General features: G+C 33.8%; 2 protein-coding genes across 2 annotated transcripts in view; one reads left to right on the top strand and one right to left on the bottom strand.

Moving 5' to 3' along the window:
* The window catches only part of LOC118195355 (uncharacterized), a 13,866-nt gene extending 6,361 nt beyond the window's left edge, over nt 1–7,505 (bottom strand). The window contains exons 1-3 of the mRNA XM_035366657.2: nt 7,374–7,505; nt 7,142–7,268; nt 2,935–3,077 (exon numbers count right to left, since the gene is read on the bottom strand). Of these exons, the coding sequence (XP_035222548.1) occupies nt 2,935–3,077; nt 7,142–7,268; nt 7,374–7,404 (301 nt within the window). The 5' untranslated portion in view covers nt 7,405–7,505. The remainder of the gene's footprint in view (nt 1–2,934; nt 3,078–7,141; nt 7,269–7,373) is intronic.
* Nucleotides 7,506–15,362: 7,857 nt separating this feature from the next.
* On the top strand, nt 15,363–70,442 carry LOC118195359 (glycine receptor subunit alpha-2-like). The gene is made up of 8 exons (XM_085809811.1): nt 15,363–15,439; nt 23,619–23,701; nt 29,003–29,070; nt 42,921–43,147; nt 53,977–54,059; nt 57,198–57,329; nt 63,261–63,625; nt 67,196–70,442. Exons 1-8 carry the CDS (start codon nt 15,363–15,365, stop codon nt 67,280–67,282), a joined length of 1,122 nt encoding a protein of 373 aa, XP_085665937.1. The 3' UTR covers nt 67,283–70,442.
* Nucleotides 70,443–72,089: the final 1,647 nt, after the last annotated feature.

The raw sequence follows: 72,089 nt of genomic DNA, 5'->3' as shown, positions 1-72,089 counted from the left end.
TAGTGAGACATGTTATTTTAGTTCGCTAAAATTAGTACACGTTTAATATAATCTAGCGTCGCGTTGAATGGGCAAAAGATAAAGTGCAAAAGGGAGTAAAGTATTCTATTTTTAGCCCGAAAGGGTTATTAGTGTCGAAACGGGAATTTGCGGTGTATCACTTCAAATGTCTGAATCCCTTTTCAAATTATTGGCCCGAAATATTAGACCCCTGCATTATATTTAATGAAATTAAATGGGGAAGAATCAACATTAATGTATGCATGCATGTTGCTCGCACTGCAAAAAAAATAACGAGTGCACATAGAGGCATTCAGTTTTGAATAACTGAATCTTCCACTCGACGATTTGCACCCGATTCAAATTCGAATTTTATCATTTCACATCATAAAAACTTATGAATTTTGAGTATCAAAATCAATGATTTCAAAGCTAGGAGTGGTACAGAATAAAACATTAATATCAGCGAGCAAGACTACATCGGAAATTCTAACGATGTGCTGTTTTTAAATTTTGCTATTAAACCGAATTTTATGTAGCTTAAGTGCGAAAAACTTTATATTAAATGAAGTTAACACACCAAACGTTAACAAGACAGTTTTGCATGCTAGCTTACCAAGAAAACTGAACATTGATATAATGAACTAAAAACCTGGAAAAATTAGAACTGCATGCCATGCTTAACATGGTTTGGTTTATTTAATTATGGCAAAGCACATTAGGGCTATCTGCCTAAAGGGAGGGATGCCTTCGTTGAGGACTTTCTAAGGCAAACCGACTCGTATACACGTTACACATGGACGCTTAACATGAATCCATGCTTATCGGGAATTGCAAAAATATGCTGCTTTTAAAATTTTTTTAGTTTGTTGAATTATATGGCATAAATGCAAAGAAAATGCTTTGTAATAAAGCTAAAAAGACAGATTGGCAAGAGTAAATGCAAGAGCACTGCCAACTTAAAAATGCCTTAACCGTTTTGAGCGACGGTTAAAATCTAAAACCTTTCAGATTTTGCTTCTGTATTTAAGTGAATCTAGTTTTAAATTTCTCACGAACTTATTTCGTTTATTCTTCTAACTAAATTTTTCTTACTGACTTTTCTATCCCAATGAACAAACTATGTCACAAATAAGGTAAATTTAGCATTTGGTATTTGTTTTGACAAACGGTTTTCAAGGCAAAGGTTGGGACACAAGTCTGAGATGTAGTTAATGGTGGGATACATACGTCCCACATGTAGCGATAAGTCTATCGCTCTTTAAAACTTTTATATGAAATAGATTTTACACTGTATTATACAGGGTAAAGCATTTTATATAACCCAACATTACACACCGGGAACTTTATTTGTCCTTTTCTTTATTCATTTGTGTAGAAAGAGCACAGTGGCTTCCATTAATTTATTTTTCAAGTATTGGAAGACGATACCCATCATTCAGGAGATTTTAAGTACTTTTTAAACTTTTGCTGGGACATGCGTCCCGTTAGTAGTGAACGGGTTAAGAAACAGATTCTTTGGGTTTTCGAATTTACTTATGTGAATCATTAAGTATGAACATCTATATCGGTGTGATTTCCGATACGCGTATTTGTAATAAATTTTTAAGTAATCCAATGCATCATTAATTTTTACACTTAAAACGAGAGTTAAAACGAAACCTATTGCTCGAGTCCACATTTGTTCACAAAGTTGACATTTCAGTGAAAACATGGATGACAGCATTAATAAAGCACAAGCAATTTGATCATAACTTCAAAGAACATAATGTACTATCGTCGAAGGCGAAACTTCATGCGAGTATTTCATACAAAAATTCTGAAAGAGGGGTGAAATCTGAAAGCTTTAGCAACAAAAATTCATGACTAAAACCTTCAGTTGATTGGCAGTTAATTTTAAGCAGGTAGCTTTGAGTTTGAGTGCCGAGTGAATATGTTTATTTCCGAAACCAGTTTAAAATTCATTACAGTAAACTGCAATGTTTAATCACTAAAATAATGATGTTGCTAGAAATAAAGCTAGAATATCTCACGTCTTTCGATCATTTAAAGGTTCAGTTAGAAAGGCAACTACTAAATCTATGTAAAAAAGAAATTGTAAAAACGCATTTATTTTTTGGCGATGCAAGATAGATTCTATGGAATTTTCAAATCCTGCTAAATCCCCGAAATGCTCGGCATCGGCAAACAAACTCTGTATTTAGTTTCTTTGAAAATATGGTAACTAATTGTAGAGTTTCTTGATGAGCATTTTAGCGCTGGGAGTTACACTGAAAGAAACTTCCTTTGTCGCACTTAAGTTCAAGATATCGAATAACTCAGAACTGCCTTGAATGACTCACGGAAGATAGAGATTAGACTCGAAGGCCTAGTGCCTTAAAGTTAACAGGTCCTAAAGATCCACAATTTGAAGAATAAATCACATTTGTTACAGTAACCAATTTAGGTAATTTTTCAACTGATGATAAAGTTATAACTGAACAGCGATTGTGCAAACATCGTTAAGTTTACAAGAAACCATATTAACGACGAACCACATTCTTGTATTACTAGCCTTCTCTTTACATTATCAAATGTAATGGTATAAGTATACAGCATGCCTTGAAATGCAGAAATAAAACGTAATGTATCCGATAAAGCTTACATCATCAGTAGAAGTTTGGAACTGTCAATTGGTAAGTTACACGCTTTGTATTCTGAAACACAAAGTTTCTACATGCTTATCTTAGAATCCTTGCTGAAAAATTCAGATTTTTATCTTAAGGTTTCATCAGAAGGCTACGAGAATTTAGTTAAAACTCAAACGTTGGTGGTTGAGAAGTGCAAAAACTGAATATTTTAATCAGAAATGAAAGATAATTTAATTGAAAGTCTGTTTAAAATGCAGTAAAAGATAAGCATTATTCAAAATCTAACTTCGGGTAATGTACTCACTTGTCCACCAGTCTGATCCACGTCTGCAAAACTGTTGAAAGAAGCCTTCGTTACTCAGAAACTTCAACTTGACTAGGCCAGAAAGTTCTTCAGTGCATGATATCGCAACATCAAAAACACATCTGATGTATGGCTCTTGAGAACTGAAAATATTGGCAAAATGAAGATTAGCGAATTAAACAATTACAAGTTAAACGAAGGCTGTTTCAAGAGATTCAAGATGTTTATCTGACCATGAAGCTGTAGACCACAACAAAACCCAAATTTTTCATACTCAGCTATTTTCCAGGAATGAAAATCAAATATTTAATGGATCCAGAGTAGTAAACTTCACCATCATTTCAATGAGCATCATTCCTATGCTGCTGAGGCAGCATCTACATAATGTTGTAAATCTTTGACAATAGCTTATGGCAAAGCATATCAGAGCTATTTGCCCAAGCGAAGGGACAGCCTTTGTAAAAGACTTCGAAGAAAATTGGCGACTAAAACATGTTCAGATAGGAACACTAGAGTTCAGCGGCTTTATCTACATTAAGGTGCTTATTAGATATGAGCAATTCCAAAACTTTTACAAGAGAAGGGATAAGAATTTCAAGGTGCCCTGCATTTGTTATCGGCTTTTCTTAAGAATACAAGATTAGACGTTAAAATCTTCAACAGAATCTTCTCGAATTTTTTCAGCTTTCATTTCGCCATCAGTAATTTATGACGCCTTCATCCGGTCAGTTATTACAGAGGGAAAAATTAATGCACGTTCTACGCGACCTCGTGATTAATCAATTTAGATTGTTGGAATTTGGTAGAAGATTTAGTATACCTCGAATTTAACAGGAGTGTGGATCTTCTGTAGTTATATCTGTAGAAATAATTCAGTTTTCTGTTCAACGTTCCCTTTCAAGAAATATGTTCTCTTTTATCGTTAGAAATTCTAAATTACCGAGTACGTTCGCAGAGAAAATGGTGTATTGTAAACGGAATTTTGCCCAAGTGCTTAAACAAGCGATTTCTCATTTTATAGTTTCAAATAACAGCATTTCTTGCTAACTACAATGCTTAATAAAGCATAAAATAAATTTTAGTGACGGTATATTAATTATGACTTAATGCGACAAGCATGTAGCTTACAAGTTAGAAAAAATTATCACTTGGCATTTTGCTTCCTATGAATTGTATTGAGAAAAATGTTTAGTAAAAGGCAACGTCGATTTTAGAAATTACGTAACTGAAAGTTTCAGTTGAAGTAGAAATGGACAGCTGATTTCGGCAAATTAAAAACTAACGTTTTCCTTCAGAATGTTACTTTATAGAAGGTTCTTCCCATTTCGCCTTTGCAAGAGAAAAAATGTTCCAGTTGAAAGAATTCAAAACTGGAAGGTGAAGTATAAAGAGAGTAACATTTTTGAAGGAGAATGGGTTGGTTGGGGGTTTTTTGGCACAAAACTCATGGGTGAAGGAGAATGGGAGTAATGTACTGGCTATGAAGTATTATGACTGTGCAAACCCATCATTCAAATGAGGAATTTATATTGCCGAATTTCGGTCATGCACTAAATTTGTACATAAGCCATGGCTCCCATTCTCCCTCCAAAATGTTCTTGATGTAAAACCTCTTCAGAAATACAGTATAGAATTCCTTCAACGTTAACGCTTATTTAATCTTAAGACATTTTTATGCGATCAGGCCTAGATCGAAGCACAGATTTTGGGGTTGTTGCAGTATCTTAATTCTTTTTAACAGTTACTGCAAATCCATTACACAAAATATTTAAATAATTATGTAACTATAAATTGAGAGCAAGATTAAGCATGTTGCATTCATACTTTATTTGTAAGAAAAATGGAAACTTCAAGGCCAGAACTCTTTCGAGACATCCAAAATGAGATTGAGATTTATATTAGTCCATACAAAGGGCTTTAACGTTAAGACATTCATACGTTGGAATGTGTATCATGCGCTTGAAATATAAAAACGAGCAACCAAAATTTCAAACTATGCGAATGCTCTCACTAAGCTACTGTTCAAGTTGTAAGTGAAATTTAATGCAATAAATAATTCTAATTTAATCTAATGAATCCTCAATATTGATTCAAATGAAGTTTCCATACTGTGAAACAGTCGCTTTTGGTGGTAATTTTCATGCAAATTCCTACAAATAACCAAGAGGCAATTGGTATGACATGTTAGAACACTTAGTGAGAACATGGAGTTTTCTGTTCGTGAAACTATGTTTAAACTGTTAACAGTACAAGAGCTTCGAAGTTATGGAGCAAAGACTTAATCAGGTAATTTGATGTATATAGGACATCTTGGATGCGTTTAATCCGAATTTAAAATTACATGTCGGTCTAGAAATTAAGATTGGGAATAGGAAACAAATATCTTGAATGCACCTTTTAAAACCTCTATATTTCGGTGAAATATGAACATTTAATCATAAATGGTTATAGATACCGTGGATTGGATTGCTTGTTATTGGTTTGTTTTTTGCGATTATTGCAAAGCCTCGAGAGCTATCTAAGAGGAGGTAAACCTCCGTGGAGGACTTTCCGAGGTAAACTGGTTCATATAAGAGTTGCACATGGCGAAGACCACGAAAACGCCCCATGCAGCCAGCCTGTTCGCGGAATTGGAACCCGGAACGAATTAGCAGTGTTCAGCGACTGTAAATTCGCTGAACACTGCTAATTCACCCGCTGGCGGGCCTGAAAAATAAATTAATAATTCAATAGATGATCTGGTTTATTACAGCAAAGCTAGGTGCAGGCATTTGCCTAAGGAAAGGGATGTCTTCGTGGAGTACTTCCGAAGGGAAACCTGTTCATATGTCCTAGTTGCACATTATGAAAATCATGGAAACGTCCAAGCAGCCAACCCGTTTTACCTGGAATCGAACCCAAGACTGAACTACTAGTGTTGAGATTTTACCATTCGGGAAGCCGAATTACTAGTTAATCATAAACCATATTATTTCTAATTTGCCTGAATTATGCTGCAAAGTAAATTGCTTAAACCTGTGCATCCTGCAGGAAGGATTATTTCATTAGTTTACTCACAACTCGTGCGTTGTTAAAGGAAAATAAAGAAACTGACAATGAAATAAGAATAAAAGTACATTTGATTGAGACATTGTGTATTATAGCAATTGCTTTGCTTCACGTAAGTGTTAATGAAAAATGTAATGTACCACATCATTCCTAGGAACTGCAATTAAAGAATTAGCAGCAGTTTTTAAATCCTATGAATTTAATTACCGAATATTTGAATTTTTTGGAGCAATACTTACATTAGGAAGTTTTTCACGAGGGAGCAGGCTATCGTACTATTTAAAACTTTTAAGAAATTTAATAACTTATTACATCATTACATTAATGCAACATTACATTTGGTTGTTATTACATCATTAAGAACTGATGCTACTCTAAATTCTGTTTGGAAAAGAAATTAAATATACTCGATTCAATCTGAAAGAAATTAACTTAATTAACAGCATATTGTACGTAATTTAAAATTCAAATGGTCAAATCTTGGAGTTTTTACTTAAGAAAGTTAAAGGATAACTTTGTAGTTACCCACTGCTCTGTTTGCACTATGACAAAAGGCAATCTGTTAGGTTATTTCATTTTCAGATTTTTTTTAAGTTCATGCTAAAATTTACTTCTGGATGTTTCCGAAAATTTAATGTTAGGAAATATCATGGTAACATGCAAATTATTGCAGTTCATTTACACAAAAAGGTTTGAAATACAAATGCACATATTTTAAAATTTCAATATCCCGTTTCATTTCTAAGCGAATTGCAGACGAAAAGTTAAATCATTTTACTGAATAAAGCCCCATTACAAAGCCTTTTGAATAAACAACCTTATTTGTAAAAACTAAATTTCAATCCAAAAGTGTAAATGAACACTTTATAAATTTTCTTCCAAATAAGAATTATTCTACAGTATTTCAACTCCGGAATACAATATTGTGACTACACTTCATTGTCAAGAAAAAGGGTAATTAAACTATAATTAAATTTTTTTTATTTCAAAAGCAAAGCCAATAAAGTACCTAAAACTTTGTAATATTTATTTTTCTTAGCAGATTAAGTAGTACGAAAAATATTAAACCGTTAGATTCTAGTACATGAAAGTTGTGTAAATACTAACAAGCGATTAAGAACAAAAAATCGCATTTAAAAGCGATGTAATAAAATTTTACCGGCATAATTCTTCGAGACTTTCATCTGTATCTGGCAAAAATTCCCTACTTTCCGTCTGATTTCGCACGTTTGAACATTGCAGAATTCTTTCAATACAATCTTCACAACTAATAAAAGGCAGACAGCCTATAAAAATAAAAAAATCCATTTTGTACAATAACCACCAAGCAAAATAAAAAAACATGACAACAAAAGTAAAGATTAAATAATAGCAACAAGTCTTAATTTTACCATATACGAATAGCAGACTTAACAACCACATACTGCTAGTGATGACTTCAAACAACCGAGAAACGAAGTTTCTTCCATGCTATACTTATAGCGAACTTAAGTGAATCACTTTCAAGTTTGAGTTCCAAAAGTCTCACTCCCATGCGGCAGGTTTATATAACATACAGCACTGTGCCTTTCTAAGATGTAAAATACTATTAAACGAGAATACTTTATCTCTGAGTAATTACGTGGAATTATGTATTTATATCTACTGTATATGCGTAAAATGATAAGCTTCAAATTCTCGCAACATATTTTAATTTTAAGAATGGGAAAAAGTTTTTAAAAAAATCTGAAAGCTTTCAGATTTTTAGATGACGCCTAAAGAAGCGTTTTTTTAGCGTTTCATGTGTTACCCTTATTTATTAAATATCATGTTCTTCGCACTTAAACCATGTAAAATTCAATTCAACAGCAATATCACAAAATATTAAAAAGCAGCATATAATTAGAATTTCCAACAGAAAGAAATAAAAGAAATTAAATTTAGTCTCTCGCTTTCGAAATAAAATGGTGTTTTTTTTTTTTTTTTTTTTTTTTTTTTTTTTTTTTTTTTTTTCGTACAGTGTTGCCATTGCTTGCTTTGAAATCGTTGGGTTTGTTAATCAAAAATTCGTTAAAGGTTTGCAAAATATGAAAGAGATAATAAAACAAATTCGATATTGAATTTCGGTGGAAAGAAAATTTTTCACTGTTGTACGTAGCTCAAGAAATCATGGTTTTAGATGCTTTAACTTGCACCCAAAACATTATTTCACGAGTTTAAAATTGCTTGATTTTTCTCTGGAAAATTAGCGAGACATTAGGGCCTACATTTAAGCATGTAAAAGCAGTCGTCTATCGGTACAGTGGTAGGGCCCAGGTTTCGAATCTCGGAGAAGGCATGGATGATTTTATCTGTATAGTGTATTTGCAATATGGGGCACTTAAAGTACTGTCGAGCTTAAAGTCTGTTCAAGAATTTGGTAGAAAGAGCAGAAAGGTGGAAGACCCCTCAAATCCGTCCCCAGAGATTTTCAAATTTTGAAAAATGGTCTTTTTTTCTCCGCTATTGTAAATGCTGTCGTTTTCCTGCGGTGCTCCTTGCGTTACTTTCATGGCAATGGGATGGCTAACCAATGAGTTTTGCCACAACCTTCGATAAATGCTTAATCAACAAATTCATGGCCGTTAGAGAAAAAGCAAGCGAAAGCAGAATGTTCCATTTTTCCAGTGAGCATCAAGAGCCACTCCATTTCATACTAGCGGAGAAATACGAAACATGATCGAAGCTGTTCTTTGTTTAGTAGCTATAGTCCGACCGTCTCAAACGCAACCCTGGCTGGCATTCTGCCAAAACACATAGACTCGTCCAAAAGGGCCGTTATTTACTTGTTGCTACGTGAAAGGTCACCTTTTCTCCGGAAAGAGTTACGCTGGACGGAAAGAAAGTCCCCATTCATCCATCATATTTTGAAAATAATTCGATCCGAATAGCGCATGCGTGTTTGTGTTCGTGGTCGCGGATGAAGCAGTCGAACTATAACTGGTGTGAAACTTGTGTGCTTCGAAAAGAGTTAAATAATATCTGATCTTTATTGCAAAGGAAGTAAAATATTCATGCACTTTTCATAAATCGTACACAATGTCTTTCGTTGTAGTATTAGCCTTGCGTACCGTTTGCTGTTGCTATTTTTCTATTTCAGATGTTGGAAGAATCAATGTTCATAAACATGTGCTTGGGGTAATCAAATTTGCTCTAAAATAAAAAAGAAAGAAATTAAATTTAAAAAAAATATTATTTATACGGAATTTTTATTCTTTTCCCTTTCACTATCTTATAGAATCTGAATGTTTCATGCTTTAGATTCAATTAGAATTTCATTCCTCGGTAACAAAATAGTGCTCAAGTACGAAAACAAAAACGAGTGTAGGTCAAATTGGAAGAGAAACACACCAAAAAAAGCAATCATAATTTGACATAGATTTATTCCTAAAGAAGAAGGACCATTTTCTGCTCGCCTTCAAATTCAGCGTAGTTTTATTCAAAATCTATTCTTTCTTAGCTAGAGTTGCTTTTCTTGCTTAATTTTAAACAAGTGTAGTTGTTAAAAAATTAATCAAGTGCAATTGTTAAAGATATTTGATTGATTGCGTGGGATATAGCAATTCAGAATGCAAGAGCATTTTCAATGCTGTAACTGAAACAAGAACTAAACTTATATCCAGTATTAGAGATGACCTTATTGAAAAAAACTTTAATTAACAAAGCCAGCAAATGTTATGAACAAAATTACGATATTTCTTTCTACTGGAAGTAAAATCTACTACTTGTTAGCAACAGTATTAGCACGAAAACTTAATAAAGTTTGATTTTTCTGTTAAAAGTTGGAAAAAATAGTTAATAGTTAAAAATAAATAGTTACATTTTTTTTTAATCTTTTTCTGAATTACTTGCGTTTAAGCATTCATGACAGCACTTTTGGTTATCAATTAGACATTACTGAATCGTAGTTGTGATAGCTTTCGATCTCGATGATTAACCGAAAGAAATTTCATATACTATCTCAGGGCGATTTATTAAAAATTTATTTGCAGTTCAAATATACTTTACGTGTAAAGATACACTTACAAATTCACTAATATTTTTATATTTCTATTTCGTAATGGACATACACTTGCAGTTGCATTATTGTGTAATGAAGATCTTACGCTATAGGAACATGTGCAGTATATCGTCCATTGTGGGTGACAACTTTATAGATCCATATCTCTCGCATGCTTATTTGTAAGAGCAGAGTTATAACACGTTTTCTGAGGCAGTCTTCCCCGAACTGTGAAGTGACCAACAATCCCAGCAGTCGCTGCATCATAATATGTGGTTTCAGAATGTTGGGGCCCAATCCATTTCAGCCGTAACGGATTGGTGGTGTTTCTGGTATCATTCATCTGGCTTGCCAATTGTTGGCCATATAACCCCTTGTTTAGGGAAGGGCACATGAAAGATCTGGTGTACAATACACCCGGGAACAAGGAACAGCAAATTGTCACATACGTCTATGTAGCTATCACGGCCGTTCGAAACCTTCCCGTAATATTTCCGTGCGGCGCCGATGTCAGACCTCTGTTGCAGCAGATAGCTGAAACTACGATATTAACAGAAGTCACTGTAACTCCTCTTAATATCGAATTTATATATATTTATTAATAAAAATAATGTTTTTCATTTACGTGTTGTTCGGAACTACTCTTATATGCGCCCTCAGGTAGCCAAACATTTTTGGCGAAAGCCTCCACGCTGCCATATTACTATCTAAATTTTTGGTCTACATTTCAAATTTTAAGTCTAAAATGTCTCCAAAAACGCGGTTTTCGCAGATGCAAAAAACACGTTTTGAACACACAATTTAAGCTAAAAATCCGAAACAAAAACAAAAAATTTAGATAGCAAAAAAGTAAAGTTTCTAACCAAAAATATTTGACAAGAATCCATGTACACAGCGATATATTTTAACTTGAAAAAAAATCTACGAATTGCACAATCTAGGCAACGAACGAATCTACGAACTACGCACACCTTGCTTTAATAAATTAACATAACAACAATAAATTTCAAAGAATACCATCCTGTTTAAACTTTAAAAAAAATCTACGAATTGCACAATTTAGGCATTGCGCACAAATCAACCAAATAAACTAAACTAAATTACAAACATTTCAAAAAACAACAATAACAAAAAAAATCCATATTAAAAAGCAATTAACATAACAATCTACAAAATAAAAACAGTAAAATAAAATGCACTTAACATAATACATTCCTGAATAAAATTTCGCCGGTCACACAACGTCTCTGAACAAAAGTGCCATTATTTTGCTATATCACATGTCTTTCTGAGATTCAAAATTTCGAAAGTAACGATAAAACTTCCTCCAAAGTTAAATTACTACACCAAAACCACAATCCAAATCTTAAACTCCGCTGAACCATTTGACTGCAAATCCACGAACAACTACCAGAAACTCCCTTCTTCGTCCGAGTTCTCATAGCAGCTCCGCATTTCGCACTCCGTTTTAAAAGTCACACAGAAATTCCAAAAATACACTTCAATCCTCATAAACACACCCGTGAACAAAAGACTCGTTAACAATTCCAACATCGTACCTTTTAATACTAAATTTACTTTCCACACAATCTAAAATACGCAACTGAAATCTTCTCACCACGTCTATCATTGCAACATAGGACATTTCAAAACACGCACGACACGAACCAACGAGCAATTAAAACACTCCAGGAAAAGATTTTTCAATGTAACAGGGTTGCCATACAACACCATGGAGAATACAGCGCAGAACGCATATCGCCACATTTGGGAAATTATGGCGCATATAAAAGTAGAGCCTGTTGTTCTTTCTTTTCTCACTTTCTCTGCACATCTTCATATAAGATGGCGTTTTTGATCCTGCATTGCTATTTGATCCCTATTCGTCTTTGAGTAGCCTACTCCTCCCAGAAATGTGTGCAGGTAGTACAGAATCACTGTGCATAAATACATATTAAATATTAACAGTACTTTAAAAATGGATGCTGAATCTTACTATAGTTTATTTAACTACATGAGCTTAAAATATAAAGCCTGGACGTATAGAGTATGAATAGTTATTTTATTCATCAGTAACTGAAATGAAATTTTGGAGGCTCACATTCAGAAATCTTCATATACAAAGATCCTAAGAAGGGTTAGAAAACCAAAATAAAATGTAATTAATATACGAAAACCATTAATTATTATTAAAAAAAATATTCTCTCACTAAAAATGAAATATGGTCCGTATTTCTTTATGAAATTTCGTATTAATAAAATATAAAATTAATTACTATTCATTATTAATGCGCCCACCAGCGGCCGAGCGGTAAAGTCGCTGAACACTGATAGTTCGGCCCGAGGTTCGAATCCCGCGAACAGGCTGGCTGCATGGTCGTTTTGTGGTTTCCCCATGTGTAACGTGTATACGAACCAGTTTCCCTTAGAGAGTTCTCCACGAAGGCAACCCTTCCTTTAGGCAGATAGCCATCGTCTGCTTTGCCATAATCACACGCACACGCATAATTAATGCTAATAATTTTCAATTACGAATTTTTTCAAGAAAAAGGGTGAGCTGAAAATAGAGCATGAACAACCGAGACTGTTGTTATGCTTCTGAAAAGATTTAAATGTTACTCTTTGAGCAAATCGCAAGTGTAAAAGGGATTTTGCAGATTTAAAGGCGACCTATTAGATTAATAATAAGACGTGCTATAACTTGGGCATTCTTAAATGAGCAGATATGAAGAGAATATTGAGAAAGGCTATAAACAAAGGTTCTAGAATGACCGTTCATTAGATCGCTAAAGAAGCTTTTTCAGCTTTTAAGAAAAAATTGCACTTTTAAAATAAAAGATGTGGTGAATTAATATTTCGGAATTGATTCATTAAGAAATGCAACAAATACGATAACTATACAATAAGAACATTACAAGAAAACATGGGTTGGCTGATACAGTCAGTGTCATGAAATCAATAATCTTGAATTATCATTCGTATGCCTGAGCCGGTAAAATTTTACCATTATAAAAATTTTTAATTCTATTAATTTTTAATACACAAAACGAATAGAATTTTGAGTTTGTGTAGAAATTTTTAAATGTCTTCTCTATCGTTTTATTGAATAGTCGGTACATTATAGAAAACATGTTCGAGCAAATGAAATAATTTTATATCACTTCATAGTTGGTAAAATTTACCTTATTCTTTCTTATTTCACTGGGGAATACAAAGGGTGTTCACACATTTTTTGGACGACTTTGCTTTTCTATAAAAAGTATCGCCCGCTTGGAATTTGTTTTTAAACTGCAGCTATATTTTTGAAAGTGCAAATTATCGTCTACTACTTGAAAATTTTCTTTTCATAAAAAATGGCGCTTTTAAAGAAGCAATGGATGGAAAGCTAAATTTGAGTTCTTTCCGAAGTGCCATTAACCAGTTTCGTGTTTAGTTATTAAAAATAGATATTATTATCAACAAGAAAGCAAAAAAAAACACCGAAATTTGGCTTCAAGAAGAAATATTGTTCAAATTACATATCTAAGATAAAAACGTAATGTTTCGAATGTTGCAAAGGGAAATAAAAATGTGGTGAACTTTAATATTAAAAGACAACCTGCTAAGTCAAAGAATAGTTGCATAATCATTAAAATGCTCAGTGCCACCTGAAAACAAAGTGATGAATGCTGATTTGAATCTTAAAAGGACGAAGAAACGTAATAATATGCATCGTCTTTCTCCACGACATATCTCCAAAAGCTGAATACGCTGCAGAATTCTGTATGAGAAATAATTATTAGGTCAAAAATGGAAAAAAGGTGTCACTAAAGATGAATCTTGTGTATATTTAAATGACCGCAACAAAAAAAGATCCATTTATTATCATCAAAGAGAAGAAAAAATCTTAGAACATGTTTGAAAGAATCTAAAGAAAGTTTTTTAAAAGAATATATGATTGTTGCTGGTTTTTGATATAATGACAAATAAAATTAAAGAGAGTGCATAACACTGTTAAGATCAACTCCGCATATTATCAGGAACATATTTTATGCCCAATTTTCAAATATAAAATATCTTCTCTTTATCCGCAGTGCCATTAACCAGTGGAAGTGCATCAAGACAGAGCAAGCAGCCCCACGTCAAAATTCCCCATTAATTTCCTGGAAAAAATGGAACTAAAAACATTTATCATGGCCATACCCTTCACTCATAACCCTACTATATCTTCTGATCGATGGAGTTTTGCGATTTCGGACTTTTAAAAAGCAAATTGCCCAAACGTCGACCTACAACACTCCTTAGACTTTGTAAAGTTGTTCAAGAAGAAATGGGATAAAATATATGTTTCGATACTAAAAAAGGTTTTATTCTTTTGGAAAGTACAGTGTAGAAAAATAGTGAAGAATGAGAGCAATCAAATGCAACATTTAAAACACCAAATGTTTTGGTAAAATATTTCTGTAAAAACAATAAAATTCGTCTAAAAAGTGTGGGAACAGCCGCTGGTAATCTTTTGTTTTCATCCATCTGATATAAAAACAAATAAGTTTGAGACTGTTTATAAAACTAAATTTTATGCTTCGTTGCCTGATACCCATTATTTAGAGACAGCTTTTAATTTTATATCTGGTTACCTCACAGATGTTGCTTCCTGACACGCGTGATTATTTCACAGTTATCGAAATTCGATGCCCACTTATGAATGACAAAATTTATTATTCACAGTTATGTTTTTGCTGATTAGAGTCAATAATGAATAAAAACATAACAGTTGCCAGAGTAACAGTAAATCGTGATGAAGTATATTATCGCATATCCAGCGATTAATAAATACAGTAATTCTGCGTTTAACTAGATTTTTGGATCTTGACAAAATCGCCTGTTAAGAATGTTTTGTTTTTATTTTCTCATTGCCATTTAGTTCTCTCAGAGCAATGCTTTTATACCTTCATATTCAATATTTACTCTCCAAGTATACTACGGTATGACTGACTACATTAACGACAAGTATATATAAAAAAATGTGTTATTGGAACATGCTATGATTTGATGATTTAAAAACAGCTTTCTTGAATAAAAACAGCACTTGTTCCGAAAAAAATTAAGGAAAAGAATGGTATTTTTTAACGATTTGTTCCCTTCACATCAAAAGTGGGCATTCCTATTTGAATAATTTGAGTTGAACAACGTTTAATATTTAAAAGGCTTTAGAATCATTCTGGTAAAGGAAAAGATTTATTCTTATTCTTGTTGAATAGTTAAAATAGACGTGATTGCCTGTCAGTTGATGTCAGAAAATATGCTTATGGAAACGGTCTGAAGGCATATGCTATATGATACCGTGCTTAACAATACCAGAGTTTTACAAAGGCTGATCAGAATGACTGATTGTTATAAACGATTATCATTTTATTTGAAAGCCCTTTGTGTTGTGCTGTGCGTAACCTTCAGCTTAAGGTAAGCAAATGAAATTGAAGATTTATCAAACGGTGATTTTTTTCCCTTTAATTTAATTAGCATCATAAAATTTCTGTTTTCAAAAAATCGCAATGATTTTCAAAGAACTCTATTTTCATGGGTATCCCTTTGCAATAAGGATTCGTAAAGTGGCTTTTAGGACGAATGATATTCACTTTCCGGTATCTTCGCTAAGCTTTTAATTTTGGTTGCAAGCCATTTATCATTATTGTTTATAAACTATCTATTTGCATTCATTTTAATTAAACAGAAAAAAATTATTGTAAAAATTAATCATAATTTAAAATGAAATTATCTAATATATTAAAGAACTTTTTATTTTATGTAAGTTAATGATTTAATTTAATGAGGGCTAGCTAGACTTTTTTATACATGAATCAATATTCGAAGCTTAAATTAAAAAAAAGTTTATTTAATAATAATAAAATCGTGGATTTAAAATTTTGAAATTAATTTGTGAACAGAGCGGCCGAATCACTGATTCTTTAAATTCCAAAAAACTACGCAATGCTTCACTGAAAAACTCGCTACAATATTATATACGTAATGCTTGCCTCAGATGATATCCATATAATCTATAAACATCCTATACATGAGAGAAACTTTTAGTGATTAGATTCAATGTCTAAATTTTATTGGATTATTTTAAATTTAGAATATCATCTTAATTTATTAATATTTTTACTGTACTTCTGATATTTTCACTAATCACAGGCTTTTGATTTGAATTTAAATCTGAGCTTTCAAGAAAATACCAAGATCACTCATGGAGTGATGCAGAATCCACAGTAGCTTGTAGAGTCATTAGGTTAATTGGAAGCAGAAAAGATAAAAAATATGCATTCGCCTTCGCCGGGAACCGAACCACAGACCTCTGGAATACCGGCCCAGCGTGCTACCGTTACACAACGAAGGCACGCTAGGGAAGTGGGAGAAAGACCTTATAAGCTTAGTAATAAGCTAATGAGAAATAAATATGCAAATCAGGAAAATCTCGCTGGATTAAAGGAAATTTTGTGGCTAAAAAATATCTGTTCTTTACCACCTGAGCTATACCTAATTTTTATTTCCATTTGTCGAAAGTTTGTTTGCCAACATAGATTATCAACACTCAATGATCAGTGGATGATCATATTAAATTAAGAGTAATGCATTAATCGAACTTCTCTACAACTCGGTTGATAACTCAGCAACATCAGTTCACAGTAAGCTATATTATAGCAGCGTTATAAGTGGCTTATTACGAATTAAAATTTTTCGTTAGTAAAAGAGGATTTTCTTTATATTGATTTGTACATGGCGATCTTCCTGTGTACTCTTTCAGGCAAGTTGAGAATAGCTTGGAAACTCTCTTCTTCACAGCAAAGAGTTTCGTTCCCCAGTTCTCTTTTATCCATGCATTCAGAACTCCAAATACTTCCAGGTGGCATCTAGTAGTTTGTTTTCTCGGTAATCATTAGATCATTCTGATCTCAATGTAATTAAGACAAAATAAATTTTTCTCCCTTCTAATCCTCTGAAATCAGTCATGAATGCACAGTTTTCTTAAAAGGAAAAAAAAATGTAAATTACATACACAACTTACCAAATGGTAGCAGTTTCAATGCTCAAAGACAATTTTTGGCTAGCAGTTGTGTCTTAGACATAACAAGTAGTAATTTATTACACCTCCTCTGGCTACGATGATTGCATATATACGGCGAGGTAAAGTATAGTACAGATTCCTAGTGTCATTCACCCATAGTGTCCTAGTATCAGAGAGTTTGCCAGGCTTTGCTCAATTGTGTGTCAAGATTTTTCAATATTCTGCTGTGCATGTAGTACTTGACGATTTAGCAATATACCATTGTACAAAGATTTAGAGAACTTGTTGGCCGAGGAAAAGTTGCAAAATCGCACATAAACTCCTTGCTGAATATGACCCCAGACTTAAGTTCCATGAAGGGTAACACAACTGGTCACAGTATATTACCAACACACAGCTGCGATATTAGAGTTGTAAGGAAGACCTGCTGTGATACACTGCTATAATTAAGAATTAAAATGCTACGCCGTGAAGGCGGTATGTAGTAAATACCAAATTGCATGAAGGATACTACATTTTGGGATATGCAAAAGATTAGCATTCCAGCGCATGTGCACAAAGCGAGTATGAGTAATGTCATCTATATTGTATGTAATTGGAAAGATTTCATATCAAGTTTCCTATTTGTAAATCGCATTGGCGGTTTGAATAAAGGTCGTGTTATATCTCGGGTAATAAGTACAATTCATCACTTGTGTGCAGGACATGTACCCGCATGGAGAGTGCGATGATGTCTGCAGTACCAAGAACCCTTGTTCTGGTTTACCTTGGCGCTGCATAAGAGACCAGTGCGCGTATAATGGGGAAAGATGACATTTGACACATGGAGGTAGGGAGGAGAAACAACATATCCAACTCACATTTGCTATTATCATACGATCACAGCACTTGGCTTGCTGGCATGGAGTGCTGCTGGATACACATTCCGGTTATTTTGTAGAGACATTAGGATTTTTTGGAAGCAAGAGAGATGAAAAATTAGCATCCGCCTTCGCCGGAAACCGAACCACGGACCTCTGGAATACCGGCCCAGTGTGCAGAAACACTACACCACGAAGACAGGCTAGGAAGGCGGGAGAAATACCTTATAACCTCTTGTTCGCATACCAAACAATGGATACAGCCACCGTGACTGTTAAAGCCAGTGGTTATACCCTACCTTCGAGGCCTGCGTAACACCATCTTTCAACAAGAAAATGCACGATAGCCTGTTTCCCGTGCTGTCCTGACCTTCCTCTATATAGAATGCTGCCCTGACCAGCCCGTTTTTCAGATTTCTTATCCATTAATAACATCTAGTTACAGATTGCCGATAGCTTGGCACGCTTATATTCGCAGTCGCTACGATTTATGAACTTCGGCAAATAGTGTATATCGCATAGAATGAAGTACCTATATCTGTCATCCAAGTTCATTTTGAGTCCATGCCCAGCCGTGTTATAATCTTTGTTGTTACCAGAGGTGGCAGTTCTATGTACTGAATCCATAATGCTGTGTACCCCTAAACCATATACAAATTTAATAATGTCTTCCTTTCTTTATAATTCATATGTAGAATAAATAAGATTCACCAATTTGCTTTCCTGCCTGGATTAGCAATTTTAATGGCTAGTAGTGTAAGATATCAAATGTCTCGCCATCACGCCAGAATTATTGGCCGTCTACCTCTGCATAATAAGGTCTATTAGGAAGTGCAGGCCATACGCGGATGATATGAGTATCTCTCTCAAGAATGAAAAGATCTTCATCTCTAAAGACAAAGCTATGCCGTCACCAGCTAGACATGATGTTAGAGCATAGCACCATTCCAAACTCCGTTGTTGATGTTGGGGTGGTAAAATATACTTCTTAAATTGTGATATGAGAGTAATTCAGATTAAGCCCAACATCTCAAAAGGTACTACAGGTGGTATGGAAGAACCTACAGTACGGTACGGTATGTTGTGGGTAACTATGATGTCAGCATGATCTAGTCTGGCATTTGTGCATTTTGGCCCGCGGGAAACTTCATTTCGTAGATGCCAACTTTGCAGGAGCATTACTACCAGCACCTTTGTCCTACAGTGTCCTTATTGCAAGATATGTTTATCCAACTTCACGCAACCCGACAGTTCGACCATTCTTGAAGTGTTCTTGATATGGTCTCCGAATGCGTCTTATTGGCATTAGTATTAGCCTGTAATTGCGATGATGAACCAAAATTATCATAGTGGTCAGTTATTGACCGCTTTATTTCGGTTAGGATTCCATTTGCGCCGTCAAAACGCAGTCGAAATTATCATTCATTAGCCTCGAAATTTTAATCATTTGCTTGCTAGGGAAAGAGAAATTTTCAAGTCAAATTTCGAGTACATTATAGTACGCGCAATTTCTGAACGCGCAATTTTTTCAAGAATTTAATAAGTATTTTTTAAATCCTTTTAATTTTATCAAAATTAAGATACTGGATATGAACGCTGGTAACTGAATAATGATGAAACATGGAAGCTGACTATTTTAAAACACTTTTAAATCCCAATATTGACTAAACAATTTAAATCATATAGATATGCTATGTACAGATCATAAATATCAGAATTTTATTCTAAAACAATTAGATGTTTTATTTTGAAATCTTTTGTCCTTCTTGATTGCTAACATTTCTTTCCATAAATATAATTTCAAACATAAATTGCTATAATTTGTTTATTCAAAACTTTTATTTATTACATTTAAAATTCAGTTAAATTTTAATTACAGCATTGTATTAAAAAGTATTGTCATGTCACTGAGAACTAGAGATACACTAGACGATTATTTAATAAATTAAATAAATCTTTAATATTCTACTTTAAATATGTGAAAAATATTAACAAGAATCTCAAAATATATAGTTCTTAGTGTCCTATAGTACTTTTTGAATAATTTTAAGACTTTTAATGAAATTTTAGTAAATGTTAATTGTTACATTGTAGCAGTGTAATTTTACTGCGTTAAAATTTCAATTGCTTGTGAGATTTATTTTCAGTAAATGAAAATCAGTTTCAGTAATTTAAATAATTATTATATTAACTGTCATTATAATTAGGAAGCACTGTAAATATCACTGTAATATATTTTAACCCTAAAAGAAAAGACAATATAAAATATCTAGTGGACGTTGTCTCAATTATACAATATTCTGTAAAATATGCATGAATGTTTATTCCTAATACACGAAAATGAGTTTTAATTAATTAATATTTCTTTCGAATTCTTGCCCAAATCTAACAATTACGTGGAATTAAAATTAACACAGCAAAAGATAATTCGAATTTAACTGTACCAACTAAAGTTTTACTCAAAGGTGTGAGAGAAATAACTAGTGCAAGAATTCTGAAGTTCCATTGAAGATCCCAGAGAACTGCTGAAAATTTTATATCACCAAGCAAATTTAAAATTCCTTAATTTCTGTGAAACCATATAATGCAGCACCGATTATCGGAACGTCCCGGGATTTACTCAGGTAATCAAAAGCTTGGATAATTAGACAGTCAAAGTAAATTTTATTACATGCTCAGCATCTTACAATTTAAGGCACAAATTTAGGGTAAAAGTAACTGTTTGCTGTCTCCCATTCTGCCTACAGAGTCTGTCTTCTTCCACCTCTTTAACATGCACAGCGTTTATTTATATAAAAACTAAAGCTTAAAAAACTTTATTTTATTTTTAATTATGAAGTTTGTAATTATTTATTTAATTCAAAGAAAGAATTTCTGTTACTTACGTATTAGCATAACCTCCTGAGTCGAAATGCAAAATTTTCACAATGTGCCGAATTCTGGCAACCATGCACAGGACAATTATTCAGGCAATCAAGAACATAGTCTTCTATTTTAATAAGCAGCATCGCAAATTTTTATATGTATTCTAAGTTCCAGCAATTTATGTAAGCAATTCAAATGTTTTTATGTTAAGTCCAATTTTAAAACATAGGCTTATGAAATTTGCCTTCAGTGAGAGAAAATTCTGTTAATTTTTTTACAGGAACATACAGAAAGGGTTTAAATATTTTAGAACGATTTCTGAGCCGTTTAATTAATACTTAAAAAGTAAATAATATTTTTTAATGTTTGATCTTATAGCCTTTTTCTGGACTATACTTATGCATCGTGATTTCAATAACAGAGATAATAATATAAGTAGAGCTTTTCGCAAAATTATTAGGGGTCAATCAATCAATCAATACATGTATTGCCGGGCTATCGCTAATATGTGCGATGTTGTCGGCTCAATGATAATTCTGCCGTATAGGCACATGACGTAACAGTTGCACGGGTAAGAGGAGGTCTGAGGTGAAAAGAGGGGAGATGACCATGCACCGCAAGGTTTTAGTAAACAAAACATGAGACCGAAAACCAGGAAAGGCCTGACAGGAGTGTGGGAATCTGACTGACGTTATCAAAAATATACATAAGATAAAATATAAGTATACAAACGTTTTGTTTACTAAGAATAAATCAATACAATAAAATTAGAAGTCAAGGATAAATGTGAAAATACAAACTATATTTACATAACTATATACACATATATACAAAAGTGCAATTAAGTCGGAAAATTTGAGTCACGGGTGAGGTGGGCCGCTGAAGGTCTAATATTTGCAACCTCAGGTAAAATAATATAGTCGAATGCATTAAAACCACTTAAATGGGAGCAGAGTTTGGCCTTTGTAAAGAACGTTTTGTTCATACGATGGATGAACTCCTATACACGCTCAACTTTTAAATCATTATGCAGAGTGTCGTTAATCAGGGGTCTTGATTTCCATTTACCTTTCACTACTTTTCAGAGTCCATCAATATTGGTGGGTTTGCTCTTACAAAGAGATTTTTCAAAAGACTAGAGGCACAGTAGTCAGTGGATGAAAAGTCAAAGGACTCCGTAGGAATACATTGAAAATGTAGATGTAATACCTGTATCAGTCTTCACTTTTTCAAGGAATGCAATGATACTTTATGACTTCTTGCTTTGTCTTGATGAAGTTTCACTCTTTGAAAGTCATGAGGATAAAGAATTTGTATTTTTATTTTCTGTAAATATCAGACACAGAACGATCTCTTAATAGTACGCCGAGTTGATTTTTAACATTTTTTTCTACTCTTCTCATTTTAATTTCGCATTTGCATAAGAATCCTGCCACAATCATATAATCCTTAATGAAAGTTTCTTTGTATTGATGGGACCAGATCTGCACATTTTTTTTCCTCGTTTTTCGATAGTAAATAGTCTCTTTTTATTGCTACTATTAGTCAAAATAAATTAATCTCTAGGGACTCTTTTAACTACATCTGGTATTTTAGGTTTTTCCGTATTTTACAATTTTTAATGAAGATGTGTTGAGTTTTTATGTATTTTTGCCTTGCTGAGAAATGACAATTTAATTGATTGAGTGAAAAATATGTCTCTCGTGAAATTAAGAAATAAGTTTGAATGAAGTGCAGCAAAAAATTTGTATAATTTAATATACAGTGTAGGGAAATCATGTGGTATCATCCATATAAGAAAGATGGTTAGCCTTCCAGTATAGATCGCAAAAACGACGATGAATTGTTTTTGTATTTATAAGTACTGAGAATGGCTTGCGGGAGATCCGGGGTAATCCTTTGGTGATTTCGATGAATGTTAGTAATAAATAGTTTTCTTTTGAGGCGGATTTCTAAGACACTGTCTTTTGAATACAAAACTCTCTACTCTGAAATCGATCCTTTATTTTACTAAAGGTACTCTGTTAAAGTCGGCATCTAGAACTGCTTTTCATTCAAATCAAACTCCAATTTTCTCTTTATTCGGCAAGTTTATAATACAATGACTCATTCATATTTGGTGATATACGCTTTAATATCAGCAAAGAAAAAACTTCCCACATTTTCAATATGATAAATCGTGGAATGCTAAGTTTCCATCCATTTCAGGTTTAAGAAAAAAGGGTTTTTAAATGTATTCAAATTCCTTAAAATGTTTCGACTATGATTAGTTCTTGTCTCCTGTTATGAAAACATGACTCTTTTTCATTCTCTATTTCAAATAACTTCTTTTATATGATGTCATGTTGCTAATGTTAATTATTTCTTAAGTATTCGTCTTCTCTTAAACAAATGTTTAGTTTATAGCTATTTCTATTACTGTTACAGATTCCGCATTTGATAAGCTGGATCATTATCTTAATAATCCTTTTCATTGCCCTCAATCTTTTGTTCACGAGTTGTTTTTCGTTTACTTTGATTTTTAGTTTACGACTTGTTTGTTTAAGAGACGATATGGTATCATCATAACTTAGTTAGAATCAATTTAATATATAGTATTAAACTTGCATGTTAAATTATTAGATTTACTGTGTAACTTATCCCTTAATTTTACAGTATAGTTTACTTAAGAGTCAATTCTGTCATAGTGAATTCTGGCACACATTTCGAATGTATTTTTACTACCATTAGAGCATTTTTACATGATTAGTTTTCATAAACTTTGATTGTAATTTACCATATTTTTTCTGTTTATACTTTTATCAAAAAATTCTTCTTGCTTTTAAATTTTATACTTTTCTGTTTGCAGAGCTGAAGACAATGAAAGAGTAGTGGAATTTTCTGATGTAGCTCCTCCAGAATATGACTATTTGTCTCCACCTATGATTGACGGTAAAAAAAAAATATTTTGCTTTACAGAGACAAAGAAAAATTATAAATAGACAAATGTGAAATTGTCGTAAAACTTCCAAAGATCTGTATAATGTAGATTATGTATTCCATGTGCATACTTTATGTTTAAAGACTTAAAACTGATAAAAGGTCCTGCTGCTTGAAAGCAAAGAATTAAGAACAAATTTAAAATTAGATAAATAATAAATCTTAGTTAGGCATCGATTGTGAATAAAATTCTATTGATTTCAAAGATGATCAAACAGAGGTCCCTCATCTTTCAGCAGCAAGAAAATTTTTGCTGCTCAAGCAGAAGGACTTGTATTTGATCGTTCTTGAAATCGATAAATTATTTATAAAAATTCTCTCTAAACTAAAGTTGATTTTTTGTCTAATTTTAAATTTTACATTACATGTTTCTCTGCTAATTTCAAAGAAAAATTATCAACTTAAAACTTGTCTGCAAACAACCTTTAGACAATGCAAACAACATTCAAACAATGATTTTGCTGTAAGAGGTGTAAAAGCAGTTAATCAAACATTATATCACTAAGAAAACAGTTTCTTAATGTGACCCGTCGAAAACGATTTGCTTCGAAGAATTTAAAAATTTTCTCGATGGATTCGTCCATAACTTTTTTAAGCGATGATCATCTTCTGGTAAAAATATCATCATCCAGTTTAAATACTTTTTGTCGAAAGAAGACAACTTTTTTCGTTAATAAGTACGAGTAATTAACAAGGCTAAGTAGGTACGCGTGCCACATAAGTTCGCACGTAGTCTTTTCATTTTTAGGCTAAAAACACTGCTCAGTTTGTTTTTGTAAAAACTTGCTCAGTTTGTAAGAATTATTTTAATTTTATTAACATTTAAATTTTAAGTTAAAGTTCCTTTCCTATCGATTTTTAACTTCAACTTATACTCCCGGCCAGAACATAGTTTTAGAATCACGTCTGAATACATAATGAGGAAGAGCGGTATTTAACCGCGAAGTTCTTCGGTCTTAATGAGAGAGATACCAGGTATTCTGTCTGCATGCGTCCTTCTTTTTTAGGCTACTCTCTCGAAAGCTATTATTACTCTCGGCCCTTGATATTTTTGCAGTCTATTAACGTTAAGGAGCCAACTCGCTTCGGCTATACCTCTAGTTTAGATTAGTTTAGTATCATTCTTAGTCTCTTAAGTTCAAAGCCCGAGTGTCGGCTCGGCTTTACTGTACACTCCAAGACGGAGTTTTTTAAACTTTAGATGGAATAATAAAGGGCTATTTTACCCTTCTATCTTGTTGTTTCCGGTCACACGAACTCAAGCGATTATTCGCTTACCAGTTTTTAAGGTTCTTCACGTTCAACAGTAACTCAGAATTACACTGTGAGGAACCCTACAAGTAGCTCTATCAACTGAGTTCTGGGAAGTTGATGCTTTTAAATTTGATTTTCAAACGAAAATGAAACTGAAAAAGCAATTGATCTGCATCATGTTCAAAACAGAATAAAAACACGCCAAAGTAAAACAATAAATTAACAAGGCAACACTCTATGTTTGGCGTAACTGTTCGTGATGAAGAGGGTTCTGTACCTGTTTGTCCTAGAAATCAGTAGAGTTCTACACCAAGCACAGTATCACTTTTATTAGAGAAGTTAAACAAGAATCAGCGTACTGTTGTAAATTTTTCAGGACTAGTTTCGATGGTTTAAATACAGAACCATCTTCTTCAGCTGCCTAAATGCAAATGAAGGAGACAGAATATAGTGCTAGGATAATAATGATAATTATAATTGTAAACACTACTGATTATAAGCCAGATTCCGCAGGAGTGGGATTTTCTTCTTTTGGTTATATTTGGAACAATGTAATTTGATTTTAAAAAAACCCAGGAGCAAATAATATTAATGCGAAATGCCCAGTTGCTGTGAAACAGCTTCTCCGCAAAGCGTGGTTTGGGGTTTCCAGAAAGCGGCAGGGAAAGGCAGAGTTGCCATATTTGTCGCAAAATCGCCCATTTGGAGGTATTAAGCGACAAAATTGGCGATATGCCATAGATGGAGATAGAACATTCTGGAACACATTCTTAGCAGTTTTCTCGGAATATTGTAGATGGCAGATTAAAGCTACATATACTCTGCTTTTACGTGGAGAAAGTAGTGTGTCTTGAGTGCAAACATTAGCTTGAGAGCTGTACTTTAGTGCTTTGCCGATAAGCTGTCTTCCCCGTTATAGCCTGAAGGATGGTTGTTGATTGTTTCGGCGCGTTTGTCGTAGCTTTTCGACGAGTGTTAAGCGTGTCTTTGGAACTGTGGTGTGTAATAGTGCTTACTGAGGAATAAACTGTGTTTTGATTCTTCATCAAGTATTATCATCAATTACTCCAAATCTACGAACGCGTAGAACGCAACAATATAATTGCTTTTATGTATATAAGAAAACTGGTTTCAAGAATCTATAAGCAATTTTTCTGTATTTAACAAATTACTTTTACAATCCTAGGAACTGTAATAAAACTAGAGAACAAAATGTTCCGAAAAGTTAGGCATGGAGAAAAGAAAAAACATTTACAAGCGAAATTCGACATAACTGAAAATTAATATATATAATCAGCTGATAAATGTGCGGTAATGTACAAAAAGTGATATCACCGTGCTGAAAACTAATTTCAGAAATTTCGTATGGGCAAAACTTTCCTTTAACCATGTTAGATACCCGTTTTTATAAGTTGTCATAAAAAATTTATTAGCTTTGACACATTGCGGTATAATTTTAATAATGTTAATGGATCTCGTGTAATGGGAAAATTGCATGTCATATTATTCCTGAAAAATTTATTAAGTAACAGAAAAGTTATTATCGGGTTTTCTTAATGCATTTATCTTAGTGGAGAGTTATGCTTCAAGCCTACTTTCCAGATGTAGCCTACCAATATTGATCTACTTAAAAAGCAGACTGAGTCTTTGCGTCATGGCTCAAAAATATTTTCCGCTGACAGAATTTGTAGTTTGAATTATCACGTAGAAATAACTGCAGTGATCACCATAAGCAGATATGTAATCCATTAATGCAAAGCACGCGAAGTCTTATGGTAGAGGCTTCGCTTCGAAAGTTTTCTGCAAAGAAAATCAATCTGCTCGAATCTTCCTGATTCATAGTTATCACGTATTACTCATATACATGTAATACAGCAAAAATAGCAAAATAAGCACTCAGGCTGTTACTGTCTATCAGTAGCATGTAGTCTGGCAGTCTGTTGTTCGAAATCGAATGTCGAGCAAACCTAACTATTACTTCCCTTCTTCGATTATCAGTGGTAATATTCAGCAAGACTATTTCAGGTATCTAAAACTCGAATAAAACCACAAGCAGAAGCCATTTCTTGTAAAAATTATTGATAAAAAATCCACTTTATGATATAATATTATTTTAAAAATTGATTTTATATCTTAAGGAAATTCTCAGTTTAACGCATTATTTTCCGGCATGCGGTAAAATTTCTTCAGAAATACAGAACTTTGCTGAAAATTTTCTAAAGAGAACAACGGGGAAACGCGTTTCCTGGATAACCGCTTTTGCAAGGGCTGCACGAAGCCGAGTCTCCTCAATTTTCTTATGCCTCTTTCAAGCGAAAATGGATCGCTGTGTACTTCGGAAGATGAAGAGCTCAAAAGAATTACAGAAATAAATTGAAGAAGAATGTATCTGCTTTAGTTTTTTTAATGTATCAGTAATCCTTATTTAATAATTCAAATTTGTATTTTAAATTTCTAACGTTTGTTTTCTTTTCATATGTTGATAATATTTACCGATTCAAAATAAATATTGATAATCTGAAAAATCTTTGTTAAAAAAAAAAACGCAAGAAACGCCAGCTTGTACCCGATGAGTAACTGTTATATTTTTCAGGTGTAAAAATTCGCGAATACGCGACGTGCTGGTCGTGTTAATGTGTATACAGAAGAAATGAGATAGTGAATTTTAAAAATCGGTCTATTTACAGTCTTTCTAGCCAACGTCCGTTACCCGAGTGGAAATGGAATTCGGAGTGACAATGTGAGGGCTTGCCTTCACACATAGGTTGGTATCCAAGAGCCTTCCGCATCAGTTGCACTGATATTAGTACAATCTATAACTTCTACTACGAGAAGAGCGCCATTGCTGCTCTTCTCGTAGTAGTGCCTATAGTAATATTCCGCCTGAAAAACCATGTGATCATTTATGACGTTATTTTATACTGACGCCTGAAGTATTCAATGAATAACGCTTGACTTCGCAAAATACCAAGCAAGATAGCTGCTTTTTCTAGTTCTTTTCAAATGAAATGCAGTTTTAGCAAAAACGGTGAGGAGCGCTCTTCAGTTTATATATACTGTCCTACAGCTATGAGTGATAGCGATATGCCAAACGTTGTACCCGTTGCTGTATTGATATATCTAGTCACCTTGAAAGTTGCGTTGCAGTTGTCATTTGAAATTTATGCTTCACTTGTAATGCTAACAATTTGTGCTCCTGTGACTTATTTCACTTGTCTTATAATATTATCAGAACAATCCCATGAAATTTATCGTGGCAAGGAGAGCACGATTGCGTCTGTCTTTGACTAGATCCTTAAGCATAATACAGGTAACAGTACGACTTCGCTCAATTCCGCGCTAGTTCCGATAAAGAGCACCACGAGGGTCTCATACCCCTCTTCCCTACCACCAACCTCTTGGCTAGCCATATATTTAAAATTCCCCCCCCTGCCGCAAAGTCATTCACAAACATCTATGCCTTGTCTAGGATTCGAACCCGGGTCCTTCTGTATCGCAGCATGCTTCACGCTGTACCGTCTGAGCGGCATACTAATAATTTAGAATTACTTACCTTCAATTACATACTTAAATTAGTTCTATACACTGGAAAACTAAGCTAAATTTTCATGATTAATATACTGGTAAGTTAAGCTAAAGTTTTTATCACACTAAGCTAAATTTTCATTGTAGGTATTTCAATCAGCGGACAGATACTCTAAATGTTCTAATTCTATTTTCCCAAGCCTGCTGTGAGTTCTTAAATATCTTTTTAACTTTAAATACATAAAGAGAGGGTTAAGTTGAAAACATGGAACCAAGAATGGCAAAATTTAAAAAGAAACCTTTATCTCAAGCTGTATAAATTATTTTAGAGTAATATAAAATCCTTCAGTTACTAGCTTGCGAATTTCAGTACAACCAGTTCTATTAATTAGATTATAAAGAAAATAGTAACTAGAATTTTTAAATTTAAAATTTGACTTTGATATTTATTATGCTAATTTGCAACTTTTTTAGGAAAACCAGTCCACGTCAATGTAAGCATCAGTAAGCTTAATATTCGTACAGTAGATGAATCAGATATGGTAAGTAAAATTTATTTCAAATACTTTTGTTTAATGTATCACTTAAAATGAACGTAATGTTGGAATATTTGAAATAAATAAACAATTTATTTTATTCATAAATATAAAAGTTAGAATCTTAAGATATCTTCAGCTGAGATTCGATACAAAATTTTAAAAATAATCTGATTTTATGTTTGATTTTAATTTATAAAATTATTTTGAATGTTTCAGTCCACCTGGACTCAAACATTCATTCATAAATCAAGTAAGATCACAAAAAATTTAATATATTTTTATTTAATACAATGTTAATTTGTGCCAGAAAAATCATTAACTTTATAAAAAAATATTTTTAAATGTAACATTTACTTTTCTGGAGTTAGATAACAGTTATATTGTTAAACCTGCAACTTGTATATATTTTTTTCCCAAAACATTCATTTCATCTGATCAAGAATGCATTAATGAGTTCATATGGGCAACTGGGACCACCAATGAGTTCATATGGACCAATGAGCTCATATAGACATTCCAACAATTTGAGTCCATATGGTATTATACAAGCTTTCCACTAAAAGATATCAGTAAACGAAATGCGCTCTGCTTCACGCGTGCAAATTGAAACAGTTTTTGTCATTTGCATAGTCTTAATTTTTCTCTAAAGAAATTAATATATTCTACAAACAAAAATAATAGATCTTAACGAACACACTTTTTTAAAATCACTTTTACATGATACTACAAAAACATATTCTTTTGCCAGGAGCCTAATCTTTGAACCTACAACTTTCTCTATTTATATTTGTCTTTCTTCGTCTGGAAATACAACAGTAACTCTTCTATGAAATTTCATCAAACGTAAATTTATTAAGAGCATGCAGCGAAATTGTATTTGCAGACAACAAAAGTTCTGTTGTTGTTGAAACTTATCTCACTTGTCTGATAGCAACATCAAAACAAGTCCCCGAAATTCATCGTGGCAAGGAGAGCAAGATTTGCGCCTGTTGTTAGCAAGAGCCTTGAACAAACAAGTGACAGTACCATTTCACTCAGTTCCGCCCCCAGGTTTGATTGAGAGCCCTCCGGGCGACGTGTCCGGGGGTCTCTCACCCCTTTTTCTCTGCCACAACCTTTCAAGAGGACTTTCGGTTTGACATATGTTTAGAGTGCTCCCGTGCCACAAAGACACTATACATTTACAAACATCCATGCCTTCTCCGAGGTTCTAACCCGGGCCTTTCGACTTTGCAGTAGGCTTCTCTAACCACTATACCATCTGTGCGGCAGACAAAAAAGTAATTGTTTGAATTAATTCGTGATTTCCAATGACATAATTTTATATGCTCAGTAAAATTGTAAGGCAAATTTTAATATTTTACAGTTATTTTAATATAGTTAGCCTTTCCTATCATTTCTTGTTTCAACTTACAACTCCCTACTAGAATGAGTTTTTAGAATTCCGTTGAATGAAAATGAGGAAGAGATACTATTAAAGGAAAGTTCAACTAACTTCGAGAATGAGAGAAGCGTGCGTTTGCCTTTGGGCTATGTCTCTCTAAGCTGTTGTTACTCTCGGCCGTATTATTATGTGCCTTTTGATAGTTCGCGGGTTGGTTTAAGATTACGCGCCAACTACATTAGATATGTATTAGCTTCGATTAAATCTCTTAGTTAGTCATTAGTTAGTTGTTATTTCTTAGTTTTGAGTTCAAGACCAAGTGGAGGCTTTGCTGCAAGCCCAAAGAAAGGGGCCAACTGTTAATCTTATTTTGAGTGAATAAAGGGTAATTAACCCATCTTCAGTTTACGCTTTCTGTTCTTTGAACTAAGCGATAATTTGCTTAGCAGTTCGCTAGGTTCCTCGTTACTTTCTTTTGCAGGATAAAAGTGAGGTACCCTTTAAAATTTATATAAAACCAATGTCTTTTAAACTTTATTGAGTAATTAAATTACACTGGGAAGAGTTTAAGTATTTCGAATATTCATACTTGCCCAATGACACTTAACAACAGCAAACAGTACAAAGAATTATTCTTTAATCGTTCTTTCTTTGGATCCGTAGAGATTAAAACCTCCTACTCCGAAAAGTGCCATTTTTTTTCCATTAATCTGCTGTTTATGCTTTACGTGATCCTCAATAAAACTCTGTCATGGAACCCACACATCACAAATATTATTAATAAGTTTCGAGCCCGTAAAGCTCAACTCTTCCCCTTAATTGCTCGAAACAGTGTTTTGTCTATAGATAACAAGTTACTCATTTACAAATCCATTTTGCGTCCATTACTATGCTATGCATGTCCTGTATGGGCGTACTCATGTAACAGGTATCGGGGCAAACTACAAACTGCCCAAAATTGCACTCTTAGACAAATTGCCAATGCACCCTGGTACGTGCGGAATAAAAAAATTCATGAGGAACTGGGCGTGCGCCCTCTTAAATCTGTCTACTACAAAATTGCAAAACGATTTCATAGCAGGCAGCTCGAGATTGGAAACCCTGCCATTAAGATACCTGAGTACGACCCATACAATCTGGACAACAAACACAGGCCCTTGGCCATATTAAATGAATGGATTATGTAATGGCATAGCATAGTAATGTTTTTCTGCTTTATATAATTTTGCCTTTTTCGCAACACCTTCCTTATGTATATTTATTTTAATATTGTTATTGCACTCTCATTTATGTATGTATATATGTATATATTTATTTGCCAAGGGCTGGTATCACTTTGGGCACTGCCTTGTGTTTAACATCTCCACTTCCAGGATTTTTCATCACTCGACAACTTTCTGGCCTTCTGGTCCTTTACGGCATTAGATAAGGTAACCTGTAATCAGGATCTTTTGTTGGTAATATACAAAAAAAAACCCTAAAATATACCAAAAAAATCAAAAATTCAAAATATACATAAAAAAAGTAAAAAAAAAAAAAAATTAGACTAATATGCACAAATTTAATGAAAAAGCAGCAAGTCGAAAATTCTAATCATAGGCCTTCGGCCCAGGTACCCTGGTGTACCAAGGCACCGTTCCACTGAGGTTGTTTATGCTTTACGTTATTTAATTAACTTCGTTTCCTATTTCAACATTAGTTTACGAAGAAGACAAATTAGTCCCCATGCTATGCCGTCTTCAAATAGTGCAGGCTGCTACTTGTCATTCATGTGGACATTTTCAAAGTGCTTTCGAATAGCTGTATGCGAGAAATTTGTCTCTGAATGAAAATCTTTTCAAAAAGTGACATTGGAATGGTTTTGGTCATTGTAATATTTTCTTATTTAACAAATATATATATTTATTGTCCTTAACGTTGTAGTGGGTACGCCATATTTTGTATCGTGTAACCGTTGCTGAGCAACGTCAGAAAATGTTTGAAAAAGTTATTCTGAAATTTCGCCATTTTGTACATGTGTGAAATCAGTTTTTGAAATTGAAATTGAAGTATTGAGCTGGAGAGTGATGCTGTAACGGATATAACTGTATTTTAAATTATCTAGCTCCAATAAAATCTACATTTTACTAAGAAACTCATCAGTTATTTCGTTAAATCCTGCAAGAAAACGTTACAATATCTTTCTCTGTTTGTACCGCTTCTTGCTCTGTACTAAGACTTGCTTTCTTTTAATAGCCGTGACACTGAGAATTGACTAAATTCCATTCACAGTACTTTAGTATGTTCTCTTGTCAGTAATTTCATTTAAGGATCCATAAATATACACAAACTGGGCAGAGTCTTCCGTACCGATTACGTTATTCATTGCCATAAACACTGTAACGAGTAGGTAACGTTATTACTATAGTGCATGTAGCAATAACGTACTATTTTTAATGCAATGATCCCCGTTCATACATAAATTGTACAAATTTAAAGGCTTTTAAAGAGGTGTTCAGTTGGAAGTAACAGTTTCTTTTTTCCTCCTGAACGCATATTTCAAATACATCCTATAGCGGATAGTTATGCTAGACAAAATAAGAGAAACACTGACGAAATATAAGAGTTTATTTAATTGGGAGCTGTTATAACCTAAATAATCAAAACTGTAGCAGCTCGATTCAGTATAGGTGTATATTAGTAGTTTAGTGCGTGTACGTATAGTGAGACAGTAAAGTATGTTTTGTATTCCTCTGTCAAAATTCAGCACTACCTTTCGCGAAAAGTACCATGCTAATTTTCCCATCATACGAATTGCTGAACCTGGTGTTTCTGCAATTCATGGTAACTTCTCCAGTTAAAAAAAAAATCTGATGTGCATACCACATGACTTCCTTGTACGGCCTATTAAATTATACACATTTTTGCTGCACTTCATTTAATGTTATTTATTCTAATTTTAGATATATTTTGCATTCAATCAATTCCGTTCTCACTTCGCCGCAAGACAAAAATACAAAACATCTTCATTAAAAATTGTTAAATATAAAATAACCTAAAACACCAAACACAGTTGGAAAAAGTTAAAAAGTTTTTTTGGGGGGGGGGCAATGAAAATTAGAGTTTCTAAACAAAAACAAGCAATTCGATCAACGCGCGAGAAGAGAGAATTTCCGGTGTATTCGCTATTCTTTTTATAAGGAGATTAGAACAGAAAGAGTAAGCCTGACGTCACAAAAATGAAGTCAAGGAAATGTCAGTAACGTGACATCAAGGCTTATAATTGCCACGATACAGAATATGGAAAAGACTACGAAATATATTGTTAAATAAAATTGCACTAAATTTGTACGAAGAATTCAAATTGGTGTCTGAGCAAAAAGAGGCATTTAATAAATTGAAATAACTTCTATCGACAAGTCCTGTTCTTCGTGTTTTCAAACAAGGAGCACCACTAGAATTGCATACAGACGCAAGCAGTCGTGATTTCGGCGCTGAGTTGCTACAAAAGTCCGATGGTGGACAGTTACATCCCATTTACTTCATGAGTAAAAAGACTGAGAACAAGACTGACAGAGAAGCTGTAAAAGACAGATAAAATAAGTAAAAAGACAGACAAGAGAAGCTGTCTAGTTATGAGCTTGAAGGTTTAGCTATAGTGGAAGCTGTAAAGAAATTCAGAAAATACCTTTTGGGATCGAAGATCAGAATAATTATGATTGTGATCTTTCCAGAAGACTATGTTCATGAAAAATTTAACCCCTAAAGTGGCGAGATGGGCGTTACTTCTAGAAGAATTTGACTATGAAATTGTTCACAGATCTGGGCAGCAAATGAAGCACGTAGATTCGTTAAGCAGAAACGCTATCATGAACTCATGATGGTTACCTATTCTCAGGAAGAAGTAGCAGCTAAAATTGCAGCGGCGCAAAGAAGTGATGAGCGTCTCCGGTTGCTAAAATATTTTTCCGAGCAAGGACTAAAGAAAAATTTCCTAGTGAATAATGGTGTATTATACAAGTTCGACAGTGTTCGGGAGTTACTTGTGATACCCGAAGCATTGGAGTTAGAAATCATACGTAGTATCCACAACAAGGGACACTTCGCAGTATCTAAAGCAGAAGATCTGCTGAAAATAAACTTTTATATTCCTAACCTTAGAAGACGAATTGTACGAGTTATGCTAAATTGTGTAGAGTGTATTTTGTATGATAAAAAGCGAGGTAAGGGCGAAGGTTTGCTCAATCCCATACCAAAAGATAATATCTCTTTAAACACTTTTCATATTGATTTTATAGGACCATTATCTTCGACAAATAAGAACTATGAACATATTTTGATATTGTTGACGCATTAACAAAGTTCGTGTGGATCTACCCTAAAGTCTATATCAGCTCAAGAGGCATTGCAGAAGCTGAAACTGCAACAATCAACTTTCGGTAATCCCTCTAGAATAATAAGTGATAAAGTTACTGCTTTTACCTCTAAAGACTTTGAAGGCTACTGCAGTCAAGAGAAGATCTACTGCATATTTATAAATTCCGGCTTTCTTAGAGGAAATGGCCAGGTGGAAAGAATTCAGCTGACTCTGATTCCACTCCTATCGAAATTATCCATAAAATATCCTACCAGGTGGTACAAATACGTTGGAGATGTACGTAGGATCTTGAACAGCACTAAGAGCAGAAGCACAAAGAACTCCTCTTTTCAGCTCCTCACACTGGTGTTAAAATGAGAAATCGAGAGGACAGAGATTATTGAAATTCTCAAAGAAGAAGAAACAAATATTATGATGAATGATCGAGAAGATATAAAGAGGAAGCAAGAAATAACATTCTAAAAATTCATGAAGAGAACAGAAAAACGTACAAGAAGAGAAAAGAGGTACAGGTATACAACGTGAACGACCTAGTGGCCATATAAAGTATGCAGTATGGAGGTGGTTTAAAGTTAAAGCCAAAGTTCTTCAGTCCGTACCGAGTAACAGCGAGAAAAAGCAGACTGGTGGTCGGTGGAAAAAGTAGGATAACATGAAGGTCCTGGCTGTACAACCACAGCAGCTGATCATATGAAGGCCTGGACCTGCTTAGGACTGTGCGACTCCTCCGCACTTCTATTTTTTTTCTTTTGCTTTTCTTTTTTAAGGTGGTGTCTTGATATACCAAGGTATTATTTTCAGGTGCTGATCCGTGTTTTCGAGACCGAAAACAAAGTCAGGATTGCGGGAATGGTAAGTCCTGCAGCCACTAGAGAGCATCACCTGACAGGGTAAACTCATCGCCTACGAATCTGGAGACAGAGTGAGATAGAGACTAGGAGTCAGACCAAGAAAACCACGGGAAGATGGTGACAATGGACTTCTGCTAGTAGGCGAGTAGGCGCTGAGTGACACTTTAAACATAAGAAGTGATGCAAAAATGACACTTTAAACATAAGAAGTGATGCAACTAGCGCGGGAAGGCGCTAAGCCACTTTTATATCCAAATTTAATCTCTAGTTTTTTACATTGTGAAATGTTCTGTGGTGTGGAAAAGGATTCCTCATTATTTGCTGAGTGACATCATCTTCACCTTCCCCCCCCCATATATATATACACACACGTTTTCTGCTGCCGATTTTAACAAAAAACGTAGATACACAACTAGATGTTACAGTAGTCCATATACAAAATTTCACAGCCACTTTAAGCTGTGTCTTATCATAAAGTGATACGCAAAGTTATAAGACACAGCTTAAAGTAGACGCTTTGAAGCATACGTTAATCGCTAACTAAATTTTGATGAAAATCTCACGGACTTGAATAAGAAAATAAATAAATAAAAAAAAAAGATGATCTAAGAAATATTCATGCTTCAGGGAAATATAAGGCTACTTCATCAAAATAATTTAGAAGGGTTACAAATTTATTTTTTGTTTAAAAAACGAACACTGCCTCTTTATTTATTCACTATTTATTAAAAAATATATCACTATTAAAAAATAAAACAAAAATTATTTATGATTTTTACATATGTCCACCTCCTATATCCACCTATATCCACCTCCACCACAATAACATTAATAATAAAATAATTTATTTGTAAAAAAAATTTTTATTACAAATTATACATATAGCGTCCCGAATTTTGAACTTAGAAATCTGGGCACCTTACCTTTGAGTTTAATTATCAGTTCATCCAAGGAATAACTGTAAGACCTACTACTCGATTACTGGTGAGAAAACAGTTTTTCAGATTTCGCTGGACAAAAATCAAATATATCAACAACATTTGGAATTCATGCTATTTTTTCCAACTATCCTTATAGAATAGTGTTGCAGCGAGATCTAGATAGCAGCATGAAGAGCTTAGGTTCTATCCTCGGTTATGACATATTTTTGATTTTGCAGGTTTCGCACTCAGGGAAAAAAAACGGTCTTTAGGAACTCGATAAGATATGTATTTTTTTTTTTCCAATGGCAGATTGTGAACAGTTACAGTGTAACACAGTCCATTAGTCTATACAAGGCCAGATGTGGTGGTCTCTTTATTATGGAGGCACCTAATAGGTGGGCTGCCATAGCCTCCTATGAAGGGATGGACAGTTACAACCATGCCTTCTCCGGGATTCGAACCCAGGCCCTTCGGTATCGCAGTCAGGCTTCCTAACCGGTATACTAGGGATGGGCAAACTACGGCCCGCCAGAAGGTACTATCCGGCCCACGGATAGAATTTTAATTTGTCGGTTCGAGGTAAATTAAAAAATATATATATTTATATATTATATACCCATCTCCTTTTCTACTTTGTTTAAATATTATTTTTTTCTTCCTTTCAAAGGACTGATGATTCTTTCTCTATTTTTGCTCTACAAAACATAAAAAGCTAAGGTTTATTTTCTAGAAAAAGGCTGTCCTCAAGGCTCTGTATCCGGACCTACTCTTTGGAACATAATCATAAATGATCTTTTAAGTCATCTCGACGGTTGTTTAAAAATTGCGTTTGCAGACGACTTACTATTAATTTTCCAAGGAAGGATTTTGAATAACATTCTTTTGAGAGCACAAGAAGTTCTAGATTTTGTCTCCAGTTGGGCGATTTCTCATAAACTCACTTTCAATCCTTCAAAAAGTAAAGCTATGCTTGTTCCCAGTACGTTTGATGAACAAAATATTGCTTCTTTGATGCTCGATAATTCTCCGTTGGAATTTGTAGAAAATGTTAAATATCTTGGTGTCATTCTTGACCAAAAATTAACATGGAAAAAGCACATTGAATTCCTTTCTGCTAAATGTGGAAAAATTATTAAGGTCTTTCACCGAATTGCCAAACATACTTTTGGAGTAAGCTACAATGTTAAGAAACTCATGTATAAGCAGTGTATTGTACCTTTCATTTCGTACGGCTGTCGTGCTTGGGGACATGTTCTTGCCAAGAAGGTTAACAAAAGAAATTTAAGAAAGATTCAACGGAGAATTCTTCTTCGTATTATTAGTGGTTATAGAACCTTAAGCTATGAGGCTACTTTTGTTCTTGCAGGAGTTCCGCCTATTGATTTTGAAATTGCATATAAGAATAATATTTTTGAGTCATTGGCAACTCATGCTTCGGAAGACTGTATTAATGGAATTGTCCCTTTCACTGATCTTCCTCATCCCGCTTCTTTAGAAACCATAAATTTCTGCGATTATAAAGAGACTGCTGAAATAAGTTTTCATATGGTTTTCTTTACAGATGGCAGCAAGATGAACAACAAGGTTGGCCTTGCATTTGTTCTTTTTGAAGACCATTCCGAGATTTGTTTTCTTAGACACCGTATACGGAATGAATGTACATTTTTTCAAGCAGAACTTCTGTGCATTTATCTTGTCGTCAAATGGATCCAGGATCATGGGACAACATCCTCAAAGTACCTTATTTGTTCTGATTCTCTTTCTTCTCTTCAACTTTTGAACAGTATTACCATCTGCGATAAATTAGTTATTGAAACCCTAGTAACTGTTAGTTCACTTAGAATTAGAGGTATTGATATCTGCTTTGCTTATGTGCGTGCTCATCATGGTTTCTACGGAAATGAAAGAGCTGATTTCTTAGCTAAAGATGCCTTAAATTTACCCATTGATATCAACATTAGTATTCCAAAGAGTTATTGGAAGTCCTTTCATTATAAAAAGCTTTTAGCTATGTGGAATGAGGAATACATTTCATCTTGTAATGCTGAAGTCACCAAAAAGTTCCTTCCTTCTATTTACCATAGACTGAATTCCGAGTCTTTCCTCTCTTTAAATTTTAAAGTGTCTCAGTTTTTATCTGGTCACGGTAAATTTGCAAGTTATCTGTTTCGTTTTAATCTACGATCAAACAATTTATGTGAATGTTCAAAAAGAGTTCCTCGGGATGTGGAACATTTGATTTTCTCGTGCCCTACATTTGATGGCGCTAGATTATGCGTACAGAACGATTTGAAAATGTTCGGAGTGACTTGGCCAGTGAACTTATCTGTTTTCGTGAAGTCCAAACTGCTGTTCTCTGCTTTTGTTCGCTTTATTTATGCATGTAATTTTAATGTTTATTTATACTTGTAACCTTTAATGTTCTAGTTAACTTATTTCTGTAAGCTCCGTGTTGTACATATGTGGTGCACGGAGAGTCTGTATGTTCTCAAAGGAAAAAAAAAAGAAATCGGTAAAGTGTTAAGAGCGGAAGTTCTTTGTTAGTTATAGATGTAGATTGGCGCCAACAAGCGTTATCTCTTTTTCGAGGAGCAGACATCTAGGAATGCAATATAGGTGAATAAGACCTCGCCATATGGCAGACTGCGAATTTTAAGATCCAGCCAGCGGCTTTTTCTTTTGGCGCGATTTCTAATATTATTGATTGCGTATGGAAAAATGGCGGACATATAGCATCATTGTGAATAATGGTAAAATAATTAAAAGTATAGCAATATCAAGGATTTATACCAATCAATTTATCGACGATATCTGGGCCCGTCTTAAAGCTTTTAAACTAAAACTTAATCTGTTTGCTTGGCAGCTAGCTAAGAATGACTTAGGTATTGAATTTAACCTTGGGAAAAAGAACCCAAGGTTAAATTCAATACCCTTAGTAAATGAAGAGAAGCTTAAGAATTATGAAGGTGGCTTAAAAAACTGCATTTTGAGTTCGAACTCTGATTTCAAGATTTCAGTGCCATTCAGAAAGAATTGAATATTTTTACGATGCCTTTCAACGTAAATTGTGAAACAGTGAGGTCAGATTTGCAGCTTGAATTAATTGAGATGCAATCTAATGATCATCTCAAACAGTTGTTTCTAAATATGCCAAAGTTAGAGTTTTACAAATTATTTTCGAAAGTAAGTTTCCCAAATTTAATATCTCACGCTCAGAAAATCAGTGCTAAAGTGTTTTCAACCATGAAACTTAGAAAGAATTATTTCAGAAGTAGACTGACAGATGAGCATTTAGCATCTTTCCTTAGAATTAGCATATCTCATTTCGAACCTCAATATAAAGATTTTTTTAATGAAATTGCGATTTCATTCATCTCATTACCATATTTAAATTGACATATTGTTTTAAAAATTTTAGAAAAATTTATCTTGGTCCACCGAACTTTTTTTTTTTTTTTTTTTAATTTTTGGCCATCGACAGAGAAAGTTTGCCCATCCCTGCACTATACCGTCTGGGCGGCATAAGATCAGTAATATGTCTACTAATTACCGTTTTTAAATTTTTGCTTCCTTCTACGAAGTAAAAAGAAAGCATTGTAATTGAGAAAACTTTCGTGTATCATATTTCGACGAAAATATCCATTTTGACCGCTATCGAATGCAATTTAACGATGTTTTTGTGTGACATATGTTCGTGAGGACATAATAAAAGAATGTTCTTAAGAAAACCGATTGTAAAAGAGATTTAAAATGGATTCAAAAGATGGTTTTTCGTGACGTGTTTTTTAGTTTATGTTATTTGTACGTTCCGGCTAAGGTTTTTATGTTTATAGTTAAGCTGCATGCAGTAGTTGAATTATCAACATTTTAAAAGTTGTTTAATGCCACTACGCCTAACAGAGCAGCCCTATTTGTTTACATTTGAAACTTAACAAAATAGTAAATTAAGTCAGTTTCTTCACCTTCAGTGTCTTTTTGCCAAGTGGGATCAAAAGTAAACTTTCAGTTTTGTGCACCGAAAAATCTGCCTTGTTGCTTGCTGGACGAATTGCTTGTTTCTGAGTAGAAACTCTAATTTTAATTCTAAAAATTGTTTTCACTGTATTTTATATTTTTCTACCTTCTTCAATTTTTAATGAAGATATTTTGAGTTTTTATATATTTTTGCCTTGTAGTGAAGTGAGAAGTGAATTAATTGAACGAGAAATATATCTCTAATGAAATTCAAGGAAATAAGTTTAAATGAAATTCAGCAAAAAATGCGTGTAGTTTAATAGGCTGTACAAGAAAATCATATGGTGTCCGCATCAGATTTTTTATAACTTATGATAGTTTTAATATGGAACTAAACGTGAGAATGTTATAGTAATTTTTGACGTCATAGTTAATGGTACTGAATGAGTTAAAAAAGCTTTTTAAAACTTTCTCTTAATTATCATGAAGATCGTTTTTCTTCTTATCGATATAAATCATTCTTTTTTATTACTTCCTTGTACGAAGTAAAAAGGAAGTATTGTAATCGCGAAAAGTTTCAGGCAGCATATTTCAACGAAAATATCCATTTTGACCGCTATCGAATGCAATTTAACGATGTTTTTGCGTGATATCTGTACGTAAGGACAAAATAAAACACTCTTTTCCTTCAAAAAAATTATAAAACTGCTTTAAAATTAATTCTGAAGAGAATTTTTCGTGGCGTCTGTACGAACGTATGTACGTACGTGCGTACATACGTATCTCGCATAACTCAAAAACGAATAGCCTCAGGACGTTGAAATTTTGTATATAGGACTGCTATAACATGTAGATGTGCACCTCGTATTTTGGTTGCAATCGGCCGCAGCAAACGTATATAAATATATTTATATATATATCCACTCTATTACTCGGCTCAGTGATCTCAGTTTCTTTACTCTTATATGTTTGTAAATTGTACATTTTTTGCTTTAAAAATGACTGAATTATGTTGTTTTTATCTTCCGGTTAAGGATTTTATGCCTTTAGTAAATCTGTGTGCAATATTTTTAGAATTATCAGCAATTTTAAAGTTGTTTAATTGCCGCTAAGCCTGTTTTTAATGGCGGCCATTGATGTTTACATTTGAAACAGGAGACTAGTGGATTTGTTGCCAATCTAGAGAAACTTAGCTTCGCAACAACAAAGATAACGCATTCATTTATTATTGCCAATTAAATCATGCTTAATTCTTTCTGCAGATTTTCGAGGAAATAAGTGTTTGAGATTTACTTCGCAATTTTTAATACATATATTTTGAGTTTTTATGTATTTTTGCCTTCTCGCGAAGTGAGAACTGAATTAATTAAATGAGAAATACTCAATCGTCTGTGAAAAACTGTTTCATTTTTGTTTTGTTTGCTTAATTTCTTTTATACATCATTCTAGCTTTATTATAGTATTTGAATAGAACATGTGGCAACGATTAAATAATTCTATTCTTTAAATGATATAAATTTTGTGCATTATGAGTTATAATATGAACGAAATATATACGTTAACTGTTATATAATTATTGGATTATATAACAGTTAACTTAGTTTCCGTTATATAATTATTATATAAGTTAACTGTTATATAATTATTAATACTGTTAAGTGAATCTAGCGCCGGAGTGTCGCTATGGTAAACAAATACTAGAGTGAATTTTAAAGAATGCATTTATTCTATTGTGGTTTATGCGCTGTCGGCGAAGTAGATTTAATTCAATCCAATAAGTTTAAATGAAATGCAAGAAAAAATGCGTATAATTTAATATTCCAATACAAGGAAGTCATGTGGTGTACACATCAGATTTTTCATTTATTTATTTATACTTTAATATCCCAAAACATACCGTGTATCACTTCAACTTTGTTGTTTCATTTCTGCTTTCCCTATCCTCTGAATTACTTGAATCGGCTGTAGCCGTAATTGCTCGTGAGAATTTGTAGGCCTGAGACAAAGCATGTAAACTAGTCAGCGTGCTTTGCCTTTTAAATTTAATGCTTAATATTTACTTTAAGCTGCTTTGTTTTTATTTTATGCTCACAAGCTTTTGAGTTTCATTTCTGTTTTTAGACAGGCTGTAAAACTGTTAGGTAGATGAAATAATAAAAATGTTTATTTTAAGCTTTGTGTGTGTGAAGACTTACTTAACTAAAAAATTAAGATAGTAGCCTGAATCTTCAAGCATCCAAAAATTAATATTTAAAGTAAAGATTCGAACAAGCTAGTCCAATTTTCAAAATTCAGAACATATGTTTGGAAAAATGCTTTTGTAATTGGGAAAAATCTTCTTCACGGGTAAAAATTTGGTAGCATCTCATCTTTTGTCTCTTAAGTCTTTTTCAGTTGTAATTGAGCTATGGCAAGAGTGGAATGACCACAGACTTCAATACCCTTCTTGGGCAATAGGAAATATCCAAATCCTGGATTCCAGTTGGATGACAAAATTGTGGACTCCCAATCTGTACTTCCTGAACTCAGTCGATGGCAAATTAGATAACGTTATCATGCCTAGTAGCTTCTTCTGGCTAACCCGAAATCTAAATATAATTTACTGTTGCAGGTAAGTTCAATAAGTTATATCAATAAGTTATATTTTCTCCTTACTTTCCGCATGCTTTCGTGATGTAAGTGGAAGCACAATTGACGCGTATTCGGGAAGTCCGAATCCCGGGGGGTGCGGGGGCAATGCGGTTTTCTTCAATTGCCAAACATAAAAAAATTCTAAAATGATTTTACAAGTGGATACCGAACTAAAAAGGTGGTGGAAAATAATTCGTCACTACCAGACTTTTGCAATTGGATCCCCTAATCCTCAGTCTCCCTTTGAAAGAGGAAGTATATAAAATACTTTCTCCCTCCTTTCCGCGTTCCTTCGCGGTGTAAATGGAAGCACGCTAGATGCGTATTTGGAAAGCCCTGAGATCGAAGCCCGGCGAAAGCAGTAAGCATTTCTTCAGTTTCTTGACATTGATAAAGCATAATGTCCTTAAAATATAATTTGTAATATTGGAGAATTTGGGGAATTTTGAAAAGGGAAAATAATTTGAATTATTTAAACAAGTTTATAACGTTTGGTAGAGTAACATTATCTTTCATATGTTTTGTTAATTTCTTCCAGTATACCGTATCAGTATATGTGTTTAGACAGTGTATGTCGTAACTGAAAACCTGTGGAAGAAATGCTTGCCGGAGCCTCAGAGAGGTTGGACTCCTGTCTGTGGATCTTGGATCTTGGATCATATCTTTACTGCTGGCTTTAGCTACTAGGAGCTCTTACCAGTATATTATCATTTTACCATGATAATTTTACCATGATAGGCCATAAAGTTAAAAATTTAAGAGGTGTATTTAAAATACACCGCGCCCGAAGGCGAGATCAATAAATGAGAGAACTCATAAAATAAGTTTTGCTAAGTTGCATATCATGGCATAGCATGGGTGATTATATACGTAAATGGTGGCGAGAAGCGAAATGAAATTCTAAGCTTCTGCGTGAGTCAAGAAGAGCAGGAGCACGTGATCAGCGTCCGGCATTTAGATTGGTCGAGGAGTCAGAGTTCGAAAAATGAAGTTTTTGTAGTTTTTGGCAATAAATAAAGTTCGAACATAGTAAAAGCAACATCTATTTGTGAATTTAAGAGTCTTATGTCTTTTAAAACACTTGAAAATCTTCTAAACTTGCGATATAATCATTAAATGAATAGGAAATTGTAAAAGGCGAAAATGAGGTCATGTAGCTCACTAGGGCTAATGAGTGAGAGTAAGAACTTGGTGTTACCATGAACTTTGATTTTAAAACACACGATACGAAATAGTAAAAATAAAAAAGTAAAAATCTTGGTTAAATAAGTAGTAAAACGAAGAATTCATCGATGAAAAATAAAGTCCTAACTTTGCAAAGTTCATCTTTCTTGAATAGTAACTGCAGAGGAATAGTAATTTTTTTTTTTTTTTTTTTTTTTTTTTTTACGTTATATACACTACCACCACTTAGAATTGTGGTGGATCATTCGAGGTCTTTTCACTACGTTCTCAATAGTATAGTCATAGTCTGTAAGCGATTTAATAGCTTCATAGGGAGAATTTCTCATATCTTCAAAGAAGTTGTGTGCAGAAATTAGGATTTGGTCGTGAATTGGATTGATATCCAGGTCTTTGTGAATTTGAGAATTTCACACGAACCAGGGTGCGTTCACTATGCTACGTAAGATTTTGTTTTGGAGTACATTTAATTTTTGTCTGTCTATTTTTCGGGCAGTAGCCCAAGCTGGAACTGCATAGAGGATTATTGGTCGAATAAGTGAGATGTAGATATTTTTCTTGGTACGGAGGCTTAACTTGGAGTTTCTTCCAATTAATGAGTAGAGAGCAATGAAAGCAGCGTTAGCCTTATTTGTAACATATTGAATATGATCTTTGAAATTTAGGGTTTTGTCAATATAGACACCTAAATATTTATAGGAGTTGGCAACAGGAATATCTTGGTTATTGAGTCGGATATTTATATTCACTGGGATATTTTTTCTGTATCTGCGAAAGAGAACTACGCAGCATTTATCAGTATTTAGTTTGATTTTCCAGTCTTGACAAAATTTGTTAATAATGTTGACTTGGAGCTGAAGTTTCTCTAAAGCATTATTTGGACTTCGTGAACTGGTGAGGATGACTGTGTCGTCGGCATATTTGAGTATATTAGAATGAAAAGGTAGAGGCATATCATTTATGAATATTGTAAAAAGCTTCGGTCCTAAAACACTGCCTTGAGCTACTCCACTGTAAATCACTTTTTTTGAAGAGATTGCTTCACCACAGCGCACTTGAAAAGTACGATGTTTAAAATAAGAATGCATAAGCTTAATAAAGCTGTTTGGTAAAAGGAAGTTAGATAGCTTATGAAGTAAGCCAGCATGCCACACTCGATCGAAAGTTTTTTCGAAATCGAGGAAGCATGCCGCTACTCCGTTCTTTTTTGTAAATTCTTGGGCAATAAATTCAACTAAATTTAATATTTGATGTGTGGTATTGTGGCCTTTGCGGTATCCAAATTGATGCTTGTCTATTAGATTAAGGCGTTCTAGATGATTGGTGAGCCGAGCACTAAGTACTCGTTCGAAAACTTTTCCAAGCGCTGGCAGAAGACTGATGGGTCTGTAATTATTTGCTAGCTTTGGATCTTTTCCTGGTTTCGGGATTGTAACAATGATCGAATGTTTCCACTGCGATGGAAAGTAGCTGAGTCTAATACAAGCATTAAAAATATTTGTAATTAAGACTATGCATCTTCTAGATAAAGCTTGCAACGCTTCATTAGAAATCATGTCATATCCTTTAGCTTTGCGCTTCTTTAATTTTTTAATAATTTGCTGAACTTCGTTTGGAGATGCAGGCATAAAAAAATTAATGCTGGGACTGTTGAGGATGCTATTGACAGAGTAATTAATATCTTTTTCGTGATCAGAATTTTTATTTTCATGTTGTTTAAAAATGTTTTCTAATTCTTTTGCATGAATTTCAGCTATGGAGTCTTCGGAGTGGTGAATTTTGCCCATGTGATACAGGGGGTGAATTTGATTGGGTGAAAGATTTCTGAGTGATTTAGCTACTTTCCAAACAGAGTTTGGGTAAAGATCCATGTTTTCTAGGAAATTATCCCACGAATTTGATCGATGGGTGGCGATGTCTTCTTTTATTTTTCTGTTTAAATAATTAATATGACGTTTTTCAGTAGGATTGTGAGTAATATGCCATCTTTTTCTAAGTCTATTTCTTTCTTGTATAAGGGATTTAATTTCTTCTGGGATGTCATAGGGATTTTTATTCTTGACTGTATAGGTAGCATTAGTAGCATTATTGATAGCGTTTTGAATTTTGGAGTTTAATCTGGTGATTTCCAGCTCAATATCGCAGTCGTAACGAAGTGTGGCTCTGCTGTTAACAGAATTTAGCTGTTCGGTAACCATATACCAATTAACTTTTGTATGAGCTTTAGGGAGAGGGGGATAAAATCCATAGAAGTTGAAGACTATAGGGAGATGGTCAGACGAAAGTTCTGGGAGAACATCAAGATTAGGAATATTAGGAAGGTTTTTCATCAAAACTATATCTAAAATATCCCCTAGTCCGTTGTGCGTATAGTGCGTTGGGTGATTGGGAGCAATGAGATTGATGTTACTATTGTGGATGAAGTTGCTTAAATTTTCTCCATTTCTATTTGTGACTCTACAGTTCCAAGAGGAATGTTTAGCATTTAAATCACCAGCTATTAAGGTGGGGTAGTTATTTTCAGTAAGTAGTTTCAGATTATTGAGATCAAGAGTGCTGGAGGGGGGATTGTATACGGAGATAAAAAGAAAAGGTTCTCTAAAACCACTATAGATAAGTACTGCAGCATTTTCTATAGTACAAGCGGGATTTAAATCATATTTGGCTGTTTTGATATGGTTTTTAATGAGAATTGTGTTTCCTCCCCCTCTATTATGTCTTCTGTCTTTTCTGTAGATGCGGTATCCTTGTATTTTAAATTTGTCGCAAGAGCGGAGATGGGTTTCATTTACTAGCATAACATCAATGTTATGTCTAGTAAGAAAATTTGAAATTTCCACTTGTTGGTATCTGATGCCGTTTGCATTATAGTAACAAATCTTTAAGAAGCTATTTGTAGCTGAGATAAAATTTATTTGACTATGAGTTTGATTAAAATTCATAGTTTAGATTTGAGAAATATTCGAAGGCCGCCATACCGACCTCTAGTTTGTCTAATATTGTTTTTGCTGTTTTAAATTTCTGAAAGAATTCTTTAACTTGAGTGAATTGGATTTTTATCCAGTCAAAAAAGCTAAGTGGGTTTGAGTTTGTGTCTTCTGTTTTACTAGTGTTTTCATTTTCCTTGGAAGTATTCCATGCATTTTTTGGTTTGTTCTCAGGGAGTGAAGGAAAATCCTTTTTGTTAAATTTAAATTGTTCTTTTTTCTTTTCTTCTTTGAAAGCTTTAGATTCTTCGATTTGCTTCTGAACATTATAAGGATGTTTACTGCAACCTTTGAAGGAAGAAACGTGATTTTGCCCACAGAGGGCACAGACAGGGAGTTTGTTGTCATTTTTTGTTTGTTTACAAGTGAATGTTTCATGAGGCTCTGCACATTTTAAACAGCGAGGTTTATAGTGACATTTGTCCCGTGTGTGCCCGTACCTTTGGCACTTATGGCACTGCACGGGTCCAGGGCGAGCTTTAAAAGGCTCAATGAAGACATCCAGACCTCTGAGTTTCTTTAGATCATATATTCTTTTACCTTCTTTATTTCTAGTACATTCTGCTATAAAAACAGGAAGATGAACTTTCTTTCCTTCAATAGTGTGAATTACTTGTCGAATTTTTTGAATTGGGATACCTTCTTGGGCAATTTCGTTTTTGATTAGTTCCATATTAGCTGTTTTTGGAAGTTTTTTAATTATTGCCTTGATAGGCTTTTCACTGTTGAGTTTATAAGTATGAAAAGGAATAAGTAGTTTAGTTAGGTATTCAGTAACTGTGCGGTAGTGGTCTGAGTCATAAACTCTTATGGTCAGTGTACCTCCCCTTAGGTTTCCACGATATTTTTTTATATTTAATTGCTCTTCAAAATCTTCTTTCATCTTATCCCAATCACCCGTGAAGTCTGCTAAGACTATAGGGGGAATGTGTCCTGCTTTTTTGTTGGGTGTAATAAATTCACCTTCCTCTGCTTCCATATTGTCTTCAGGGTTTAGTTCCTCGAATTTATTTTTTTTGAGCTGGTTCTTCAATTTCGGAATTTGATAGAGTTCTTTTATGAGTTTTTCTAGGGGTTATGTATCCTTCTTTATCTATTGTGGTTTTCTTTTTGATTCTAGATTTTTGACTAGCAGTAATATCAGATTGATTTTTTCCTCTGTTGGATTATTTAGGGTTTCTTTTTGTTTCATTTCATTAATGTATAATTCTAAGATTTGTATATCCTTTTCCATAGCATTGACGTGGGCTAAGTGAACTTCAGTCGCATTATTTGGATTAAATGAATTTTGATAAGCATGAAACTCAGAAAGCATAAGTTGCTTAAGTTTTTCTAAGTTATCGCAGGTAACTTCCAGATTTCTGTGATCACACACAGATTTGATACGGTTTTCAATCGCCTCCTTGTCCATGATATGCATGAATCCTAACTTTTTAACCTAATGGCGAAAAGAATAAAGAAAACATACTTATCGTGAACATCAAGAAGAGACGACAGCAACTCAGGATCAGCTTCAGTAGTGAGAGCAATGTCGTTTTCCCTTACTTCACAAAATCGCAAGAAAAGCAACGCCGTAGACAGAAAGAACAATTTCTTTAATCAACAGCAACACCTCATGCCAGCACTACCAAATCGAAAGTACTCCTGTCTGTGTATCCATGGAGGGTATTTTATTTCCCTCGCATTACCCAAAGGAATCCAATAGGAACATTCCTCCATCTGCCACTAGGGAGATAGGAATAAACTACCTCCCCCCCGGAACAATCCAGATAAGATCTGCATTCTCTAGTGGATGGCTGCTCACGTTGGCATTCCTGAAAACGAAATTAGACTTATCAAAGAAGAAAGATATCTAAACAGTGGTAATGATATAATTAAAAACTTCTGCCAGACTTTTGAAATTAATGCTAGTAGAGACATCACAGAAACTATAACTCGACTCAGAACCCAGGCACCTTCGAGATATGAGTATAGAAAGAGATGGCACAAAATCCTATCGTTCCTGCAATAACTGTGAGCAAATACCATTAAATCCTGCTCATACTTCTCACTGATTTTTTCAATTATAAGATCACTGAATTATGCTTGGAAACCATAATTCAGTGATCTTATAATCCTTTTTATCCTGAGAGGCTCTATTCTGGAAACATCACTCAGATCGTTAGTTGCATATTGTCTACATATGGTATTTTGTGATAACGTTTGGGTTCCCATGGACAATGCACCACCATTATAGTATATTCAAAAGTTTCGATTTATGGAAAAAAAAATTACTTACTGAGAAAAATAAAATTCCATAAGAATACAATACATAGGTATTAAAGAACTTTAAAACCTTTCAAAATATACTCCTTTGAGTTCTACACAAATTTCCCACCTCTCGTATGTTGATCTCAAAACATTTTCCAACATAAAAGGTATAATTTTATTCATTACCACCTAAATTACCACCTAAAAATAAAAGTTTTGGTTGTCAGTGTGTTACCCTTAATCAATATGTGTCACTTTTGTCCTCACCCCCAATCAAGATGTGTCAATTTTGGCTAAAGTAAGAGTTCAGTCGGATGCAGTACTGAAATAGTTACAAATCATACGAGACAAGTGTGATACGACCCTGTCTTACTGAAGCCTCCAAATGCACTGTAAATGTCATCTAACATTATCTGTGGCTAACTCTATATTATATGTTCAATCTTTCTGTAGAAGGCTTGTCTTCTTTCAGCAACTTCTTCAGTCTTTCGGATAGTCTCCATGATGATGAAGAAAAAGCATTCTTAAACGATTATCATCAGGGTTGATTTTAGTTCTTGCACTTAACTTATACTGTTTCCGTTGAAACATATATTGATCCTCAGTATAACATAAGGTCTTGCAGAAGGAAAAGCAATTCTTATTTTAATTGTCAGCATGATTAATTTTACATTCAAGAAAAAATAAACTAACACGCGGTTTTCAGTATAATGGTTTTTTTTCCATTTGGTTCAGATTATTATGGCAACACATTCTAGGCCTAAAAGAAAGGATGCGTTCGTAGAGGACTTTCCAAAGGACACTGTTTCGTACCCATGTAACTAACGGAAAAACATGAAATTGCCCTTGCTGGGTATGGAATCGAGCCCACTTTTCAATATAATGAATCGAAACTTTTAAAGCACCTTGTATACCTCATCAATAAGCGGGTAGTCAGAACCACTGGAATACTGGTACTTTGATCCATGTTTGAAACCTGCCAAAGAAGCTGGTTACGTAGGTAGTTTTCGTAGTTTTCCCCACATGCAACGTGAATATGATCCAATTTCTTTTAAAAAGATATATAGAAAGGTATGTCTTAACTTAGACAGGTAACCTCCATGTGCTTTAGCATATTTAAAAAAACTTAGCACTCTGTTAAAATTCACGTTATTAAAGCAATAATTCTTAACGGAACTACGAGAAATTTCTGTATGAAAATATTAGCCTTTGCACTTAAGGCCTTTTTCGCTCGGGCAAAACAGCATCTCAAGATGATTTTTCGCATATTTGCTGAATTTCTTACAGCTAACTTAAAATGATTTCACAGAAACCTAAAGGTCCTTTTGTAAGGATCTTAAGTTTTACTAACGTTTATTTTATTTTAAATCTTTACTATCACTTATTTTCTACTTCCGGCCAGAATTATAAGCGTTAAGGTTTTTATGCAAAGTTTGTCTGGCGAACGCCAAGTATTTAAGTTGTGGCTTTTTGCCAAGCGAGGGAGAGGAAGCAGTGAGTCGAAGCAGGCCGCTTACCTTAGAAGTTTTACGCAGTTGCTGGTTGCCTTCCAGGCCGGAGGTTTTAATCCTCTTGATAAATGTAAACGTATTGTAGTGTTCACAGTTCTCTGTACTACATATGCTTCCTGTTAATATAAGGCCAATCTTACACGTTTATTATTTTAAAGTTAAATTAGAGTTTAGTTTCTATTTTTATATTTTTACGTTAGACCACGAGTAGCGGGTCTGTGTATTCCGAAGTACGGAAGTTTTTGTAAATAGAGAAAAATAAAGGGTTTTGTATACCCTTCTTGTGTATCCTGTCTACTTCCCACAATTAGTGAACATAGCTTTAGTAAGCTCTCTGTTCCGAGTCAGGTCCTTGCATGTTCCCGAAGAAGGTAAGAAGGAACATTGAACCTGCTACTTTTAAGTCTGAAGATACTTGCGGTCTTGCCGCTCTCGAGTTACCGCATCAAATCAAGTAGTAACCGACAGTCACCTCTTGAGTACAAATCCTCATTTATCTTTCAGGTTTTTGAAATTAGTTCAGTTTTCTATGTCTATAGTTTATTATTTCTCTATTTATTCTAAACGTAAAAGATGTTTGAGCTTAAATTGAAATAACACTAATAAAACCAAAATTTTATATACATTCATAAGAGCAAAACACAACTTACAAAATTGTTTCTTAAGTTATTCGCTATTATAATGATGAAGTATAATCAGAAAATAATAAGTGAGTAAATTTTTGAAGATGGATTCTCAGATAGGTAATGAAATTCAAACGTAAAGTCGAAAATTATAACATCAATGAGAGGAGAATATAATAAACCTGAATTTTATAATTGTTGTGAGTCAATTAAAACAATAATTCAGTAAGAGATTGATAAATTATATCCAACAAAAAATTAATCGAATTGCTTCTTTCTAAATGAAATAATTCATAATAGGACGTTTCAAAACGTAGTTTCAATAACTTACAAAGTTTCATTATGTTAATCTAAACATTTAATCCTTAATGTCATTTCTTCTCTTCATTTTCCTATCAGAATGCAAATCGGTTTAGTTTGAGAGTATTTAAGGTGAGGTTTTCGGATTTTAAGAGAGAGTGTGTTTCTACCTCCCAAGACCACCTTACTAGATTTCGCTAGCTCTGGTAAGATTATAATTTTTCGGCTTTGCATTATAGTTGCCAACATTTAAATTGTTACGCTGGTGAGAAGTTTGAGAAAACTTCGTGTTAAATCTAAATCCTTTGGCTACTAAGTTTTAAATCTTGAAACTGTTACTTTAAGTTTCATCACCACAAGAGGTGGTTGATTTATGAGCGCGAATCTTGCATTTATGGTCAAGTTTTGATTTAGTAAAAAGGGTTTTTTTAAACTTTACCAAGACTCTATCGTAAACTTCAGACACATTGATAATTCTCTGCAGACCTGTTAGGAGTTTGATACCAGTTCATGCTACCAAAGAATACAAACTCTACAAACTCTCTTACGATGTATCGATGAATATGATTTAGCTTCAAATAATGAATTCCGAGCTTCGAAACACGACGCCCAAGCTATAGGGTTTCCTTTAGTTCAATTAACCAATTATTGAAATTTTTGTCATCTTTCTTGAACTCCTCAACTTCCCTTCGCATTTTCTCAACAGGATGCTAATTTAAAGTTAAGTGAACCGAGTATTTAAGCAGGTGAATCTTGGAATTTATTCAGAGCATATTTCCGCTAGCCAGCGCAAGTTTCGATTATGTCCTTGCTGTTACGCGGAGTTGCTGATACGCCTTAACTAGTCAGTTAAGTAGTCAGCCTTAACTTAAAGTACTAGTCCAGTCTTACTTTTTAGACTTGAATTTATTGTGTAACGATTCTTAAGCTCCACCACAAGTTGTCGGTGTTGTTGTAAAGCATGAAGTACGTGCTCTTCTGTTCATATTTGGTATTAATAAAGTGTTATTTTCAGCCTTTTTCTGTGGTGTTACTATTTCATGCCTGTGGGAGAAGTCGCAAGGCTCTTTAGTAGGATCTAGTAGAGTTTATGTGGCCAAAGAGAGTAAGATCCTATAAAGTAAGCATTTTTTCAATACCCAAAAATTAGCAGTAGGTGTAGCAAATGATGCCGATAATACAATCCAGCCTTTTCCAGCCTCTTTAGAATGAAGTTTCGTAACATCGCAATACACAGCAAGAAGGTTGCTGCACAGTTCTCCTAAAAAGTTACATCTTTGGCCGACCTCTTCACATGACGGTTATTGACACTCATTTGGAAACCACTCTCTTCTACCGTCTTGACTGGTGATTCACTAATATGACAAGACAACTTCTTGAAATCGGTGACTCAACCTATCATCGAACTTAAGGAAGACCTTGTCCAACTCGATTAGTAGCTTATGCTGCCATCGGATGGGACTTTGGAACTTTTCTATCAGTTAATGTAAACAACGCTACCACATAAAGAATACGAATTAACTCAAATGATGATCATATACCTGATGCATATATATTTTCGAGCACCCGTTTTTTTGCGTGCTTACCAGCTGTGCTTTTCCTATTATTTGCATGGCTGGCTAAAAAGTATTTTTCAAGTTTCAAAATTATTTATTTAATAATTCCTGAAACTTTTTATTGAAAAGGATTCGGCACTAATGAAATGAGATCATTTTAAAATTAGAATTACTTATCTTTTTAAATTTGTCATTAATATTCTTTGAAATTAAAATAGAGATAATTGTTGAAAACGGTATATTATTTTTTTCATTTTCTTTCATTACTTTTACTTACTTTAATGTGAATTAAATTAAAATCGCAATTATTTTTTAATATGCATAATTCTTTCCCTCTTACTCTTAGAATTGTGTTAACTTAAAAAAGGCTGTATCAATTCTTTGTTTTTGTACATTTCAGAGTTGTATTAAAGTTGATATGCGAAATGGATCTTGTTTACTTTCCCCATGACGAACAGTTTTGTGGAATACAAATGGCTTCAGGTATGTTAATAATTTCTAATACATAACTACAAATACCCATATACATTTCCATATCTCTTGCAACAACTTTGTTTTCAAAAACATTTTAAAAAACTGCCTTTTTTTTTCCAGGAATGTGATAAAAGAACTAGGGTTTTAGATGAATTTCAAAACTAACAAAATGCATATTTTTTCACAGTAACTTATAAATGACCGGAATAATTTTATTATCATACCATATATAAACATTTTGTTATGAATTAGGATAACACTTTACGTATGATTTTCATTGTTTACAAGTATTTCAATTTTTTAATTTCTATATTATTTCAATGTCACAAACATGCAGGATATAGACTGATTCAATAAGTATATTTCACGATACATCCAGCAGTTGGACGTACTCGGGGTTTGAAGTGCCCTTCGATTTCTATTTAATTAAATTATCCATTATATTACATTAATTAGGCTCTAAGTTGCAACTTTATTTAACTTTTACTTAGTAAGTGTCTTGCAGAAGCATTTACTTTTCAGCAAGCAATGTCTACAAATTCTTAAGTGGACACATTTGAAGTTTTTCTTCCCAGAAACGATTGAGTATGTTGCAAGGATTGTATGCTGCTATTATCTGTGTGTGGCTGTGCGTTATCTTACTATAATGCTGTGGCGTTTGATATACCTTAAAGCTAAATTATTATTGTTGTTATGACTTGTTTGACAGTAAGATCAGAACACGTCCAAGAATTTTAACATGATGAGGAACTTAGGATTGCGTCTGTCAGTGGCGTGAGCATAACCTTACAGGCGACAGTATGACTTTTCCGAATTCCATCCTAGTTTTGAAAAAGAATCCCCAAGGAAATGGGTTCAAGACGTTTCCACTCATCTTTCTGTTATGAAACTATTTGAGAGGACTTTCAGCTCGCCGTGCATTTTAAGTGACCTTATACTTCAAAGACACTATACATCAGCAAGCATCCAAGCCCTCTTCGGGATACATTAGCAAGGTAATCATCAGCATCTTATCAAAGCATTGGTATGTCGTTAATATACAACGGGTGGTCAAATGAAAAGGTACGAAACGACACGGTGAGTATAAATGTAGACTTCAAAATATACACCATAGGCCTGAGCACAACGATCCCACTGATGAACAAGCCTCAGGATTCCTTATTCCCAGAATTCCTGTGGCCGTGACGAGACCCAGTCCTTCACAGCGTCCTTCAGTACGTCGTCCGAGTTGAAGCGCTTCCCTTTCAGGTGTTTCTTCAGTGGACCAAACACATGGAAATCGCAGGGCGGCATGTCTGGACTGTAGGGCGAATGGTCCAACGTCTCCCACTTGAACTTGGCCAGTTCCATGTGTGTGACACTGGAGACGTCTGGACGCGCGTTATCATGGAGCAGAACCACACCTTCCGTGAGCAACCCCGGTCTTTTGCTCTTGATGGGCCTGCGTAGGCGTCGGAGTGTCTCACAGTACACATCGGAGTTAATGGTTTTTCTGTGCTCGAGGAATTCCACAACTAACGGACCTTGAACGTCGAAAAAGACGGTGAGCAACGCCTTGCCTGCTGACGGCATGGCTTTGAACTTTTTAGGGGGAGGTGACGACACATGCTTCCACTGCATGCTGTCCCGCTTTGTCTCTGGCTCGTAGTGATGGTACCAGGTCTCATCACCTGTGATGATCCGCTCCATGAAAGTGGGGTCTTCCTGATACCGAAACAGATGTTGCAGTGGCAGACCCCATACGCAGTTCCTTTTGCTGGTCGGTGAGCTGCTTCGGAACTCAAGCGGCACACACACCTTCCGATATCGCAACCTGTCGTGAACAATTGTCCACACAGTTCCATACCTGACATCCACCTTCACCACCAACATCCGCAATGTGACACGCCGATCACTTCTCACTAGGTTGTCCACCTTGTCGATGAGATCGCTCGTGATGATAGTGTTTGCCTGGCCTGGTCTCGGGTCATCGCCCACACTCTCACGTACTGCACGAAAACGGACATTCCATTTTCTGACAGATTTATTAGAGACACATTTCTCCCCGTAAACTGTCATCATCCGCGGATGAATAGCTGCCGGTTTCTCACCTTCCGCTGTCAGAAATCGGATAACATATTGCTGCTCCTCAGTCGTCGAATTTTGCAACGCGAACGCCATCCTGTCCTCATACGGACTGCCGCATCATTTGGACGCCGCTTTTGATAAGATCCTCTGCTCTCTCCTGCGCATGCGGGCGCCCGCGCATGCTCCGATCCCAGTCAGAGACTCCAATCGCATCCCGAGATGTCTCGCTATGTTCTTCCATGGCGGAATATGCAAATATGTAACTGTTACGTCTTTACGTCGTTTCGTTTGATCCTTTTCATTTGATCACGCCTTGTACTAGAAATACTTAATCTATTGATGCTAATAGTACTCCAAGCCATAGTTCTATATTCATCAACTATGTAATAAACCGAATAGCAATAAAATCGGGCAGACATCTACACTTCTTCACGAAACAGTCAACAGACAATAATTAATACTCAAACAGAAGAAACCCTTGTTGATGAATGCTGTGCAATGACCTGGTCTCCAAACCGAGCAGAGAAGAGAATGTCTAAATCACATTATACTAATATAATAATGGCCGATACATACTAAGAAATTATTCCATAAAAATTGGTTGAAATTATGCTGAAATGTAATATAACTCAGTAAATTAAACCAAAATGAAATAACGTATTTTAATTCAATAAGCGAATCTTACCAATGGAGCTAGTTTGAGTGTGTTTGTAAAATTTTACTATAGAATATTGGAAAGAGAAATTATTATTAAACAACACTTTTTTGTACAATAAAAACAGAATGCAAATACTAACAATTAAAATATAATGGACGTTTTAATAATTAAATATTTTGTTCTAAGGGGGGCTAGAACGAATATTTAAGGAAATAAAATAAACAGCTACCTTTTTCAAACACTGCATAATAAGTCAAAGCTTAAGTCAAAGCAATTTTTCCAGCAATTAAGAAAAAGAACGATTTCAGAAAACTGGTTACGTGATAGAATCCTGGGAAGAACAATTTTTGAAAAATTAAAAATAGATTTTGCTTTATTATATTACGTGCTTCTACTACTGATTTTAATTTCTGAATTTTCAGCTATTTTTAGTGACTTAAAGGTGATACTGCATTGGTTCGTCAGTAATAAAAAAACCCAAAAATTTTCAAGCTTACAGCAATTTGAACTTGTCAACTTATCTAAAACCTCATGTCATGCTATGCTAAGTTCATGTAAGTACAATAAAATTCAATCTTTTACAATGTTTTATATTTATGTGGGTTCTTTAGTTTCAAACTCACAATTCATATTCAAACAAAAACATTTAATAAAACATTAAAACATCTATAATATAGTTAATCTATTAATACAGCATCTGTAACATCGTATATGTATTAACGCAACATACATAATATCTTACAGCTATTAATACAATACAGCATCTATATCATCTTACATCTCCTCTCATAAAACAAAGTGGCGAGAGTTCTATCAATTTCACTCGCGTAGTCAACAGCTAAAATTTAGACAACGCGCGAGGAAATATATTAAGCTATGGATTTAAAATCCCACATTTATGTAACTATTAGTGCACATTTACATAGGTATTTGTTTATATTTATGTAAATATTAATTTAGTGTTAATTTGAGTATATTTCATATATACCTCGCATTATTTAAAATTCGTGTATATTCCATTAGTACTATATATTATTCTAAATGTTTTAATAATTATTGTACATTTAATATATATATTTACTTTATTATGTTTTAATATTTGGAATTATGTGCAGATAAATTTCAAAATTTTGTGCATAGTTTTAGTATAACCAGAGATTTCATGTCTTTTGAGTTGTAAATCAAAAATTCATTTTCAAAGTTTCACACAATATGAAATAGATAATAAAACAAATTGGAGATTCAATGTTTGGGCTTCCGTGTGTCCATATTCGGATGGAGAACTGCATTATTCAAAATTGGATGGACTCGTAAAATATAAAAATCTCAATTATAGACATTTCAGACATAAAAAACATAACAACGGAAATAACATTTATATTTTTGAGTGATTAAGTTGCTTCAGCGAAGGAAACAGGAATATCAAATGTGTTTTGGTCTTTGGGACAAAACTGTTTCTAAATTGGCGACACGGATGAAGATTTCACCAAACGTGGCAATATTCTAAACACTTTATTTTCTCGTCTGTTGCCCCCCCCCCGAGATTTTTAGGGCTAGGGTCTCAAGTAAACCATCCCGTTAGAGGGACAGAAGACAGTTACAGCCAATTGGTACACCACTAAATGCCTTCGAGAAGCTCTACAAGAAGTGAATATTACGGAATTCGGACTTCATCATAATACACCGTCTCATTTAGCAAGGCTGACAATCGAATTTCTTCAACAGAAACTATCAAAGTGATAAAATATCCACCCCATTTTAATGACCTTGCTATGCGTGATCTATAGTTATTTTTTAATCTAAAATAAAATTTGCATGGCCATCGTTTTCTTTGCAAAGTTTAGACTGACGAAGCTATAAAAGCATATATTTCATCAATTCCTAGAAATGAATAGTTTGAAGCATTTAATCTTTGGAAAATTCGTCTACAAAAATGCATTTTAGGGGGAGGAAACTGTTTTTAACACGCTTAGTTGGTAAATTTAACTTATATCAATTAGTTGTATCTGTAAAACATCAGAATTATCCTGCTATACATGCAGATCCTTTATTAAGTAATAATAGAATTAAAGCTTGAAAGATACTGTTACGAGTTACCGTTTCATGGATATCTGTTTAAATAATCACTTCCGGTTAGCAGGAAAGAATTCGTAATTTATTGAAAGATATGACAATGCACAGCAAACATTCTTCTTCATTGGCGCGACAGCTAAAGATGTGCCCTGGCAGCTGTTTCCAGTTTTTGACCTTCTGGCAGCTGTTTTCCAGTTTTTGACCTGCGGAATCTTTATGCCATTTTCAACACAATCCATCCATCTCACCGGGGTCTACCAACACCTTCTTAAACAGAAGCCGAACTACGAGATCGTGACGTCACAAACTGGCAGCTGACAATCGCCGTTGGTCACCTACTATCTGCCTTTAAAGTATATTTGTTTTTAAAGCTTTACTAACAGGAGGGTATTTTCTAATGATGTAGATACATATTATTTTTCGTTTTTTGCTTTATATATATTGAAAATATATATTTTCAATTCATTCGCGGATATAATATTGGAAACATTTTCCTTTGCACAAAATATATTATATATTATTAATTTTTCTATGATCTTATATGGCGTGTTTACAGTTAAAATAATGTTTTAACGTACTGGTTGACTTTTGATAAGTAACAGTAAGGTAATGTTGGAATCTCCCTCCATACTAATAATATTCAAGTCACTTAACTGCATAAAAAATATATAAGAAGGATGTGTGGAAATATTTTTAAGGATATTAGAAGTTTTTAAATTTTAGCAGGGTAGATTTATAAGCACACATATTACACGAAAAACCTCAATTTCTCAACCTTTTATTATTTTCACAATATATCTATGCAAAAACTGCGCTGATAAGGATTTTACTGGGCAATACTTATAGCATCCTTATATGAAGATCTAATACTCTGCAGCATAAAAACACAAGCAGAATTAGCAGCGTTTTCACAATTATATTTTGCTACATTCCTATTATATTTTCACCTTTGAAATCTAAGAATGGCTTAGTGTGAATTTCGTCAACCATTAAAGTGACATGTTATCGTTTTCGTCTAAAAAGCGGAATTTTTCCTTAGCATAATTCAGGAAATTTTCAGGAGTTTGCTCCACTTTAGGATCAACATTATATTCAGAATACAATCTTCAATGTAGAAGGATGTGGCAAAGTAACATATGCACTATTTCTTAAAAATTTACAGCAATGTGGAGAAATTGAAAACATCAAACTTGATACCAGCTGCTCAAATATAAACTGAACTACTTTCTTTTTATGTTCAGGGGCATTTTTTTCTAATTCTCGAAGGCCTTGAGTTACGAGTAATAAATTTTTAAAGCTGTTTTCATTATTATCACCTTTAATTTTTGCAACTTCTTTAAGCAATGAACAGAGATTATGCACATCATTAATTTTTAAAGGGATGGTTACTAATTTCATGGTTACTAGTTTTTGTTAATGGAATATCTCTAAAATATGCTTCCACTTGCAGATCATCATAGATAACGACTGATGCAGATATAAAAGGAGCAAATTCTGTGCTTATCTGGAGGAAAAATATACTATTTTCTTTAATCACAACTGTTAAATCATCAGGTATCTTAGCATTTTTTAGACATGATGAAAACTCACTCAGATTACTATAATTACCTAATTACTAATTTTAAAGTAATAAAAGCAGGATTTCTAGTAATGCAATTAATATTTTAACAAAACAGGTAATAGCAAGCATATGTGTGTTTGTCTCCCACTCGGAAAGGGGGGGGAAGAAAAGGATTCTTAGTGACATAAGTTTTAATAATATTTGAACTTTCATGCATTAGGAATTTAAATTATTTCTTGTTTTACGCAAAACTGTGCACTTTATATTACAATTTAAAAAACCATAAGCATATTTATTTCCTTCACAGTTTCTTTAGAAAAACTTTTAAAACCAAAATGTATTAAATATTAAGCTAAATAATTTCATTTGTTGCCATATACATATGGGTTAAAAGTTCCAAGTTATAAAATTAATCAAAAAGTAAAAAATTGGACATTTTAAAAAGTAAGTGAATATTTAGCACGCAATTCGATACATAATTATTAACCATACAATTCGATACATAATTATTAACCATACAATTCGGTACATAATTATACTAATCGATGCGTAATTACACAATATTATACACAATGTATTCTATAAAAATGAAATTCCTTAACATTAACGTATCCATTCTTTTAAATGTAGAAGCAAATACCTTAATAAATTTAAATTTCAAGTTAGGCTTAACTTACCTGAGAATACTTCGAAATGGTAAAATTTTCTCGCGGTATCGATTTTAACCATCTATGTAATACATCTTGTTGCTTAGGAAATCTATATACTGATACTTTAGAACCGCCACAATAATTTTCTCGGCATAACGGCACACAGCACTTTAAAGGCATGATTGAAATCGAAAAAAAATATCAATATCAAATTAAGGCGACATGGTTTACGCGCCTTCTCACGACCAAAGACGAATTCCCCTAACTTTCTATAGATGGCCTTGGTTTAGGGGCGATTTTTCGCACCCCATCGAGAAGGCCAACAGTTTGTGACGTCACTAAACTACGAGCCTTCAGTAGGGAGGCTTGTGTTTAAGAAGGTGTTGGGCCTACCCCGAGGTCTGGTTCCCATAGGCTTTACCAGAAAGATTTTCTTACAACACCGATTTTCATGCAGTCTGGCCAGATGACCAGCCCATTTAAGTCTCAGTAGTTTGAATAATTTTGCTACATCAGGTTGTCCATTGATCTTGTATAACTCTAAATTAGATCTTCTCCATGATCCCTTCACGCAGACTCCACCAAGTATGCAACGCAATATCCTTACTCGTAAAAATCCCCAAAGCTTTCTCATCACGTAAAATCAGCGCCCAAGCTTCCGACGCATAAGTCAGGACAGATCTTGTGAGACTCTTGGTAAAGAATTAACTTGGCTCTTAACTTAATAAATCTGTATTTTAAACAGCTCCTCAGGCCATAAAAATATCTATTTGCAGCAGAGATTCTTCTAAGCATTTCAGAAGTTATTTCATTTTTACAATTCATCACCACTCCCAAATAAGTGAAACCGTAGACTTTCTCAAATCTATAGCTACTGATTCCTAAATGACCAAGTGGTAAGTCATATTCTAAACAATACATATATTTAGTTTTATTTTCGTTAACAGAAATGTTCAATCTTTTTTGCACTTTTCCTAATGCTAAGAATGTCTATTTAAGAGCAGGAACTGTACTGACAACAATTCAAATATCAACTGTACAAGCCAGTAATTGAATACTCTTATTAAAATTTATTAAATGTAATATTTCCTCTAGTATTGATCCTAGTATCTCTAATAACATTTTTGAGTGTACTATTAAACATAATATTTACTAGTGCACTCCCTGTCTTACTCCATTCTTGAATTCAAGTTTTAGAGCAAAAATTAATGACTGTAACTTGCTTTTTATATCAGAGAACTGATATAAAAAGCAAGTTCTATACTTTGATACGACTAAAATTATGTACGAAAGTACGTAATGTATGATGATGAAATACCTTTATTAATTCAAATAGTGCAACAAAATTATATCATATAAAAAATTGTCAGTAGAATACATTATAAATTATAGATTCGTTCCATTGTAGTACCGAATAGTTGCGAGTATCAAGCTACTGCATTAGATATTAAGTTACATTACATTTGATATTATCCATACATACAATTTTGTAAATATAATAGTTATGTGATGAAAACCACTAAAAGACCAGAATGATTACTCCAGAAAAGTGAATAAATTACAAATGACATGTATTTTAATTCATATGAAATAAACAGATTATTAAAAATTAAAAAGCTGAAATTATTTTTACAGGTCCGCTTATTGCTCTTTAATTATTTAGTTTCTTTCAGTACACTTATAAAGTGAAAGGAAATCACATCAGTTAACATCGCCTCCGAGATTTTTCATTTATCACATAACGTGGAAGATAAATTAACGATTTCCTACTAAATAATAGTCACCAAGTAGCGCAGATGGTAAATACACATAAAAGCAGCATAACATAAAGTAAAATAAAGAAAGTGATGCAACGATTCTAAAATTTTAGAAGGATTTCATTAAGGACGTTTTGAACGCCAAAGTTAAAAACTATTAGAAGTGCAATTTAGTTGTTTTTTATCTTAAATCTCTCAGTCTGTTTCATGTATAATATAATGTATCTCTATGACTAGATAAATTAAAGACATAACTGGGAAGAAATACACAATCACCAGAAATTGTTAGACCAGTTCAATTATTTCGATAGACTAATGTAACAATATTCAAGAAACTGAAAGACTAGAACTTTAAATGTTTTTAACATCAAAAGCATTAAATAAAATTGTTCTAGATTAAAATTATTCTCAACTATTACAGAAATATATTGCTTTCACATTTAGATAATCTTTCCTGTTTGGAAGAAACGATACATCTTCGTCGAAGAAGTGGCTATTACCTCATCAACGTTTATATCCAAACCGTTCTTATTGTCATCATGTCCATGCTGACTTTTTGGATTCCACCCGACGCAGTTCCGGCTAGAGTAACACTGGGCGTAACAAGCTTGTTGACCATTATCACAAAGCAATACCAAGCCCAAATGCCAAATGTGTCGTACATTGTCGCTCTGAATGTATGGCTGTCTTGCTGCATCGCTTTCGTTTTCTTCAGTCTTTTGGAATTTGCAGTGGTCATCGCTCTTAGTAGAACATCTATGAGAAAAAGCTATCGGTTCCATAGCCGTCCTGAATCAGAACTTCCCATGGTAGGCATATGAGATGATGTAGATCTAAATTACAAGTGACTCTGAACTTATCTGAAGTTAAATTATCTGAAGTTATTTTATTTCACTGAACATTCTGGTTACTTGCTGTACTTAATATGAAATTTGTCAAAATAATTTAAAATTGTTTATATAATGCTTTAAAATGTTTACTTACAGTAAAATTAAAACTTGAAATCTAAATTATCTGAAGTGAATGCATGAATTGTTGAATGTAGTTCTAGAAATTCTGTAGAATCTTTTGATATTGTTGATCTTATTGATCAGACTTGTCAAGACAGACATGTGTTTTTCAGGGTTTAAAAGTTGTAAATGTATATTTGCACAATGATTTGCAAGCGCAAGCAGGAAGGAGGATTTTTTTTTTTTTTTTTTTTTTTTTTTTTTTGTGTGTGTGTGTTATTGATTTAACTGAAAAATTTTTGCTGAAAAATTAGGAAGGAAACTTAAGCATTCAGAAACTATTAATGACCTTTAATTAGCTAACTAGATCAGCTTAAAATTCTATTAACTATTATAACTAGTATTATTTTTCGACTCATTTTTAGTTTTTGAAAGTCCTTATTTCTTGAGCAAAAATTTGTTATTTAATTCAAAATATGAAACATAATTAAAAATATTTATCATTCCTTCCTCATCTCACAAATCATTATTCGAATATGCATTTACAACTTTAAATCATGAATAACGCATCTCTGTGATGTTATCGTCATGCGATGATTTGTAGGTGCTCATTTTTTTATCAAAATATTTTCGACAACAATGTTTTTAATCAGCGAAGTTTATGAACCATGACATATATTTTCGACCATGACATTTTGTACCAAGATTTTTTAGAAATGCGACGTTTTCGCCTTCGTTGTTTTCTCCGCGACGTTTTCGTTCGCGTTTTCGCGGTGATATTTTCGGTGGATACCAATTGCTATAACGGTGCTATCTTAGTAGCTCAACGCGGTACTTTGATATATCTATATCATAATCTCAAGTGCAGGTTATTCAACTAACGTTAACAAACTAAATAGAAAATTAATGTACTGCATATATACAAAATAGCGTTCCGCAAATCAGCGTTCGACAACGATTTCTTGTAGGTGCATATACGTACAGCCACGCAAATCAGCGTTCTGCAAACATTTATTCTAAGTGCATATAAGTACGGCGACAGGAGCAAGAAAATTGACCATATTTCATTGTGTTGTTACACAGGAGCTTTTGAAATATAAGAAAATCATAATTGGCAATTTCTTCAATAATCGCAGACTTATTAATCTCCCTTTCTTAGAATCTGATCTAATAAGACAATACCTGTGCTCTTTGATCCGGTTATATTTTAGATCCGGTATTAAGTGAGACTGGCTCGTACATGGGGAAAACTATGAAATTGCCCATACAGCCAGTCCGTTCACCGAGATTCGTACCCCGGTTAAACTACCAGTGTTAAGCGACTTTACCTCTCGGCCACTAGTGTGACTCCGGGATTTGAACCTGAACCCTTCGGTTGGCAGTCAATATCATTAACCACTACCTCATTTTTTTAAGCAATATAGGGATTTTCTTAAGACTTTTATCTATATAAATTTCGTTATTATTAGCAAACAAACAAAAGGAATAGTTTTTTAAAAAGTAGCTAAAATTTTAAATCGGACAAACTTGATTAAAAATGTATAATTGTTCTTCATGCTTCATTAATTACTTTAGAAATTCGCCCAACCAGTGGTCGAGTAGTTAAGAATGCTAAATGCCAGGTTTGGTCCCAAGCTAATGGGCTGGCTGCATTATTATTTGCTGTATCTTTCCCAACGTGTAATATGAATAGAAGCCGGTTTCATTTAGAAAGTTCTCTTCATCCAACTGCTGATGTAAGGATCGAAATCCTCCCATAATTTGTTTGCATATTAAGCAACAATGTGCGAAATAAATTCAACAATAAATGAAAAAAATCTTCATAGAACTTTCAAAAATATTCCCTATTAGTTTTCTATTGTCCTAACTAATATATATGTATGAAATATTTCAAAACAATATGTCAGTAGATGAGAGACAAAAACTAATTTGTGATTTGACCAAACAAAGCATTCTTTCCTTTTTTGATTTACATAGATCGTTTGAAGAATTTTAAGTATTATTTAAACAAAATGCTGAAACCGTTTAGTTTAGGCTGGTGAACCTTTTAATTTGCATAGCTGAAGTCTTTTAAGTTGCGATAAGTAATAGTTTTTACTCCAAAGAGACAATTTGCTCAGAAGGACTATTAATTTCATTTTGGCGTTTTGCGTCGATTCACTATAAACGACGAATCACTTTTTAAATTGTTGCCACCAAATATTAGAGCCCTGTATTATATTTAAAGAGATGAAATAATGAAGAATCTGCATAGATGTATGTATATTTCTTGCATTGGGATAAAACAACGGTACCGAGAGCCATCAAATTTTTTTTATTATCTATTTCATATTTTGTAAAGCATTTATGAGTTTTTCATTAAGAACCTCAATGATTTCAAACAAACAATAGCAATACTGTAGGGGGAAAAGAACATTTTTATCTGAAGCGCGCGAGACTGTATCGAAAATTCTAAATAAATGCTCATTTTAAAATGATTTTGCGATATTGCTGTTGAATTGAATTTTAGGGTTTGAGTGCGAAGAACATATTTAATAAATAAAAGAAACACAAAGAAAGCTTTAAAAAACGCCCCTTTTAGGCGTAATATAAAACCTAAAAGCTTACCAAATTTGGTACTATTCCGTTTTGAGAACCGTAAAAAATCGACAAACTATTGTTGATGCCAGTGCTGCCAAAAATAATTGCGGTAACCCTAACGCAAGAAAGGAAGTATAATAGTAAATAACTATCTAAGATTATTGTTTTAATTTCGATGAAAGGTTAGTTTCGTATAATACGTTTTTATTATTATAATTTATATAAAAAAGGCTAAACATAACTGAATGGAAGCATGAGAGTAAATAACTATTTCAGATCATTATTATAATTTATATATAAAAAAAAGGCTAAACATAACTGAATAGATTCCTGCATCGCTATTTCGATACAGAGTTATCGCTAAAACATAATTTCATATCATTGGGTGTTCAAACATAATTTTCTGTAATGAATGTTGCCTTTTCTTTGGAAAAATTCTATTTCAGACTTTTCGTCATGGGCAATTCCCAAATTTTTAAATCCATAGGATGTCAAAAAAGGATTTAAAATCAAAAAAGGATTTAAAAATAAAACTAGTATTTCAATGGCGTCTTAAGAAATATAGAACTATCTAAACTTATGCAATTTAAAATCAGCGCGTATGCTAGATTTGGCGCGCTGTTAAATGGGCGCGTTTGCTAGATTTGGCGCTATTGCGCATACATTTTCGCTGCAGTTTTTTTACGCTCCTCAAAATGGAATAGTACCCAGATTTTTTTTTTATATATATATTGTATTAACTACCTTGCTTGTTAATATATATATATATATATATATAATATTATAATATATTTATAAAAGTATATTAACTAAGTATATTTCTAAGGCTGATGAATTCTCTCTCGACAGGTGTTGCTGAAAGCCAATGGAAAGTGGTCCATGAAAAACGCATGGGCGCTGAAAGCCGAGAAAGAAGAAAGCCCCATACCTACCTAAACGTTTAGACTTCATTTCCAGGATTTTATTTCCGGTCTCATTTATAACATTTTGCATATCATATTGGAAATGTTACAGCTGAGAATTAGATTCACGTCTTTAAGTGACTTCTTGACTGTAAATCTGCACAAACCTATTAAGTTTTTATATTTGTGAAATCAGTATGTGTGCACTTTCATTTAACATATATACAATTAATGAAAATTAATCTTTGAAACTAAATTTTTTGCATATGGTTGATATTTAATTAAGTAATGATAAATGAAAAATTATTTCATATTAATGATAAAATAACTACAAATATCATTTGGTTACATATATAAAATCTTCCCAGAAAATCTCGTTTAAATACAAGCTTCCTGATCATACTCCTTCTGCAATCAGTTTTGTTTTCCAGACAGGTAAAAATAACGGAATAAATAATATCAAAATTCTTTTCCATTTTAGAAATACTCGTACTTAATAAAGCGTTTTGATTGATTATTAAACAAAACAAGCTGTTACGTTTTCCTGCTGCTGTAATGGTGAAAATGCATGACTGCCTAGCTAATAAATCTCGAATCGCAAGTAAGACATTCAAAGGCTTACATAAATGTTTGCTATCACAAGTCTGCCTGAAGTAGCAAAATTACCTGTGCATCTAGAGGCACAAAAGGAAGGACGCTCGGGCAACGCTCTCAAGATAAAAACTGGAAGTTGAATAGGACGTAATTGATGGAGTTTTGGAGTAAAGTTTCGTCTTAATATCAAAAAATATATTATTAGAGTTAGACAAAAATGTTGTTGGTGTCAAACCTAAATAGAGTGAAAACATTTTTTACAAATAAACTTGTTACTCGTGTAAACAGTTTGGACATTTTGTGTATTGCTTATGCCTCAGACTGTTTTCTGCGTCCACAGAAATAATGTCTTTTATATGGTCTCTATTATAGTGTATTAGTTGTTGAAATCGTGCTCTGAAGCTTTCCATAACACAATGCAATATCTTCTGGGTCATCATTCTTTGAGATCCTGCAGTATTGTTGGCTTGCATTTGTTCAAAACCTCTTTTAAATTAGCCTTAAATATCATAAAGAATAATACCGCACGAATATGCCGTCCAACTCAGCTCTAAGTAGAGAAATTACGTTATTATGTTGGGTCTGGCCTCTTTCAAAGGAGAAGTCTGCAACCATACACATTTAGGGACGCCAAAGTATGAATGTAAGAGAATTCAATTGAAACTATTGAAGTCTTGCTATAGCCATTTAAGTCAACAAATCGCAGTGTTATCGAAAACAACTGGAATTCCATGCAACATCCTGTAAAACAAGTAATTCTGCTCCTCCAAATGCAACAAAGCTGGTGCACAAAACTCCTTCACACTTATGGAGACTGTTTCTGCAGTCATATTCTCCTATGAAGTACTTACAAAATATTTAATTAGTGATTTTTTTTTTTTTCATTTCGGTATAGTTGGTGGTACAGGAAGGAGCTTAAGATAAAATGACCAAACAATCCGGGTTATGGCGGACAGTCTTGCATTTCAGTACAGTGCCCCAAAACATGTCCTATCATCTAAAAATGTTCTCGAATTTTATAAGAACAGTTCATATAAATTTTGTCTGTGCTGATTTTGGATAACCAGTTCAGCACTTCGAACTGTAATTTTAATATATAATATTCGACTCAGGAAAAGAACACAGTTTGTTTTTAACTACTCCTGGTTTCCAAATTCTTCACACCTAAAATGCGAGCAAAAATGGTGAATAACAAAAAGCCACCAACTTTGGATTGGCAACTGAGGTGGGACGGAAGGTCATTATATATTTCCCGAATCGCATTTAGGTGGAAGAATATAAGGAATGAAAGGCTTTCTTCTCTTTCATGTATCAGCTTTTGTTGGATACTGATCAAGCTGAGTATCAGAAGACAGCATATCCGATTCCTATTAGCGACAAACTATTTTAACTATTTCTCGCTGCCCAACTCATGGTCTCTGCGCAGTACATTGGATAGAACAATTTTTATATTAATGTATATTTAAAAATACATCTGTATTATTGCCGTTCTGATTTACTTTTCATTTCATCTCTCGGGGTCGTCTACCTTTATTGCGATTTGTACGCAAGAGATCTTGTCTCTAAGAGTAAATAATTAGTAAACTTATCAATTTCTGTTCAACTATGCAAATTAGCACAGACACCTAAAGAGCTCGCACTATCAGTAGCTCTTTTAGTTTGAAAGTTCCAAGGGGCACTCAGTGCATAGAGTAATGAAAATTATTGATCCATCAGCAGGGTTCTGCTTTTTAAGATGGCAGTGATGCCACTGCTTGCAGTACTTTATTATAACCGGAACGGGTATAAAATCACTTACTTTTCATTTTACGAGTGCGTTTGAGCTTAAGGCATAACATACATAGTCTTGATTGACGATTTTGAAAAATTTTGATATATCCCCCAATGCATGCAGTAATTCATGTCAGGCATCTTCCAAAGGATATGTGGTTAAATTATTTGAATACTTCAAAATACAAGAGCAAGAGACACGCTCATGGAGAAGTGGCTTAAACTCACGTTACAGGAAAAAACATGAAAACCAACAATGAACTAAAGTCGAACTACCAGTATTCAGCGATCCTAACCGCTCGGCCACTGCTAGGGCCTTTCAGAGGATGTACAGTAGATATTACTTCATGATTTGGAAGATATAGGAAATTACCAGTCGAATCGACTCTTCTTGGTTAAGAGAATCAACGTCTTAACTTACATTTTAAACATTTACAACTGGTTCTCATATATAGTTATGGGATTCAATTTTCCGTTCATAAGATACGTTTGTTCAGTTTCTCATTATGAAGTTGAAATTTTTTTAAGGCTCATTAGTCATACTTGCCCCTTAACTTTGACTTAGCCTGAAAGTTAGAAAAACCTAAAAGTTCATTTTAAATCTTGAAAGCATGAAGATTCACCAAAATATATAAATGCACTGAACTGCTACAGAGGAGACAGACGTTTGTTCAAAGTTAGATTAAATTTTACTAGAAAAAGTAATTTTATGCATACATTGTGCACATTCATTATGCATACATTATGCATAATGAACTGTATATATTATTGTGTTTTCTTTTAATATGCTGTAATCATTTACATGGAATTAAAAAATAAAAAGGTTCATTTGCAAACATCTGTTACCCCTTCAAAACATTTCTCGCCTTTCATGTAAATGCTTACAATACCCTCTTTCAGTTTAATCGTAATCGAATACTGTGTACATTGTCTTAGTCATAATTTCAGCGTATTTTCAAGAAAAGTTTAAATTACGAAAATGCAAAGATGCCATAAATTTCAAGAAATGTTTCGATTATCACTGTTCGTAAGACATCCTTTCAGGTGTTTATAGTCGCTTCATATTTTCCCAACCTTGTTAAAAATTAGGAAAAGTTCAATGCAATAACACGATTTTCTTCGTAATGTAATTTAGGAAGACCTATAGATGACACATCGGAAACGGGAAGTTTTATGATTTCAAAGAAGTGTTCTAAACAAATATAAGGACACAATATGGCTCATCCGACTCAAGGATACGTAAAAATTTACCAAATCTTTCATTTAGCATTCTTTGAAAACATTCTCCCACAGTTCCATTCGCTTGTAAATGTTGGTTTTAATACAAATTGGATTCATTCCTTCCTAGTTCCTTCCCAACGGCTGACCGCTAAAGTCACTGAGCACTAATAGTTCGACCTGCATTCGATTCTAGAGGAACATAATGGCGCAGGACGCTTTCACGTTTCCCCCCCCCCATGTGTAAGCGAATACGAGCCAGTTCTCTTCAAGACCTTCACAAAAGCACCCCCTTCCTTAAACAGATAGCCTTAGTGTATTTTGCCTTCAGCGAATGAACCAAACCTTCTTCGAAAGTTCTTTATGTACCTCCAGTATCTGAAATTAACTAGGAAATATCGCATTGAACTTACGCTCTTTCTTCAAAGCTTTTAAAATACATTTCTTAGTTATTTAACATAATCTCAGTTACCTGTAGGTACCGCTGTTCCCTGGGTACGTAGTTAATAAAATTGGCTGTTCTTACAGCGTATAATTGAATCAAGATATAAGCCATACTTCGGTCGGTGTAGTTTTCAAAATATATGAAAGCGTGAGCTAACTTCGTTTCGAAAGCTGATAATCTTTATGGAAGAAATAAGCCATACTTTGTTCGGTGTAATTTTCAAAATACATGGAAGCGTGAGCTGTTTCAAAAGCTGATAATCTTTATAGAAGTTTCACATATGTCAAATAATTACTTTTTCCATCGAGAGTCTGTGCCTACTAACGACTCTAGACTTTTATAGTCAGATGCATTTTCTAAACCCATCTTTATCGTTTCTGGGACCATGTTGCTTCCCAATAGACCTTCATTTCAGATACTGCGACAAATGCAATGTTCAACTCCGAACGAGAAGTATTGAGCTTTTCACAGTTTTACTTTACATGCCTTTTCTCTTCAGTTTTCCAAAACGCATACTTGTGAAGCTGAGTATTATATCTTCCTTTTCTTCCTTCACCATGTAGCCCAAGTCTTAAAATGTTAGATTTTCATTTCCCAGATTAGGATGTCTGTTTGACTAATATTTCTATTTGCCATAGCTTGAGCAATTGAATTTCACATAATATAAAACCCTAGTTAATTTTAAACATTTGAAATTAAAAATTTTTCACTCGTCCCTTTATGAACATTTCTTAATTGAAATCTACGCAAAATTTAAAGCCATGGAATAAATTTAAAAATGGAATGACGATTGTCCAAGATATTGGTATGTGCA

The sequence above is a fragment of the Stegodyphus dumicola genome, chromosome 2 (genome assembly GCF_044657685.1).
Source record: "Stegodyphus dumicola isolate Sdum_Otavi_A_Nest chromosome 2, ASM4465768v1".
Classification (NCBI taxonomy): Eukaryota; Metazoa; Arthropoda; class Arachnida; order Araneae; family Eresidae; genus Stegodyphus; species Stegodyphus dumicola.
Note: the sequence above shows the minus strand (reverse complement) of the source record. Positions and strands in the feature narration are given on the sequence as shown.

Excerpts from the sequence above, each read along its gene's own strand:
- LOC118195359 (XM_085809811.1), top strand. The coding sequence starts at position 15,363 with ATGACTGATTGTTATAAACGATTATCATTTTATTTGAAAGCCCTTTGT. Across the intron at positions 43,148-53,976 it reads AATATAATTTACTGTTGCAG|AGTTGTATTAAAGTTGATAT; the intron begins GTAAGTTCAATA and ends TGTACATTTCAG. Across the intron at positions 54,060-57,197 it reads TGGAATACAAATGGCTTCAG|CTATTTTTAGTGACTTAAAG; the intron begins GTATGTTAATAA and ends CTGAATTTTCAG.